The sequence below is a fragment of the Rhipicephalus sanguineus genome, chromosome 10 (assembly GCF_013339695.2).
Source record: "Rhipicephalus sanguineus isolate Rsan-2018 chromosome 10, BIME_Rsan_1.4, whole genome shotgun sequence".
Classification (NCBI taxonomy): Eukaryota; Metazoa; Arthropoda; class Arachnida; order Ixodida; family Ixodidae; genus Rhipicephalus; species Rhipicephalus sanguineus.
In genome coordinates this window covers 107,090,360-107,154,175 of record NC_051185.1, presented here as the reverse complement: position 1 = coordinate 107,154,175, position 63,816 = coordinate 107,090,360, and the positions used below count along the sequence as shown (strand labels likewise).

The following is a 63,816-nucleotide window of genomic DNA, read 5'->3' as shown; positions in this document are numbered from 1 at the left end:
GCCGCTGTGTACGGGTATGCGCCACAGGTGATTGACAGTTTATATCTACCCAGGAACGGCGAGAACAGACATTGGTAACTTGAATGCGAAAGCGTTAAGAAAAACCGACACCGACATCGTTGACCCGACGAATGGAAAGAATAAAAATGAGGATCCCAGCAGGAATCGAACCCACGCATTCTACGTGGCAATCAGCTATTCTATTGCAGAGCCCTGCCAGGTCTAGAAACTGCTGTGGAAAAAGACTCTATATGCAAGCGTAATGTCTATGCAACGTGAGTTGTGGTTGTAGTGTTGGCTATACGATTTTATAACAAAGCAATCTAAGCCGACCCCCCCCCCCCTTTTCGCACATCGTTTTCTCGAAAAAAAAAAACATCAGCTTAGATTAGAGTAAAGGCGGTATTTTCCCAGTAAAGATCCAATGGAAGAACTTAACGTAATACGTGCCTGCATATGCGCACAGTGCATATTATGCGTGGCTGCAAACCTATTTCGGTTATTAATCTTTCGGGAGTGTTTAATTAAGCAATCGTAGTAATCAATACCCCCTCTGCTCGTTATTACTCCGTTTTAATACTGGGAACACTCGTGAACTAAGGAATCGCATGGGTTAGTGAATGTTATGTTCCGCTAAAGTGTGGCAACCGTTCCGGCATTTTATAGCGATTCATGAAAATGCAGTCAGATTACTTTTAACAGCCTTGTAGAACTGTAATAACGCGCGTTAGAAAATCTGACTAAGGTTTAAGCTTTCCTTGCGGAGGCTCCCCAAGAAGGAACAACACTTAATGCAACGGCATTTGAAAACACATTTGGGTACTGCGCCCGCGCTAATTTGTCACGGCGGCTAAAAAGTATTCGGTCTTGGTCCACCAGTTTTGCCATTGCGCGGTGTTACACTATTCTAAGTCATAAAACTATAATGAGGCTGCCATCATTACGCACCATAGTATATACGAACAGGTGCTACAATCACAGCTAAACAAAACTTTATTAATGAGTGCAACAAATGTTAGAGGCCTTTGCGCCTTAACTACTTTCGGACGGCGAATCCGTTCAATACGTAATAATTTACAGGATCTTTCAACGACGAGTTGCGAAGAACCTGCTCACTCGACGCTGCCATCAGCTTCGAGACGCCCGGATAAAATACGATGAATGCAGGCGAGCCTTTGGACCAGTCCGTTGAAGCACTCCGTGATGTCGGGATCGCAAATGTTGCCCAACTTTCGTATTCTGTTTAGGTCTTCCTGGATATCGTGGATTTCATCGACGACTCCTCGCATCTGCACGACGGTATCGGAATGGGACGAGGCGTTCCTCTCGCAGCACCGCCTGCAGTGATCCTCCGAGGTCGCCTCACGTTCGACCGACCCGTAGCACTTGTCGCACCTGACGGGTGCGCTTCGACACAGGGGCAGGTGAAGCAGCAGCTCGTACAGGTTGCCTTGGAAGTCGGTACACTGCCTGCCACCGACGACGCACACGACGCGTCGTTTCTCCAAGTCGGACAGCTCGAAGCGAAGCCGGACGAGTTCGCCCTCCTCGAAAGCTTTCGCGTCGAAGGGGCACTTCATGGCTTCGAACAGTTCGCCTCGGCATCGTTGGCAGGAAGCGTGGCCGCAGGGCAGGAGTTCCAAGCTCGAAGGGACGCGGCCGCAGATGCTGCAGATGCGGCTGGAAGGAAACGGCTCCTTGAAGGCGACGCTTCGCTGCTCCAGGAAATCGCCGAAGCCTGTCAGCGTGTACTCCCAGAAGGCCATTGGAAAATGCTCAGTGGCCGGAAACAGGACGCAAATTCAAGACACGTTTGGACGGCGAGGTCAAGTTAGGGAAGAGATCGCTGGAAGTTGTCAACCGCTACACCGTCCGTTTCAGCAGTTACACGGTTCTGAATGTACAGCATTCCGAATTCTCGACTATATATGTAGCGGGAGCTTACACCGCACACTACGCTAGCGCCTAGCGGCGGCGATTGTCTGCGAGATCGTCATAAATTGATAATAGCGCTCGCAGCAACCTATATATAGTACAGTACTGACAGATTCAAACGCGCCATCTAATTTTTTAGCATAGCGACTGGTATGCTCAATTGCTCGAGATAACCACGCCATGTCGTGACGAATCTAGTCTTCAAAGATAGTATTGGCTCTGATCTACGCATTCGAGTCACGATTACGCCGATATGACCCGAACTATATATATATCTATATATATATATATATATATATATATATATATATATATATATATATATATATGTGTGTGTGTGTGTGTGTGTGTGTATGTGTGTGTGTGTGTGTAAATTTTGGGGGTTTCGCGTCCCAAAGCCGCGATACGATTATGATGGACGCCGTAGTGGAGGATTCTGGAAATTTTGACCATCTGGTGTTCTTAACGTGCACCTGTATCTAAGTACACGGGCCTTTGGCGTACACGAAAATGCAGCCGCCGCGGCCGGGATTCGATCCCGCTAACATCGGGATGTTCCGAGCGAAGGTTTAGATGCAATGCCCGGCAAAGTGCGCGAAAGGCATGCGCAGTAACGATGTTTCGTACTGACCCACCTCATTTCGTTTTCTATTCCAAGCCGATGCGCCGATCGATGCAGCAAGGGCGCCTGAGCGGGACGTTTGCAAGAGGTGAACAGAATGTAAGAAAAAAACATGCAATGACTCAGCTCATGGCGAAATGCCGCTCTTTAGAAATTTCTAGAACAAAGAAAGTAACAGCGCGATTGGAGCAAGGACGACAGAGGAACGACGACCACGGGGCCATTCGTTCCATTCGCGCTGTCACTTTATTTGTTCTAATTACGAACGAACTAGCCCTCATCAAGTTGTTACTAGAAATTTATATTTTGACAGACAACAGGCGCTCCGTGTGATTCAAGCAAGCTCAGGAGAATCGGTGGTATGACAAAACTAACGTGTGGTGGGTGCTTTGCGCAGACGACGGGTTGTTGCATGCATCGGTGTCACTTCCCGCTGTTTCGTAAGCACATTGTGCCGGCCTACAATGGACAGCTGCGTGTGATTCAATTCACTCAAGCGGGGGTTCGCACTTCTGGTTGACTCAGGAAAATAATCGCTAGTAAAGTATTCATTTAAGCACGGGCTAAGATGATTATGCTGTCTAGCTGTTCCGTGGCGAACCTCGCGCCCACGTAGGTTGCACTTACCGCTGGGCGCGTCCCTGCGAAGACAAAACACGAGCAAGAACAGACACCGGCAGAACACAACTTCAAAAATATTTTTCTTGCTTAAAACGAGAAGTAATTTGATAAAACTTCCTCAGTCAATAGACAACTAATGTTGCTAGTAAATGCGCTCTTTAGCATAATTTTGCTAGGACCAACTCAATGTTAAATTTGCGACTAAATATGTGCGAAAATGATCTTTTTTTGCAACTTTGTCGCCAGCTGTACACACCACGTCACGCCATATGCGTCTGAAACTATTTTTTTTTTGGCTACAGTAAAACTTCCTGGCGATCAGTTAATACAAAATATTATATTTCACTGAATGGCGCCTTTCAATGAAAAAATCCCCAAAATGGGTCATATTGCCCGTATTTAAGGCCGCAATAAAAACCCACGAAAACGTAAACGATGGTGAAACTTATTTTAACTGAAAAGCCTACGATCTTTCTGTAGGGAAAATTTTGTCCTTGCCTAAATTATAAAAAAAAAGGAGATTTTTTGAAAACGTGTTTTACGAGCCATAGTTTCCAGCTTTCCGAGAAACTTCACGTGCGTTTTGCGGCACTGAAACCAAAAATATTTTGCCGGAAGACTTCTTGCTTTGGATAGACAGTCCTCGAATTTTTTCATTCAAATCGCAGATGGTCGAACGCCAAGGCTGGAACAGTTGGCATGGAATGACCCACATATATAGTAAAAGCACGCAAGCGCTGGGGACAAGTGCGGCTGAAGCAGAGATGAAGCAAGTCGGCCATCTCCGTCGCACGGAGGGTGCATGCGATAACATCACGCGCGGCCTGCAGTCGATGACCCCTCAAGCAGCGGGAAAACGCCCCGGCCGTCGTTCGCTAGGCGAAGGAGCGTCGATGGGGAGAAGTGGGAGGGAGAGGGGAGGGACGCGTCGTTCGAGCAGCAACTGCGAACTTTGCGAGCGTTGGCACGCGCGCTATCTCTAGACACATCAGGAGACGGCCGGTAAACTTGCTATGCTCTCAACGCCTACTTCGCGATTATAGAACTGACATCACGAAAACCGTTTCGGTCCCTGGTGCGGCCATATTCCATTAAACCAACGTTTTGTTGAGTTACGCGGCATCAGATTCCAGAGAGTTAGCTGCTAGCCCCACATCGTATAATATTCCAATAGACCGATCTCACCGCGAGTTGCACTACGCCACCGCTGTCGCCGTGCATGCCGGTACTTGTAGTACTCGGTACGTTCAGCTGCCTACAGCTGGTGCATTGGCGAGCTGCATTAACGAGCTTTAGCGGCCTTATTTAGATGAATTGCGATGGTTGGGTTGACGTGCTGTGTGCTAGAATGCTACAACAGGAGCCTGAAGCAAAAGGACTCGGATTTTACGTGTTCTCAAAGGATTTCAAGCTCTGACAGGAATGTGCGCGACAGTCAACGAAGTCGGACAGAGAGGCAACTACCGCGCTCTTTCTTGTTCAACGTGTTTGTGAACTCCCTGTGCATGATGCATCGTGGTTTAGCAGTACCCTATTGCGTCATAACAACCTTGCTGCGCGAACGATGGACCGATCAGCGACAGCAAAAAGTTCATATAACGCGAGCTCGATCCCTTTGCCGGGGCGATCGCCGCTAGCGGCGAAAGATTGGATACAACGTCCTTCCCGGGCTCAACAGAGATCGCTTTAGTATATGAGCGGCCAGTCACCGTTCAGCGGACGCGCCTCTAACCTGCTTCACGGCGACCGTTTTATCTCCATTCACGTTTAACTTAGTACTGTGATCGAAGTCCGGCGTTGAGCACACAGTCTAAATGGAAAGTGTCGCCTCGACAAAAAAAAAAAAAGCGCAATAAGCTTCTTTTTTTCGTCCGTTCACGCAGTTTGGGCAAGTTATTTTCCGGATACTGTAGCTTGTGTCGCTTGCATGCTTGCGTTCACTGAAGATGTTTGCTCTCATGACGACGGGAACGTAATTTCTTTTTTTATTACTAAAAAGTGACAGTTTCGCCGCAACGACGAAGCAATGAATGCGATAGCAATAAATTGGAATGTAACGCGAAGAACGGAAAGCAGCTCGAAATTGCCAGCGCGTCGCTCGAGCCCAAAGGACGCACGAAAAGAACGCACACAGGACGAGCGCGAACTATCATGCGTCACAGCTCGACACTGGAAGCGCACTGCTCAAACATAATGCAGGACGCACGAAACGAACAAACAGGTACACACAGGACGAGCGCGAACTGTACCAGTCGTTACTTATTTCCGTTTGAACAGCGCGCCTCTTTCGCACACGCGGCCGCTGCAGCGTCGAAGCGACCTTCGTACGCTCTGTCACTTCAGCGCAGACATCGCCGGGAGAGCACAAGACATACAACCCCCCGCTCCCCCGCCAGCCGCCCCCTTCTTTCCTCAAGATAAGCGCACGAAGGCGACCACGTTCGCAGGAACGGGGTCACGATCTTTAAAGCGCGCCACGCTACGCCACGCGCGGACATCGCGCCATCTACGTGGTAACTCAGAAAGGATACTGATGTAAGAGGTTTATATAAACAAGACGAGCGCGAACTAATTGTGACAGTTGTTACTTATTTCTGTTTGAACAGCGCGCTCCTTTCGCAAACGCGGCCGCTGCAGCGAGCGAAGCGAAGCACCCCACCGGCCGCCCCTTCTTTCCTTGAGATAAGCGCACGAAAGCGACGACGCCCTGTAGAGCGAACAGCAACGGCGTTCGCAGGGGCGGGGCGACGATCTTTAAAGCGCGCGCGCACGTCGCGCCATCTATGTGGCCACTAAGAAAGCATCCTGAATTACATGGTGTATATAAATAGCTCGCCGTTAGCAGGCTGAAAGACTGTGCTGTCGTGGCCTAACGTCTAACGCGGCGGGCTGCAAAGCGAGAGGTCGCCCGTTCGATTCCGCGCGTCGGGAAGAATTTCTGAATTATTTTTCTTTGTGGCTTTTCTATATATATATACACACACATATACATATACGGTGAATGACGGCGGCCACCGACGGCAAAAATCAGCCGAGACTGTCCATATAATTGCTATCGCAATAATAGTTAATCAGCAAAACAACGCAAGCGCATCAACCCGACGAGACGACCTCGTCACATGTAAGCACTATCAACTGTTCTTTTTTTCCTTTAGCTCTAGGATGCAGTTAACCTGAAATAAAATAACATACATTGGAGGTGCGGACACAGTTTTCCACCGCATTCAATCGTCTTGCGTGTCGAGGATTGGTGCAAAACGCCAATATACCTGAAACACGCAGCAAGCAGCCGCACCAGCAGCGCTCCGAGAACTACAACTAAGATGGCGGCAGTGCCACCGTCGGAAACTCGCGCATGCGCAGATGGTCTGGTGGGATCGGTCTATTCGTTGCTATCACATTAATTCCTTCGCCCTTGCGGTCAAACTGATTTTTTTTTCTTATATATGAACTTAGGAAGGTATAGGCTGTGTTAGAGCCGCCTATCCCATCATCATGTTATTACTATTGAAAAACCATGCAAATAGGAGGAAAACAAGAAAGAATAGATCAGACAAGAAAAAAAAAATAATCGGAAGTACTGTGTACACATACGACCTCTGGCGTATGAAGACTACCTCGAAGGGTATGCATACAGGAGATGGGTCCAGAGTTTACCGCGGATCGAGTCCGTACTTATTTTTTTTATGCACTTGCGTATTATGGCTATGACACATGTTCATTAACAATACCTTATGATGGAGAGCAGAAACAATGGCATTTACGAACAGCTCATTCGACGCGCGTCCATTAAAAATTACGAAGAGCGCTCACTGCGAGTCCTTGATTGTCAGAGTGTGGCGACAGTCCAAGCACTTCGCGAATTGCGAGTGGTTGTCTATCGAGGCTGTTCAACCGATCACGTTGAACGCACTGTTCTTTGTGTTGCGGGCATTCTATAACGACAAGCTCCACTGACGCATCGGGATTATCGCAGCAGTCTCACTGTGAGGACGTTCTTATTCTACTGATGCCGCACAACGAATGATGCTTGTATGCAACATCTACAGTCGTAGACAATGCAGGAGTGGGTCAAACGTTCGATCGATCTTTTGATTCGATATTTTGGTAGTTTGCCAACGTTCACAACAATGCTTGGTGCTTAGGGGAATAACTCAGAAGGCCAGTCTGTTGGGTTAGTTATTATTTCATTATAACTCTTGCAGCTCGTCCCATGGTATCAGAAAAGACACAGGAAACAATAAAACAGTTAACGTCCTTTTCCCGCTTTGTCGTATTTTCCCACCCATTGCTCAGGTGTGGGAGGTAACAGTGCATAGATAACGGTTAGGACAGCATACATGAACTTCACACAAACACTGTACGCCGGAAAGAAAAAAACACCGTTAAAAACACACAGCAGCACAAAGGGCAACCAATTTGTGATATAACGACGTTTATTACACGAAAGCCAGCATAAGGTGAAAACACAGTGCCTGACGAAGCCTCGTTGGGTATAAGTGATGGAGCCTCTCAAGCACCAACAGGCGGTTTTGAAGCAAAACAAAAAGAAATGATCAGGCATTATGACTAGATATCGAGAATAACTGTATGATCTACTATTACAGCAGATACACAACCGCAGTTAACCCCGAAAAGCGAGTAAGAAGTACAAGAAATACACAAAACCAAAGAGAAAAGAAAGCTGCAGCAAAAAGCAACGCAGCATCGCAAGGACAAAAATAATGCACACACATACAAAAAGAAAATTATACTGCTAACATCATAACAAGCACTGCGAAAGATGGCATACCAGTGTGCAATTTTTCTTACAAGTATTCACGTGTAGAGCAAATAAATAACAAGCGAGAATCTATAGCGACTTACAAACGTTAAAGCGTCAACCATGAAAACCGCTTCGTTAAAAACATTCCTGAAATCGCAATTGTTCATCACGCTTCAACCCCGTGACCAGGTTGTTGTCGCAGGCGATCGGGTGAAATAGGGCAGAAGTTGGAAAGTAAACTGACAACCAGGTGGGCTCCGTTACAAAGACGCTACAGAGGTCTTACATGAATTCAACGTTTATATACAAGTCGCCACAGTGTGTGAAATTACCCTTTATTACGTCCTCGAAATTCACTTTCTCGAACGGTATCGAACTGTTGTCCTGTCCTGGCTGGGGCTTCATAACGCTCTGATCAGTGAGGCACTTCAGATCTGCGGAAACGCTGATGTCCTTACTTTCGTCTCTCAAATGTGGAATGATCAGCTTGACACGCTTTGCGAAAGGCCATTCCACGCAGCTGTCCCAAGGACCACTACAAAGAGAAAGGTGGAAGTATAATGTATTCGTACAACTCTTCGTAAACCACACAGTAAACGTGTAACCCTTGAGTGTGCACGGTTCACCTCTAGCAATTTTGCTGGATATATTACCAATTTTGTACAATGTTATTGCACTACCGCGAACGGTTGAAGTGCGGCACGGTCCGGTTGCAACCATCACATCGGGAGAGCCTGCGAGTATCGGGCCCTTCAATTTGGCGTTTTCCTTCACCAGTGAGACCAGCTGAGCCTCCAAGTGCACGGCGCGTTCCGCGAGAGAGTTCACGTCGTTGACGACGACGGCATTTACCGTGTCTTCCTCGGACACCCGTCCGCGCAGCTTCTCGAGGTCTTCCCTCATGCGAGCAACCTCTTCGACGACGTCGCCGCAAACGTCTCCGGTCGTGGAGGTCGCCGATCCGCCGCACGTCCGGCAGTGGCTCGCCGCAGCGTCGCGACGCACCTGTCTCCTGCACTTGGCGCATTCGACGACATCGCCGAAACACTCCGATACATGTTCCCTAAGTTCGCCGAGCTTGCAGGTGAAGCTGCAGTTGTCGGCGCCGTTGAGGCAATGGACCAGGAGCTGCTCCAGTTCGGACTGTTCGAAGTTGTGCTGCACGGTGCTGGCGGCGGTGACCAGGCGGCCGTCCAAGGGGCAGCGCTTGTCTGTTTCGACCTGGCGGCCACAGGGCCCCTTGCACACGACGTGACAGCAGGGCAGGAGCGCCGTGCCGGACGGCACCAGGCCGCAGACGCTGCACACTCGGACGGCAGGCAGCGGCTCCAAGAACGTGACGCGTCTCAGCTCAAGAAACGGTTCAAACCCCGTCAACGTGTAAGTCGTGGCAGTCATCGTGTTCCAGGTGAGCTTGCGAACTCGGCGAATGCTCAAGATGTTGTCGTCACTCTGTTATTAAACACTCGTCAACAGCTAACACACCGTGTAAAGGCTCTGTTATACTCCGACTTTCCCGATGCGCGCGCTAGGACGTTGCGCTTCGTCACGTCGAGCCGTCGACGCTACGCCAGGTGCAAATTGGTCTCCGCTACAGTAGATCGAGCCGGCTCCGACGCACCGGTGCAATCGTACCTCGAGGAGCGCATGCGCAGTAAAACGAAGAACGCGCCGCGTCACCTGTCGGGAACCGATGAAACAGCCCGCGAAGCAGGTTCCTGTACATGCGAGTCCGGCGTGATATGCAATAGGATCTATTCGGAGCCGAGCGACGCCCGAGCGCGCCAGCAGCCGTCGGCCGCATTTCTTAGCGAACTTCTACGACTTTGAGCATATCTATCTATCTATCTATCTATCTATCTATCTATCTATCTATCTATCTATCTATCTATCTATCTATCTATCTATCTATCTATCTATCTATCTATCTATCTATCTATCTATCTATCTATCTATCTATCCGCCTACGACTTTGTGCTCTCCTGGCCATTTCGTTAATGGGATGTATACCAAAATTGGTATGGCATAACATGACTGTATGACGAACATAAATGACAGGTCATAAGATGAAAATCATGACGTGTGTGTCATGTACAGCATGATTTACATGAGGTGGTCTCGAGGAGCTGGCGGCCGGTTCGCTAGCTTGACATACACCAAAACTGGTATTGCGTGACGTGACTGTATGACGAACATAAATCACAGGTCCTAACCCGGAAATCATAACATGCATGTCATGTGCGGCACGATTTACATAACACTGTCTTGGTGCGCTTCCGGCCGTTTCGTTAACTGAATATACGCCAGAATTGGTGTGGCCTGATATGAGTGCGTCACGAACATAAACGACAAGTCATGCACTGCATATACCAGAATCTACGTTTCATTATATTAAAGACTGTACATGCATGAATGCATGACAAACATGCGATATCCAGTGAACTAGATGTCATGTCATGAATGACTTCATTTGCCTGAAAGGCAAACAAGGCGGTGTATGCAGCTTTTTGCTGGCTGCTTCGCGTTACATGCATTCCCACAGTGCATGGGATCTGCCGGATTTTTTTCTTTTCGATGTGCGTATCAAAAGACGACGGGCTCAATCCAATTTCGGCGGCAGCTCGCTAAGCGGCGCACAGACTTCTCTCGCCACGTGATATGTTTCCAGAGAGAGAGAGAGAGAGACGCTAAGCAACGAGAGCACCGTACGAACGATAGCCATCGCTGGGAAGGTTGTCAAGTAATGCGACCCAGCAGTGACGTCAGGAATGAAAGGAGGTAGGAATGCGCGCGTTTTACTCGACGAGGTACGAAGTGGTAGGAAGGGGCTAGGTCTGTTGGCTCGGGCCACTTGAGACCACCGCGTGCCGTCTGCGAGCAATGGCCGTAAACAAAAGACCCAAACTGTGGGAGCGCCGGCGGCCAACAGACACCGTCGTGGACGAGTCGTCGTATAAAAAATAACGCTGTGCTATGAGCTGGAGCGCTGTAAGCGCGTGAAAGCGTTGACTGTTTCTAAAAATTTCGTTCCTTCCAGATTATTACCATGCACTAGATGATCCGTTGTCCTTGATTACAGGGATCAGTTACAGTGCCGGTAAAAACGTGTGTAATGCGGCCGCCTAAGTATCGATGCTGATATTTTTTCAAAACGGTTGGCTATGGACTGCCCAAGAACCTGGTATTTCGTGATGGTGTGTGAGCTATTCGCCGGCTGTGTTGTGTAGCCGTGTTTCTTATCTTTTTATAACGAGATGACTTTTCTCCGTTGGGGAAGTCGCAAACGGCGCTTCAACCCCTGCGCCACGTCTAAATAAGACCATCGCCGACATGCTGGCCATGTACGTCGACGTTGAGCACAAGACGTGGGACGCCGTCCTTCCGTACGTGACCTTCGCCTACAACACGGCCGTCCAAGAAACAACGCAGATGACGCCGTACAAGTTGGTCTACGGAAGGAGCCCGGCGACGACGCTCGACGCCATGCTACCAAACGTGACCGACGAGGAAAACATCTACGTGACCACCTACCTACAGCGCGCCGAAGAAGCACGACAGCTCGCCCGCCTACGGATCAAGAACCAGCAGACGACTGACAGCCGCCGCTACAACCTTCGACGACGCCACATGGAATACCAACCCGGTGACCGTGTATGGGTATGGACGCCAATACGCCGACGGGGACTCAGTGAGAAGCTCCTTCGACGATACTTCGGACCGTACAGGGTACTTCGGCGCCTCGGCGCACTCGACTACGAGGTTGTCCCTGACGGCATTACGAACTCTCAGCGGCGCCGTGCACGACCTGAAGTCGTCCATGTCGTGCGCCTCAAACCATATTACGCGCGTTAGCGAATCTGAGGACTGTCATTTTGCTTTATTATTGTGCTTTCTTTCTTGTGCTTATTGTTTATTGTACTTTGTTGCTTTATTCTTGTTATTTATTGTTGCATGCATTGGCCTGTTCTGTTTTAGGCATCGGGACGATGCTTTTTTTCAGAGGGGGGCATTGCCACGTGCGTTTCTTTATCACTTTTGTTGTATTCGGTTTTCAGCCACAAAGACTGTCAGCAACGCTCAGCGCGAACCGCGCCTCATTGTTCGAGAACCTTCGCGATCATTGTAGATCGTTTTGTTAAGATTGCGCGCAAGACGCGCACACTCGAGCTTATTCTAGAATTTGCACGACAGCCAGCGATAACGCTGGAATATTCGACGGCACATGTTTAAATGCCGACGCGCTTCACCGCTAGTCAGTTGATCGACGGTCGACGCTCTGTCGGCCGCTATCAGTGTATTGCTTTCAGTTTCTCGGCCCCAAGTTCGGCCAAATAAAGCGTTTCATCTCGGACGTGTTCCCTGCTGCCTTCGTCGACGTCACGACCACGTGACAATATATGCAACCACTGCAAACTCACCACGGCTACGCTTAGACATGTGCTCTGGAAGTGCACGACTATGTATAACGATGCTAACCCCGACGATATAGCTCGGCAAGGTGTGCCGCTGCTGTGCGTAGCTCCAGCCTAGCCGACCAGAAATAGGCCGTCCAGCAAGTCCGCGATGCGGCTGTCAGGCTAGGCCTTTCAGTCCTAACGTGGGAGCCCTAAACGCGTTCGCGCGCATCTTGCCGGACACCAATATAGTTTATTCCATTCCACATAAACTCCTTTGCGGGGCACTGTCAGGAAATGTATATGATTGCGTCAATTGTGTAATACATGGCAGCTCTAGCCACCAATACAGGAGAAAGAATACATTTGTCTTATATGTTTAGTCCCTTTCAAAAAATAAATCAGTTGTGTGTAAGCGCTAGTTTGTACCTTCTTTCTGTCTCCTCGTCTTTTGTGCGCGCTAAAAAAGTTTCAGACATGAAAGAATACAGGAATAGAACAAAACTTTATGCTAATTCTTTTTTTTTTGCCATAATGCGAAACAGTGGAATCGACTGACTTGTGACCAAGTGTGCTACACAAATGAATACTTTTAAGGCGAAAGCCTTAGATGCCTCATCAAACGCGAAAATTGATTGTCGGCGTCAGCGGCGTCAGAGTCAACATGAATGATGAAAACAATCATCATCACGTGGTGACGTCACCATATGACGTCACAGGTCAAAACATTTTGTTAAGTCATTATGACATCATGGCGCAACTGTGACGTCACGTGATCCCATGACATCGTCGCTTGGTCAAAGGTGGGCCGATCACGGACGCAGTGTAAAACTAGGTGACGTGCAAAAGCCTGCAATACCTCCGATCCTGGAGGCAGTATAAAGCCACGTTAGGTGCAGAAAGCTTTAGGAGGAGGGCGGGTCAGTATCAATAGATGGACCGAGAAGAAAAAGAAGACGGCTTTCGCCGTCTTCTTTTCGCCGTCGTCTTAGGCGAATGCATAAGGGACCCTCTGAGTTCTTTTTTTAATTGATGCTTCCCCCCCCCCCCCTGACAGCAATAGCACGTAAGATGTCGCGTTGCTAAGCTCGAGGGCGTGGGTGCGATTCCCGGCCGCGGCGGCCGCATTTAGATGAGGGCGAAATGCAAAGAGCACCCGTGTGCTTAGATTTAGGTGCACGTTAATGAACCCAAGGTTGTCGAAATTAATTCGGAGTACCCCACTACGGCATGTCTCATAATCGTGTCGCCGTTTTGGCACGTAAGACCCCAGCAATTATTAAGACGAAAGCCTTATAGATGCCTCCTCAAACGCGAAAATTGACCATTTGCGTCGGCATCTTCGAGATTTGGCGAGACCTGACGATACTTCGCGAGACACTGGCGTCGGCGTCAACACGAATGATGCAAAAAATAAGTAAGTAAAGAAAGTCGGTCAAAAGTCACGTCATACTCAAGTGGATGTGTGTGGGCAGTCGGCATACCAAAAGTTGCATGACCTCATGTAACATGAAGCAGTCCATGACGTCACCCTGTGGCGGCATCATGATGTCGCAGATTTCCAGAATTTGTGACGTACGCCGTTATGACGTCATGGCGTCAAATATGTCGTCACATGATGACGTCATAGCAGGACATCGTCTTTCTTCAAAGGCTTGGCCGATAACGGCGGCTGCGTGATGTGACCTGCAGATAGATTCTAATGCATCCGGTCATGGAGGCAGTGCAAAACCACTAGGTTCCTAAAGCTTTCGTAGGGGAGTGGGTGCGGGGGGGGGGGGGGGGAGAGAAAAAACATGGCTGATCCCTCTGTCGTAGGAATCGGTATAACACGAAAAGGAAACGTATCGTCACGGTCCTAATTGATTGTTTATAGTGTATTAGTATATGAGAGCTTGCACAGTGTATACTGTTGTTTGGAAGTTTGACCGTTTGATGTGGACGCACTCACGTTGACGCCTAGTGGCACATCTTCGTACTGACGACTAACGCCCATGATCATGATTTAACCTTTGCGGTATCTGAAGTTCTTAACATGTACCTGGACACCGCATGTGGTGAATCCCGCGCAAATATGGCATAAACAAGCACACAATTAACACTGATACTCGATATACACTCCTTCAAAGCGTCGTGAAACGTGAAGAGAAACGCTACGCGCGCCGTGTCTTCCCTCAATCCTGGCCGTTACTTCTCACAGGGCGAGCGCGGAACGCGGTGCGACAGCCAGGCGAGCGTCGGAGAGCTATTTCTCGATGGGGATGAATGCTATGATCGAGGCTTGCGCTAAAGCCACCACCTCGCAGTGTGTTAAAGTATTGACAGAATTGCACTTCTATTGGAAACGCGCCGTATGGGACGGTCGTAGCAACGGCGCTTTTTTTTTTTCCGAGCCTGGTGGCACACATGTCACCGCCCCGTTATAAGTGGGACGCTCATAGCATCTATTCATCCATCCATCCAAGAGCACTGTGAGAGGAAAGTGTGAAAGATGAAAGGCGAGTTCATGTAGCCTCCGCTATGTGTTTGGCGGTAGCTCAGTGGGCTAAACACCAGCCAGCCGTCGTCGCGGACCGAGATGTCGCGCGTTCGATACCTGTCAACGGAACTTTTTCTTATAGTTTCTTTTTCTTTGCCATTTGATGGCATTCATTTTGCTGACGTATTTCCGTGACAGAAATACGCCATGAAAGTCTTGGTGGATCCCGGCATGAAACACTTTCGTATTAAAAGATGGCTTTCGCCTTCAAGTCGTCTTAGGCGATTGCATTGGGGACCCTGTGAGTTTTTATCATTAATTTACAATGGCTAACCGCATATGGTGCGCAGGTCGCGAGCGAAAACGAAACGCTGCGGTAACCAAGTGGGTGTGAGCCATTTATAAAGGTAACCATCATTATCATCATCATCACCAATTAATCGCGTGTGCGCTAGCGCGAATGCCTGCGTTGCTGGTGTAGTTGCAATCCTTTATCACTCGCACATAAGGCGGGTCTCGGCGGCTGGCCAGGTGCTGATCAAAGTAATTTTCCTTGATTGCACAAGGTGGCGAGGGTGCTCATAGGAAAGCGGAAATGCATCAATGCGCGATGGGCCCCGCCGCTAGCCATTCGGAGGTTGACTGAGATTTTTATTCAGGCGAAAGCCTTATATGGCTCGTCGGTGGGAAAAATCCGGCGTCTGGCGGCGTCGACCGGCGGCGTCGTCAACATGAATGGCGCCAAAGGTCTCGTGACGTCAAGTGCAGGTACAGTGTCAAATAATGAGTATGAATTAAAGAGAAATGAAGATGAATTTAAGTGAACCAAATTAATGCGAGTGAGATGGGAATCAAAGTAAATTATCGTCAATGAAGAGCGCATCAATCAACGTTGAAGCGAACCAGGAGTGAACCAATGTGCATTAAAGTGAATGAGGGTGGAAGCAGGGCACAATAAAGTGAACGAAGAGTGCATCAAGTGGTCGTTCTTTCCCGCGCCCACGACAACACGCCGAAAAACAAGTTAAAACAAGTTCCGGATCACTGCGCCGACCGACCACAATCATACACAACTTCCGTTAGGCCAGTCAGCAAGTCTGTAATGGGTCGTAGAGTCACTGGAAAATTAATGGGTCGTCCTCTCGAGCGCCTTCTAGTGGGTCGTCCTCTTCGGCTCTTGTCTGAGAGCACGCCTCTCGCGCTCAGAGTCCGCGCTCTGTCTTGACTGTCGCCGCTGTGCTTCGTCGACTATTGCCCTCAATAAACGCCTTTATAATTTGGTGGAGGTGCGGGGTACAATCTAGCCCAGCTTTCAACGCCTGAAAGAATAAAAGCGTTATTGCGGTTTATTTACCTTAGTGCGTGCAGGTCGCCCCGTCACTCTGTGGCCCTTTTCCTTCTAAAGTTTAGGTTCAACCACCCGAATGTGCGCCGTGCGCTATGAGTAAGGCCGTAGTGAAGGTATAAGAAACTGAACCATCCTGTATTCTTTCACGTGCAGTCAAAGCGACGTATTGGCTTCCGAAGATGGTTGTGCTGTTATGTACAGTCCGCTAGTTATCTATACGTCTTCTCTTTGCGCGCCTGTGTGCCTGAGGAGAAGGGAGTAGGAGAGAGAGAGACCGAATCGTCCATCTCAATTCCCATCTAGCCGTCTTATGGCGAACAAAGCTCCACAAGTGTTCATCAATGAATGTCCTCATTTCAACCATTCTCTCGCCGTTGTATTGCCTGGCCTTGTTATGTATATTTTTGTTAATTACGATCTGTTCACATCAGCCCTTCGTTCATCGATTCTTCACGCGCGCAGATTTCGGTGCATAATACGCTGCCGCGCATGCGCGACTAAGATGATAATAGCCTCCTGCCTGCTGTCCGCAGGGCGATAAGGAAAGCTAAAAAACAAAACAAAAAGGCCACTGAGATATGTACTGCGCATGCCCACGCCGTTTATTCAACTGAAAAAACCATAACGCCCACCTAATCCCCCTCTCCCCTCTCCCCCCCTCCCCCCACCACCACCACGCCGTCTACCTGTTTCACCGAACGCCACAGCCGAGCATTCATAAAGAGAGCTGCTGCAGCGGTCTCGCCCATTCTGCGTAGCAGCACCGACCGCGACACTACGGTACCGAAGCTTCACGCATCTGGAGCGGCTGATTCAAGTTGTTTCCGTTCTCCAACTGCCTGAAAGTATGCGCGACCCGAGGACGACGATCACGAAGACGTGGGCGTACACGCTGACCGGCTTCACAGACTCTCTGGAACGGCGGCGGCTCGTTTTCCTCGAGCCCATGCCTGACTCGCGAGTGTGCGCCGCCTGCGGTCTAGTGCCTTTCCAGGCTTCGCTATTGCCCTGTGGTCACGCTCTCTGCAGGTTCTGCGAAGAGAAGATCAAAGAAAAAGCGACGTGCCCCGTCGACCGCTACCATTACGATGAAGAGAACGTCCTGCAGACCAACTTCCCGCTGGAAGACTTGGAACAGCGTCGCGTCCTGTGCGGGGTCGCCGGGGAGAAGTGCGAATTCGTCGGGACGGTGTCTGACATGGAGTGTCACATCGTCGAGTGCGTCGCCTGCGAAAACGAATGCGCCAGGTGCAGTCGACCGGTCGCTCGCCGTGACGCGGTCGACCACTGCCGGCAGTGCACGGCAGCCTATCCTCGGGTGGCTGCCGACGGGGTTCTCTCGACAGTCTTCGAGAAGCTGAACGCCATAAAGGAGGACGTGGAAACGGTGCGTCAACAATGCGAAACGTCCGAAGACTCGGAGGACGGGGAGAGCTCTGACTTCGACGTGACCAGTTCTCTGGTGGACACCGTGGTCGAGCTCGAACGCGAGTTGCTTCTACTGGGACTAGCAACGAAAGACCAGGACCGCGTCTCGACGCCCTGCGATTCCGCGAAGGTACCGGCGGCCTCCGGGCCTTACCGAGGTGCGTCCAAGGCCGGCGTCTCTGTCGCGACGTGCGCCTTAGAGAATGTGCATGCCTGCTTTGACTTAGTCAATGGCGAAGACAAAGATGTGGTCATAACCAGCAACCTATGCACGGCGGCCGGCTACACGTTCCGGGTAAGCGGCCACTTCGTGAGCAACAAGGGGCGCGGCGATCGCATGCATTTCGTCTTCTTCCTGGAGAGTGGCGAGTGGGACGACCACGTCGCCTGGCCGTTTGCCAAGCAGCTCACTTTGACACTCGCACATCCCGTGGACGCGAGCAGAGACGTCAACCTGCCTGGGATTGTGGCCGAAGAAGACAGCTCGAAGAAACCCATTCCCCGTTCTCCTAACAGCGGATACAGGACGGAGGCCATCGAGTGGAGTCGCGTTCTCAAGCACGGTTACATTGTCAAGAACAATATCTACGTGAACGTTGAGCTTGAGTAGCACGCGCGGTCACGGCACCGTCTCTTTGTCGTTTGATCTTTCTCGAATGTTACGTGCTCAAGAATGTGCTAGTGGCGGGCGTTCGTCGAGCCGTCTACTCGAGTTCTGCAAAGATTGTTTGTTTTTTTTCTTCGAAATGTTGACTCTAATATCGTCCGGCGTCTTCTAGTTTGGTCTAGAACGTCACTTTAGCGTCATTTTTTTTTGTTGCTTCGAGTTCCTTATGATTGAAACCTTAATAAACTTACGATGTTCATATAATTCCTCTTCTCTTTTGTCTCGGTGCTAAAGCGCTCACCTGCCTTCAAGCACAGCACTGCTTACGCGTAAAGGCTGTCTTGTGCTGGCCGAGTATACATTTGCACATTTTAGTCAGAAATGTGCATCTTTATTTCGTTAAACCTGCTGCCGTAGGTTAAACTGTGCCGACCTCCAGCACAAGCGTGTGAAAATTTTACGCGTAGGCAATCGCGCGACAATTTTGTAGGTCTCCGAAGTGAGCATCTGGCGCTGCACCATCTCTTTATGTGCACTCTCATCGTGTTTTGTGAGGCGCGTTGTGTTGTGCTCAGATAATAAATACCTGGTATTTACAATATAACTGGCCAATTTAATTAAAAAAATACAGCCTTAACGCTCGACGGCGCATGAGTAGTTCCGGTAACGGGTAACGGCGAGACGAGATGAGAAACCACTGTGGGAATGACACCGCAGAGTCGCAGTGACTTATGTCGTATCTGTGGACGGGGGCGAGCACATGGGGCTCGGGCTCGCCAAAACGTCGCGTTCTTTTGGACGACAGCTCAGGCATTCACTACCGGCAGTCGAGAAAAGATGCACGCCTGAAAGGAAAAAAAAGTAGCTACGTGAGAATAATGCTGGTGATTAAAAAGCTAAACCCAGTTTCTACATAACATACAACTCTGTGCATGCCAACTAGACTTCTCGCCGTAGCTGTGTTTGCAGGAAGACATAGCCCGCAGTTTTTCTACAAAATACGTGAAATTGTTCTTTCTTTGGGTCGAGCAATATGTGAATGCGGTTCGCTGTCTCAAAAAGGGAAGAAGTTTAATTTCGTTGTCAGTACATTGCTGTGAACATTTTCTGTTTATTTTTTTTTGTCTGCTTATTTTTTACAATGGCTGCTTTATTTATTTATTATTTCTTTTTTTTTTTTGCTTTTCCGTATGGGCCGAAATGGAAGAAAACCCACTTACTTAGATTTATTCGCACTTTAAAAGACCCCACGTGGTCGAAATTAGGCCTCATTGCCACACAATGGAGTGTTTGATAATCATAGCGCGGTTTCGGCGTCGAAAACCCGAGAACTCATTTTTATTTTGAAGTTCAACTAAGTGGTCACGGTGGAACCACGTGAAACTGAGACGGCATGTAAGCACGCGGACTCAATCGCTACAACTTTGTCGTTGATAAGCACTGGCCCGTACGCCGTGCCTGGAATAATAACAAAAGTAAAAAAGGAAAGTGCGCAGCCGTTCACAGGCAAAGGGAAAGGGCTGCAGAAGACAGAAGGTACTTCTGTATCAATGTTGTGTGACGTAGGCATGCACCAACACGGGCACGCAAGCGGCCACTTGCTGGGTTCATGACTATTCGCGCTCCCAAGAATAGGTCAATGGCCCAGAAGAAAACAGACAAAATAACACTAAAGAGAAAAAAGGCTTTTCTCATATTAGAAATTACTCTTTCACAATTCCGAAATCACCACGCTCGCCGCGAGAAGACGCTTGGTAAGCGAGAAAACGCGCAAGAAAGAAAAAGCGTGTGGCGACTCTACCTTGAAATTTCCGCACCAAACGCCGTGACTTCATAGATTTTGACGGCGTCTACTGTGTCCTACGTTGTCCTTAATCGGTAAAAATGAAGTACAGTGACCTCTGAGGGGGCCGTGTACTCAACATACCAAGTTTCAGGAAATTTCGTTGCCGCCAAAATGCGACCATTACACTTTGAAATGCGTGACGTCACGCGCGGAGATTTCGGGGCTAAGTTTAAATGTGAAGCTTTGAACTTCGATTTTCTCCTCTATTAATAAAATTGCGATGTTGAAATGAACGACATTAGAGTTCTAAGACTAGGCTTTATCATTCTAAACTGTTTCATTGATTTAATTTATTGTCCCTTTCAATACTGCATTGCGCGGATTTGACACAGGACAGAGGAAGAAAACTGATGCATAGGACAAGTACCAGTGTTCTTTTGTCCAGTGTCGAATCCGCGCTGCCCAGTATTCAAGGTTATGAACCAACTAGCTCAGAACATACGCACACTGGGTCATTTTTTCACGTCCTTCCGCCACTTCTTGGAAGCGCCAATAGTCACGAAGTCGTATACCAACCCCCCCCCCCCCCCCACCCCCCATAGCGGCCTTACGCGCACTTACGGAGACTTCCTTGAAGGTGGCGTTTTCTTCAGGAGTCAGCCCCACAGTTGCCTGTAAGGACAAAGAGCGAGTGAGGGGATCGGTGTCTGCACCCTTATATTGCAAGGTCTGAGTACGGGCTAGTTGGTATTCCATTTCAAATTGTGATTACAGCGCAAGGGAAGACATGGGACAAAGAGACCAACGAAGACGAGCGCTGACTTCCAACTAAAGTTTTATTGTGAAGAACAAGCACTTTAGGAAAAACGACACATGCGATAAATGACAACCTCCCTCCGAAACACGAAGCCAGCATGAGCAAGCACTCCAAAACAACAAAGCAGGAACAGCCCTGTCAAGAAGAACAAGAGTGCATGCGTGGGTGCAAGAAAGCAAGTTCCTTGTCCGTTAAAGCTATCGAAGGCTTACTGACAGAGCCACCTTCAGCGACTGCTGCAGCTTCTATTATGAGTCTTGTATTCTCGTCAGGATGCTTTGATGGTATAGCCGTCTTTTCAAAGGACGGAATACAGCCACATTGTGCGCAGTGCACACCAAGGAAGCCCTCTCTACCTTTCCTCCCTTATTGCAGATTCTTTCTGCCCTCTTCCCCTTCTCTTGACACCATCTAGGGCGCACAATAAAATGACTCTCTCTCTCTCTACAACGAAACAACTCTCACGCAAACATCACGCCCTCGAACTATGTGGACGGAATGTTTATGACACGGAATAACCAGATAGTTCCAGATAAGACGGAATATCTAACTAGATAGGACGGAGTGTTTATGACACTGAAAGCCCCAAAGGTAACTTTGCTGCGTCGCGAAAGTCAAGGCACAGTCAAGGTGCCACTTGTTCTTCTAGCAACCAATTTCTAAAAAACGCGATGGGCTACTGGTGGCAGTGTCATCCAAGCGCAAATGCACTTAATTGGTGCTTAAATATGAATTGAGCTATCAAAAAAAAAATGAGATGGAGTATTTCTTCGCAGGTGTTTCGGGATGCCGAACAAAAAAGATTACGCCCCTTTGAATCCACAAGAAAATGAAAGAACTAGGAGGGAATGGAACGTCCATACAGCCAGCCGTCGCAGCAAGGCAAGTCTTTAAAGAAAGGTCGTCCGGACAGGGGACCATCACTGGCGTAGCCAGGGATGTGCACATCCCCCCTCCACCCAGGAAATTGTGTTGGCATACATTACGTTAAAGTGGAGTTGGGCGAAAAATAAATGAAATTTAAATTTAGAAGAATATCTATGCTCTGCCGGCACCACCTAAGTATACACACACATAAAAGCTCACGCGCGAACATACATGAAGACATATATCTGGCCACACCCTTGGTGACCGTTGGTTTCGGTGCACTTGGCCAAGACCACTTGGTTGAAGGTAAGCTTTAATCGGTGCATAGTTCACGGCCTTTCTCGAGCGCTTTTAGAAGACATGCTTCTAAAAATCGGGCTTTTCATTGCAACGTCTGTGCTGTCACGGACAAATGAAACACGAACATGAAATTGCACGGCGAAATAATGCTGAAGTGAGAAGTACTGGCGGAAAGAAGAGTGAAAGAATGGGTTCTTCCTTTTCCGTAACTTCTTCGTACTTTAGTTGTCCACTACCGCATGTATATGCGGTAGTGGACCGTCTTACCACGCAAGAGGTGCGTGGTCGTCTTACCACGCAAGAGATGCATGTTACTCTCGTATACTCGTATCCATGTATTTCTGGTCAAGAGGAACAGCTCAAATGCTAGTACAACGTTAATTCCGTGAACCGAGTGGAACATATTTCCAGAGACATTCTACTGAGTCGAACTTGCGCGAACTGAAACAAGCAGTAGAGACAGATCAGTGGAAATATCTATACGATAGTGTCCTCACTGTCCTATTTAATGTGCTGTGATCTGGTCGCGTAGGACCCCCGTATTTGAATTTTGTTTGTCTGCGCTGCAGCTGGAGGTAGCTGCCAAAGATGACGTCAGCGCAACGGCTGCTGCGGTTGCTCGTTCATGTGGGATTAAATTTCGCAAACTGTAGGAGGTATAGGAAGGCACTGCAACTCTCCATTCGTTCAAATAATTAATTCGTTCGTTCGTACCGTACCTGCGTTTGGAAGGCCACCTCCTTGAAGCACTGCTTCTCCTGGAACAAATGAAAACCGATGTTACGCAAACAAATGGATGTTGGTAAAAGCTGCAGCTTGCATATCCGCCGAATGCATTCATTTAGAAAGCGCACTGTACCCTCTCTTTATCGCGGTTCATATATTACTACAGTGGCAGGAGACATCGCGAAAGCATAACCATAAATAAATTCATCATTTTAACCATCATTAGAGAACTACCCTTTTATCTAGTTAGACTATGATGCGTCTTGATGCTGTGGGTACGATTACTACAACTGACTAAGAAGAAAAAGAAGGTGGTTTCCGCCTTCGAGTTATCTTGGACGATTGCATAAAGAACCGTGTCACTTTTCTGAAGGCGCTGAACGGTGGTCCTATAAAATTTGGTGAACTTTCACTTAACCACTACGGCCAAAATACGAGGGCAATATCGAAAGTAGTGACGTGATACTAAAGTACTGGCACAGTGGTATCAACATAGAACATTTTCATCAAGTTGATATGAAACTTAGACCTTCATTTTTCTCTCCTGACGGAGAAACCCTTATTATCAGATTACCGCGGAATGCCCACGTGTAGATGGTGTAATGATTCCGCATGATCTGTAAAGTGATGCGTCATATTTGCCCACTCCAAGCTATACGCATTACAGTTCATACATTTGTTATGCCTTCTTGCTGTCCTGTGTCTTTCGTTTGAATGGTTTTGAGTGGTCACCTTTGGCTGTCACGAAAACTTGAGAATGTTCCACATGAAGACGGTAGCTTTAAGTGCGTGATTGAGAGTAGTACAACAATGAATGAATGAATGAATGAATGAATGAATGAATGAATGAATGAATGAATGAATGAATGAATGAATGAATCCGGGACTTACTGCCAGGTCCCTCTCGACGGGATCGGGGATTCCGGCTTTCGTCGACGCGCACGGTGTGGCTCCAGATACGATGGGCACAATCATCTATGAAAGTACAGAACAACGTAGCTGAAAATCGCTGTCAATGGCGATGAGGAACAGGACGTTCAAGTTCTTATTCGGTTTGCTTAAATGGCGTATCTATGGAGCTGGGTGGGTTGGCAAGCATCAAGTTGTCATCGGATAAGTGTGATGCTGGACTGATGTGATTCTAGCCATGATGTAGCACATGAGACATTCTTGAACAGGGACAAGTTGCTGCCTTGAAGAAGGCAAGACCACATGTCGAAACGCTGGCTCTAGCGACACCTAATGTTCAACCATTTTTCATCTCTTGGGACCTCCTCATTCACCCGAACTTCTGCCTTGTTTCCATAGCCATGATTTCGTTAATAATACTGCGGGACGCCTAGATGATAGTAAGGGATGTTCTACAATAGTCATCCAGATTAACTTTAAGCGCGTCGCGTTCGTTCCAGTACACATATATCTATACATTAGGCGCACGAGAATGCCTGCATATAACCACAATCCTAATCCAGATAATCGTTGAATCATAATGCAAGTGTGACCGTGAATCGAACCGACAGCGTCGCGAAGGAGAGCAGAACGTCGCAGTCAGTACGTGTGGTCTTCGGATCAATGTATTCCTTGTGGTTCCTTGAAGCCGTGTTCATTCAGTGGTGCAGTTCCAGACACTCTATTGCGCCTGTGTTCGCGCTTTGCGCGAGCCAATCAGAGAGAACGTAGGCACCGTAAGAAGCGGCCACAACTGATAATTTGAAGGTTCCAAGAATGCGATCGAACAAACGGACTTTCAAATAGCACATGCAGTTACACCACACGAATAGCGGCACCTTAATGACTTTACAGTCGTTGCCGCCTCTTTCCCGTTGTTCTTAGTTTCAAGGCAACGTTGAGTGAAATTACGAAGACAATGTAATTGTGGATTTTCCGAATCACTGTTAGTGCCAATGTGTGGGACGCGTCTCCTGAGCAACTTTACTAGTGGACTTATTTCTCCTTGAACATGCGTACTTGGAAGATGAATATACGGCTGAACATATCTGCTGATATCGGAAGTTTCGGAAGACGCGTTGGTTTAGTATAACGCATTACTACACGCACTTACCGCTAACAAGTTCACAAAAAGCATACTTCTTTACTAAATTACAAAGAAAGACAAATACAGCACGCTTCACGACTTAGCACCGCTCTGCTGGGGCTACACTACTACGCACATGCTTTGTCGCATTAGTGGCGTAGCGAAATCAGATCTGTAATTGCGCCGTCCGCAAGAACAACTCAGATGCGACGATTTCCTTCTGGACGTTACAATCGCATAACATCTCCCTACGAAAATAACGCATAGACAATCGCACAATCTACTCCGGCCTGGGTGTGTGTGGTTCCGCAAGAACATCCACCAAGGACACCTTCGAGTCCTTCAGCGGTTTCGCGGCTACCATTGTGTCTGCTTATTTATTTTTGTGCGCTTTGGAAAGTGCGCAAGTTCAAGCAAGCATAGTCACCTTTCTGAGCACCGCCACTCCAAGTTCATCGTAGGCGAAGCAACAGTCACGTGCGATGGTGATCCTATGGAGTATTTTCTGCTTCAGCTCCTCTGTACTGGCGAGTTCATGGATTTTTTTCTGCAGGAGTTCCATGATCTCGTCCACTGCAGAACACGGAGAACAGATAGATAGATAGATAGATAATAGATAGATAGATAGATAGATAGATAGATAGATAGATAGATAGATAGATAGATAGATAGATAGATAGATAGATAGATAGATAGATAGATAGATAGATAGATAGATAGATAGATAGATTACTAACGACCATTTCAACATTGCCTATTGTAACAATGCTGTTTCCAAAATTCTTTCATGTATACGTGCCCAGTGAAATGGCTGGCTTGTGAATAGCAGTATTAACATTTTAAGAAATCATTTACTCTGTTGCCTGCCGAATTTTTTAATAAGTTAATTATGTAGCTCATATTTATGTATTGTTTGAGAAGGGTCCGCAAGTTCGAAAGTGTTGCGCAGCTGAATTAGTAGATTACGCTACATTCTGCTGGTATAATGCCAAAATTATTTTAGCCTGAGCAAAAAAAAAAAAAGAGAACTACTTCGTTTATAAGCTTGCAGTGTTAAGACTCAGACTACACGTTCGCCACAACGTAGCGCACATTAGGTTATTGAAGGATTGTGCAAGTAATTATTTCTTCACGCGAAAGAATATATAGTCAAACAGGTTATATCTTTTCTACAATTCGGAAACGTATAGATGTGTAATCGACAACCACCGGATTTGTAGCACGAAGCCTTAACGAAAATGCATGCGGATTTGTGAGAAAGGAAAGCTTTGTTGAAGCAGATTTCTTCCTGCTCCGGGGATCTAACCCGGGACCAACGCCTTTACGGGGCAGTCGCTCTACCAATTGAGCTAAGTAGGATGCTAGCAATTGGCAGCGCGAGGGCGAATTAGTCATCAACTCGAAGCACATGGACACAAAACATTGCGAAAGAGTTCTGCGGAAAACCGCAAGGTGTCGGAAGGGTTTGGAAAGGGATAATTGACAACCAGCCATTTGGAGCACGAAGCCACAAAGAAATTGTGGCTTCTCAGGTATTCTTTTGTCAATTATCCATTTCATTACCCTCCCGCCACCTTTCGGGATTCCGCAGAACTCAATGGGAAAGCGTATTTGACGTGTTTCATGTATCTAAATACTTACCCTCAGCAGTCTGCACCCCGGAGGAACAACAGAGTAAGAAGCAAGCAACGAGAACGTAGTTCGTCATAGTTGCCAAAAGATCGTCAGGAAACTGTCAAGCAACTAACAACTTAAGGAGCGATATGATAGTGAACTCGCTGACGTCGTCACGTCGCCCCTGTCACATTCGAAAGGCCCACAATGCAGCTCGTACACTGATGGCATGCTGTCGAAGCGGACGGAATTTACGCTGCTGTGAGTGTGAGATGGCATGCGTAACGCATCGAAGAGCACCTCCAAGCCTATTTCCTCGACCTAAGGTCTAATGAAGGACGCGGACGAAGGACGTCCCGTTCATTTCCTCGACTGTAAATGAGCTTGTTAATGACTATTTGTGGAGATTCTTAGAGATAGTTTGAACGAGTGGACATTCGCTTCGAACGAGTAAGACGGCGGGCTGACTTTGTGACTAGATGGACCGAGGAGATAGTCATGCGAGCCGTGACCGGTGATATTAGGAGGCTGCGTCATAGGACCTCGCGTCTCGTCAATGGTAACGAAGAGGGCGAGCAAAATGGAGCTATGTGCAAGACGAAGTTGTAATAATAAGGCTGCTACGGAGAGTTGGTATGACGAAAGAGTAAGTACAGGTCAACACGATGATAAGAGGAACGCCACAGATAATAAATACGCTGTGCAACATATTCACGGTGTCCAAAATAATGACCTCTCAAATCAGAGTAAAGACATTCTTGGATAGTTGGCGAACCGTTTGTTTTCTCATAACTTTTTACTGCGGAGATGTCTTTTGCTACCTTGTGCCGTCGTCGTCATTGTCGTCGTCGGTGTCGTAGTAGTAGTAGTAGTAGTAGTAGTAGTAGTAGTAGTAGTAGTAGTAGTAGTCGTATATATATTTGTAGTAGTCGTAGTAGTCGTAGTAGTAGTAGTAGAAGTATTGTAGTTGTTGTGGGCGTCACGCAGGTCGCATCACCAGAAGGGGGAGTTAATAGATAAATAAATGAAACGAAGTGATGATGATAATGTTCTTCAAATAAGTTAACCGATATGACGATCACGGTGACGACTCACGGTACGAAATGCCGGGAAATCAATTCCAACTTTCTTGAGCTACATTAATTAGAGACCTACACTAATTGTATTTAACAATGGCAACGCGAAGGACCCCGTACCTTCATTAATTACGTTAATTAGAGGCATTAATTGTGATTGACCAAGTCAAGGCACCAGGCCGCGTAAGAGGGCCACGTTGGTAAGAGGGGCTCCGCTCTCTCCCTCCACTGTCTTCGCTTTCCCTCGCACCTGCTGTACTCGGTAGTGGGGCTTGCCCAATTTCTGTGCTCCATACCCGGCCGAGTTTACGGCACTGCCAGCTTTAACCCTTGGTTACTCCTCTGCAATGCCGGCCTTACTACAGTTACGCTGTTAAAAGAAGGACAATTAACTCTAAAGGATACACACTCAGGATATACAAGCCAGGACCCTTTTATTGCGTATCGTAAGTCTAATTAGTCAAACACGAAGTATCGGCTGTACTGCGAGCTGTTCTCCATCTCCTCGGCCTCGCGCTGTTCGTCGAGCTCGCGCAACCTGGCCCGCTGCCTGTTCATCTCGGCCAGCCGCTCTCTGTACAGCCGCCTCACCTCTCGCATCTTGGCCGGGCAGCGGGCGTACGTGGCCGTGTGGCCGCCGCCGCAGTTGGCGCACCGCATCAGCCGGCCCTTGCTCACCGTGCACAGCTTGTACGTGTGCGGTCCGGCGCAGACCTTGCAGCGCGTCTCGTTGGGGCACGACTTGGCCACGTGGTGCATCTCCTGGCACCTGGAGCACTGCACCGGCGGCGGCACGTAGGGGTGAACCTGCGAAAGAGAACGTGCACGTTAACTTACGGCTTCGTTGGGTGCGACCACGGGTGCGACGCTACGAGCAATGTGAACGTTTAGCGCAGACTGCGCTGACCCACGTGTATGTATGTATGTATGTATGTATGTATGTATGTATGTATGTATGTATGTATGTATGTATGTATGTATGTATGTATGTATGTATGTATGTATGTATGTATGTATGTATGTCGCACAAGAGCACAATGATGTCGTAGGCGGATAGATAGATAGATAGATAGATAGATAGATAGATAGATAGATAGATAGATAGATAGATAGATAGATAGATAGATAGATAGATAGATAGATAGATAGATAGATAGATAGATAGATAGATAGATATCATTATGCGGACACACTAAATATTCTCTATGCATTCACTGACATCCACTCAACGATTCCGGTTCATCTCGATCTTGCGCATGACTCATGCTACCTCATCAGGGACGGCGAACGGTGGTCTGAAAATGAAAACCTGTAGTACATGAGAAACGACATTGATTACAAAGTACAAAAATGGCGTGACGTTCGTCTGTTACGCAAGTGGTCTTGTCGTTGAGGCAAAATGGTTCACGTCATTTTGCATTGTCGGCAACATTTACTTACAGATTTATGTTTACTTTTAGGCCATGTGCATTTTTTTCAACATCAAAAGGCTCGGTTATTCGAGCTAGCCGGTTAGCCAAAAATTGTGGTTCTACGCGTATTTTGTCCGCGGGCGCCATCAGCAAGAACCTAGTCATGTACGGCACCGCTGTGAAAAGAACGGCGACAAAATACGTGGTCGTGGTTTCTTATAAACATGTAGAGGATCATGGAGGAAGGAAAAATAAGGAGAGGCCCTGACGTCACATTCGTGAAGCCTCCACATCGCAAACACCCGCATCGCCTCCTAGCGAAGGAGCCTCGAAACATTTCGCGATTTCCGCCCTGTCGTTTGTAAGCGCATGCGCGATTCGAGCCTTTTTTTTTTTTTCGCCGTGCAAGCGGCGCCCGCGCCGCGGCGCAGTCGATTCACGCATGCTGCTCCTTGTGTGTGTTCTTTAAGAAAGCTACGCAATGCCCTGCTGTTGTGTATGGTTGCGTATACCCGGTGCAAATCGCGTGCTCTGCGGAAAGTACCGCGTGTCACTTTTCATGTGTACGTACACGTTCGCTTCATTGCTGATCACTAATGCATGGTATTTGCATGCGAAGCTCTCGGATGTGCGCTCTGTTGCTTCTTACTCATTGTGTCAACTCAGAACACACATGAACTTTTGTTTTTGGCGTCTGACGCGCCGTACATAACATGCGCCGAAGGCATCGTAAGTTTTTAGATGCTGTGTCGTCCAACGAAAGGGCAATAAACTTATGTTGTTGTTATCGGACTACGTGATGTATGTATTGTGCGTTGTGCGTTCGCTGCGTGCTTGTTGTTGTGTGCGTACTGGAATTACAAACTTTACGTGCACGATCGCGTATACAATACAGCGGTGTCCTCTTTTCGACATGAAGTTACGTCAACTATAAGTTGGCGTTGCGCCGAATAGCTACTACGCTCACTCCATATACACGAACAAAGAACCGCTAATCCGGCAACAGATCGGGAAATCGGGCTACGAGAAAGAGAAGGCCTAACGCCCAGCAGAACGCGTAAGTCACTGCTAGGTGAGTTCGAATACGATGATGCAGGGGCTGAACGTTTTTGATCACGGCACGTACCCGTATTCTGTGCTGTTGCACAAAAACGCTCCACGAAGAATTTCAGCACGCAGCGCTCGGGCCTGCCACGCACGAACAGCCTGGTAAACGTCTGCTTGCAACATTTTACTGCGTGCGAACCGCACAGTACGCGCTAAGTTTACGCCGGGACTACAAATCTGCGCAGAAGCTAATCACCGCGGAGAGCACGCCGCGGGGCGTCTGCTGTTTTGTTTGCCCCATACCGGTTTGTTTGCCCCATAAATCTGACGTCACTTCCGCCACACTTTTCGCAATGCATTGGAATACGATAGGGCCTCTCCTTAGTATTCCTTCCTCCATGTAGAGGATAGACCCGTAGTTCATAAACCCGTAGTTCATAACGTTTGCATGTCACACCGCACAAGTTTAAAGGAGGGAAGAGTTACTTCGACGTAGCTGGTGCCTACCTCGTACAGGTTGAATCCCAGCTTGACCTGCGAGGGCACCACCCGGTCGGGGCCGAAGTGCACCACGACTTGATGCGTGGGCTTGACCTGCACGCGGCCGTCCGGAAGCTGAATGTGGTTGACCTGGCGGCGCACGTTGATCACCCCCATATCGTACAGCCTGTTCATCAGGTTCTTCTCGGTGTATCGCTCCGGCACGTCCTTCAGTTTGCCGGCGTTCTTGTGGAACCAGCGCGGGAAATCGGCCTACGGCGTCCGTGGAAAGGTTTACGGTGACAATCAGGCAAGCCCTAGGACTAGTAGTTGGATCTCAATCAACGTTATACGCAGTTGACGTTGACGCAGTTGACGTGTCATACGTAGTTTCTCATTACACACAATGTTGAGTTTTTATGACTTGAACTACAGTACATATTCTCTATGCTTTTGTTTCGATTCCAGGTTTTAGTTGGGGTTTAAGGCAGAACGTTCCTTAATTGTATTCTGTCGAATTTTTACGTTTCCTGTAACCATGTTCTTTTCTTTTCGCGACATTTCAATTGAATCCCGTATGTACCGTGTGTATTTTGTATGATTTGTGCGTAACGTACGGCCTCCATGCCGAGTTGTTGTGGGAGCAGAAGCGTTTGTCAGGCTACATGGCCTTTAGCTTCTGCTTCCGCTCTGTTGTAAGCAGGTGAAATAAAATTCAGTATTAATTCATTATTCTTTTAATCGAGAAAGATTTAAACTGTATTAAGGTGAAAACCTTTATTGCATAGTCGAAAGACGTGATGCAATGTGATACATTTTTATTAATAATAATTATACAGGTCCTGTCAGACGCCGTCAAAATCTATGACGTCACAGAAATTTGAGGGCGAAGTGGGACGTCAAGGCTGGCGTCGCCGCAAGCTTATCCAGCGTCATCTCACGTTACGATGGATGCCTTTAGTGTCATGTATCGGTAATTTATATGTACGTAATGTATCGTTTATTTGCTTCTTTAGTGCCCTGTTAAGGCCAATGCCACTACCCTGTAAAATGACGTTTTTTAGCGAATTTTTATTTTTGATGTTTTCAAGAATCTGCAGACATTCAGAATTGTCGCGCACAAAGAAGTCACGTCTCTATCCGGTTTTGTGCTAAAGTTGCGGTCTTTCGCATAACTGCCCGCCGACGTCCTTTAATCCGAAAATGTCACGTTTGGAAAACGTAATCACTGTTTTTTCAATATGTAATTTTAGTTTGTTTGTTGTTTGCGCAAAGCTTCTTCACTTCTAAATTAACCAACATTTTCCAGTTACACTTTCCATGCTTCTTTCTTAGGCATTAAACTGTGCAATGAACAAGCATAATTGAAAAGCATGGATAAGTTTCGAGGTGGTGGCATTTCATTTGAAACGCAAACACTTGAAACATCACATATTTCTTAACTTTTGGACTACTATGAGGTGCTTAATACTTATGGCAGCGCAAAGGTCTTCGTTCATTACAAAGCCTACACTTGCACCTCCAATGCTGCAGAGTCATTTTTTTTTAGTGTGGTGGGATCCGTACTTATCACTGCTGGCGTGATGGACATATCTCGGGTAAGATTGGAAATGATAATATAATTCACTTAAAATTTTATTGCGTAACACTTTCTAAGGGTCTTTTTCAAGTCTGCCCTTTTAAAAGGTAGACACAAAGCAATCAGTTTCAGGACAAAATCCAAAACTATTTGCGAAAAGGTGGCGACATATCTTAAAGAAAAAGATTCTGGGGACGACCCTAATCCTTGAGCTATATTTCTGACAGTGCCACACGCAAGTCGGCATTCTTGTGCCCCGATGAATTCCTTGAATTAACTTCGTGTTTCGTCGCTCTGCCGAAGCTGATCTCAGAGTCCACGTATGAAGAAGCGTGTGGTTGAGATCTCCTCCGCCAGGTGGCGCAACAATCCCAGCTAGTCACAATATTTCAGTGAACTGAATTAGTTTTTTATCCTGACAGCTAATTTTCCCTTGTTTTAAGTAAACTTATGCTCCAATATCATGTGCATGCGATATAATTTTTGCACCAGCACCATCGATTATTATTTATAGAAGAATTTTTACGATTGTACGGAAAACCGGAAGTAAGTTCTCGACCGGATATACTTGGAAGTGGAACAAGAGTGTCGCTCGCTGTTCGTGCCACTGATAAACGATCCGCGGACAATGACAACGCGAGTTGTGTTCCACTTGCGGCGAGGTTATGCAAGCTCATAACGACTATACCGAGACGGGAACGCCCGACAGTGAAGTGATGGTTCTGAGGCGCCTGAAGGCCGACGTGCTCTTCACGTAGGCGGTGAGGCAGCCGCGGTTCGAGAAGAACGCGTTGCTGAGGCGTTCGCCGGCGATCTCCTCCAGCGAGCGGCCGATGTACTTGCTGCTGACGTCACTCAGCGACACTCCCGGGTCTATTGAACGGATCACCAGGGGTGCCGTGCCATCCCTGATGACCATGCGGGCGTTCGGGGCGCCACTCTCCCTGGCCTCCTGTTCGAGAATGTACTTGCTGCAGGATGAGCCAGCCGCTTCGGGACGCTTGTCCGTGAACTGTAGGAGTCGATAAAGAAAGAAAAAAAATGGGCGCGAATTGGTAAACTGCTCTCTTAAAACCCTATGAGGTACATGGGACACATATGTCCCCACGACTAGCTATTGGCGGCGAGATCGAGCAGAGTCGGCACCTATCGGCGAGCGGACGAAACGCCGCGGTGTGGATGGCTCCTTGCGTCGTCTGCTAGCCACACCGTGTTCGCATGTGTGCGTTCGTCATGCGCGTCCTCAGATTACAGCTTATTCCGTTGTGCTAGCACAGTATCAAATGCTTGTACGTATGCCTACACGATATACATAAGCATTTTGCCTTACGAGACTTGTATGCACTCTAATAAGTGAGTACACGCCCGTGTCGGTATGGCGCTAGGTCTAACCATCGTACCGTCCATTCGCCAAATGCATTTCAATGTGGGTACCACTTTCTCGTTCAAGCACGTCACATAGTTCATTCGGCGTCGTCCTAAAGGAAAAAAAAGGTACTAAATGTCGAGGTGTGAATGCAGAATCTTAGTGACACCATCTCGTGATGTGTTGGTGATTTGGTAATTCTTGTGATACCGCAAAGCATGCACTATCGTCTGCAGAGGATGGTAAGCGGTAAAAAAAGACCTGAAGCCACGCATTTCTACAGCAATACGCGTATTCATGCAAACAGAAAAGCAGAGTGCACAAAGTTCTACTTCATCTAATTACGCAGAAATACAGGCTCTCTTTCTTTGTAGCCGCTAGAGCAAGAAGTAAATACTTCAATGGCTCAGTAGCGCAACACACTTTATATGGTGGTATAGGCAAAACACAAATTAAACACGTGCAAATAAAGCAAGGAAAAACATCGAGCACGGGGCAAAACACGAATGTGACTGAAGGCCAATACCCCATTGATTGGCAGATTGCACTTCTCTCACAGTTAATAGGTACGTTAGGACGGTTGCGTGCATTGATGTGGCAATGGAGGGCACATACATCACCATTAGGCTGCAATCAACGCGCTTTACTCGCCAACAATCGACTTAAACCGCATACGGCGGAGCGTTGCTAGACCGCCTATCCACACAAACGTGGTGACGGTGCTGCCACCTATAGCCCGATCTCGCGGCGAATAGCTAAATCAGGTGTATCTGAAGAACTGCCTCATCGAGGGACGTATGGCAGACAAAAATTTGGAGGCACAAAGGAACGAGGACAAGAAATGTCAGGACTGCTGCCAAAGTCCTGTTATTTCAATTGGCACCAGTCCTGTCATTTCTTGTCCTCGTTCCTTTGTGGCTCTAAATTTTTGTCAGACCATGCACCAACTAGCCCAAGAACGCGTTTTAGTCGAGGGACGTATAACTTGCACATTTGACTCGTTTAAGCTAGCTTTAGCAGAACATTGTATTTTTGTCGGCATCACAAAATGGACATCTTTTTTTTTCGTTTCTTTGGCATGTAGGGTTAGCGCTCTCTACACACCGAAGCCACCAAACGCGTATAAGATATTTTCGTTCCACTTTAAAGTCTTCGTCGCCCCGCATCTGAGAGACAACCCCACCGCAATGGACATTATCATGACGAATCAACACAGTTCGCTGGATTTGCCAACTCTGCATCCTGAATGTGGCCGAAATTGCTGTCGGAGCCGCTGGATGTCAATTCACCCATTCGTCCTTTACGTGCAACACGTACAACTCAAAGCAAACCACAGAGTGCTGGCCATCTGGCTCATGACGTCAGTCTGGAGTGCGAGTCCCTTGGTGCACGCTTCTGCGTGCAACAATACGGAGGCAATTCCGCAGACTTCTAAAGTTGTACACTTCTAATAGATCAGTTAATCTAGTGTCCGGGCATTGTATTTTCATGTATTTTATTATTTATTTAGAACATACCGCAGGCCCACGTTGGCTCAGCCAGGTGGGGTAGAATTACCAGAGAAAACGCATAATTCCGAAAGGATAAAAATAAAGAAACAAACACTAACGTCTCAATTACAAAGTTAACATAACGAAAAATTAACCAGGTCAATCGAGTCAACAGAGTTCAATCAAATATTAATGGTATGTCGTTCCATTGGTAAATAGTGCGAGGGTTTGCGGTCGCTCTCACAAGAGGGATTGTCGCGGGACATGAACAGAAACACCATGGATGACGTCACACCAGCGCCAACGTTTGAATCGAAGCGTAAGGTACCTGGCACAACATAAGTATCGCTATTTCGCCAGTGTAAGTTGGGGCCAGCAGCCTACGCCGTGCTGCTGCGCGGATCTCACTATTTTGCCAGCATCGCTACTGCCAGAGTCAGCGTCGACAGCGATTTTCCGCTTCCCCGATTGGTGTCATACTTGACGCATCTGCTCTGCTCACGTGACTCTCCCAGATGTGACGGCAACCGGAAGTTCAGCTACAGCGTTCTTTTGGGTACGGAAGGGCGCGTCGAGCTATAGCTGGCATTTTGTTCAGGACCTTGCTAAAGCAAAATAAAGTTTTTTCAATCCAATCGAATCCTCGCTAAAGCATAAGGTATGAAAATATAGATTGGGGACAACGAAAAACAGGGAGGATAACCAAAAGAGATCGTCATTTGAGTAAATCCTGTACACGAGAAGGGGAAAGGGGTATGAAAGAATGAAGCAGGAGATTGTGACATTCTGATTGCGAAGATTGGGACATTCTGGCTATACTTTCGACTAAAGCGTGTGCTCCTTTTTTTTAGTAGACACGCATAGATGGTGGAGTAATAAATGACGCAGCCAAACACAGCGTATGGCAAGTTCATCGTAGTGTACCTATTTGACACTTATCTGTAGTATTATAATCCCTATTGATATAGACAGTACAACTAACTAACTAACTAACTAACTAACTAACTAACTAACTAACTAACTAACTAACTAACTAACTAACTAACTAACTAACTAACTAACTAACTAACTAACTAACTAACTAACTAACTAACTAACTAACTAACTAACTAATGTCCCTGACACACGGGCAAAAGTAAAGTGCTTTGAAGTAAACCACTTTTGTCGCCCAAATGGACCATTTGCAGAAAGGAGTTGCGCCGATGACACACGGCACCGGACTAGTGCTTCAGGTGGTTCCTCAGAAGAACGCTGAAAATAAATGGAGCTTCTTGTGCGAGCGACGGATTTTTAAAAAACCTGCGCATGTAGATCACTTTTAGCGATACCAGAACTCGAAAACGTTTGTTTTTAATGTTTGACGGCTTATATTGCTCACGATCGTATTTTTTCTTTTCTTTTCTTGCATTTTCGCAGCGACCTCGATTGGTTTCGCAACTATGAACAGTCGGTGTTTTGGTACCCACGTTCTTGCCGTCATTTCTCACGTTTGTGTCAGTGCCGGCGTGCCGCGTTTTATTCATAGCATTATGCACACAACTGTGATCACGTGATGGTTTAGCGGAGTAATTAGCGACAGCGATAAAGGAAGAGTTGCGGTAACCCTGACGCTTGTTGCTCTCGGATTTCTTGATGGTTAGATTACCGCAGCGCAGGCGAAAATCAAACGACTACTCGCCAGAGTCTTTACAAAAGAGCGCAGAGACGCGCCTTGACATTACAAGAGCGAACAAATGCACACAACAGAGGCGACCGAAGCCAGCGCACACCCGATGCGCTTCTCGCTAAGCGTTCTTGTGGGACGCGGACCGCGTATGGCAAACACGCCGATGAGCGTCCCTTGCAGCGCACTTGCAGGTAGCGTGGAGTCGCGTGTTCCTCGATAAGCGAGTTGACCTTGCAGATCGGGTTTTGCAGGAACGGTGATAACACACACTGAAGACACCAACGTGGCGGCGCCAGTGACGTGGTGCGGGCGTGCGAGAGTATAGCTACTGTAAACATTTACTGTTTAACAAATCGTTTTACTACTGAAAATGAAAACATTTTCTCTAGGGGAAGAAATCACGGGGCAACCTAGCATTGTGACACGCTTTCTTCTATTGATCAGCTCTCCACACTGTGTGCGAGAGTACTCCCTTACTGCCCGAAAAGTAGTTGCGGGATCTGCTTTTCGGAAAAGAACCTTTGCCGGAAAGGAGTTACTCCTTTGTCGTGTGTCACTGCGCCTCAACGCCTTTCCGGAAGATGTCCCTTTGTCTAAAGGACTTTAGAGTACCCGTGTGTCAGGGGTATAACTAACTAACTAACTAACTAACTAACTAACTAACTAACTAACTAACTAACTAACTAACTAACTAACTAACTAACTAACTAACTAACTAACTAACTAACTAACTAACTAACTAACTAACTAACTAACTAACTAACTAACTAACTAACTAACCAACTAACTAACTAACTATAATCGCTTTCAAGGAGCCCTACTTGGGTACTTGCGGTCTTGTGCATGCTGAAAGGTTTAGTTTTATGGCACTGAGTCTTTTTACAGCGAAAGCTGTTATGAGATCATTTCACCGGCCGTTTTTGGCGCCGTAGTTGTCCGCCGCCGCCGCCGCCGCCGCCGGTGTCCGTAACCAGTATCGCTCGAAATAAGAAAAAAAAACGAAATAAAAAAAAATTCCAGGGTGGAACGAGGTTCGAACCTGGGCCCTCTGCGTGGGAGCCCAGCATTCAACCTCTGAGCCATGCCGGTGCTTGAAACTGCTTTGCGAAAAGGTCCTATACAGGCTTCATGTCGGGAAGGAACCACATTAGCATATGCAATATAGCGTGGTAGAAGAGTAAAATAAGCACCAAGCGTCGCACAACGCGAATTCTGTAACCAGGCGTCACACAATGCGAATTGCGCAACGAGTAGGTTGTTGAATGCTTCCAACCCATTACAAAGGACTCTGCCATAATTCTTCATCGTCATCAGGCACAGCATCAACAAAGTGCGCAAAATGCCTCACATGGGTTTAGCAGGTACCAACGCTCTCCGTAGAATGACGAAAAATGGCACAGTGCCTGCTGCTTTACTTCTCGAAAATTACAATGATTTATAGCGTAGTGGGTTCCTCGCAAGTTCACTTGTATTGGTTGCCAAGGAAGCCCATCAGCGCATGATCCACTTCCTCGGGATCTCAGTAAAATTACAATGATTTATAGCGTAGTGGGTTCCTCGCAAGTGCACTTGTATTGGTTGCCAAGGAAGCCCATAAGCGCATGGTCCATTTCCTCGGGGTCTCAGTAAAGTTCTTCGCCCCCCCCCCCCCCCCCCCCCCGTCTTTCTCCCACGTCAACGTATGTTATACAGCATGGCGGGAGAGGGAACTAGTGACCGGGCGTCACCCAATGCAAATTACATAACTGGTGGGCCGCTTAAAGATTCCAACCCATTACAAAGGGCTGATCCATAATTCTTCATCGTCATCAGTCGTCGCGTCAACAAAGTGCATGTAATGCCTTACAGACGTGTAGCTGGTGCCTCGCTTCTCCGCAGAATGACGAATAATGGCTTAGTAGGTGCTTGCCAACTTCACAAAAATTATTATTTATGGTGTAGTGGGTACCTTTCTAGTGTACTTGTATTGTAGCCCCAAGAGAGCTTAACGGGCTCTAGAAACGCCGCTCTTCCAGCTTTCGCTGTGACTGTACTGCGGTTTCGGCGCAGGCCTGGCGTTTTTTTTTTCTGTGGGAGACCAGATGAAATACTGATTTTATTACGAGATCAGAACTAATCGATAGTAATAATTTATTGGCTTTTACGGGCAAAAACGACGATATAATTAATCGGTGTAGTCGGGAGAATCCGCATCATTTTGACCGCGCGGGGTTTTTTTTAATGTGCGCCTAAACATAAGCGCAGGAATATTCTTGTATTCCCCTCCCCCATCGAAATGCGGTCGCCGTAGACAGGAATCGATCCTGCGTCCTCGAGCTTAGCAGCGTGACACCTTACCTGCTAAGCAGAGATGGGAAAATTAGTCCTTAGAGGTAATTAATTTACATTCACTACCAATTGCTTTTTAAAAAAATAATGTGACTAAGTTACGCTATAAATTGCAGCTGGTCTAAAGCAATGACATTACATTGCTATTACTTTTGAAAAGCGATGAAAGTCCTTGAAATTATTTTAGCAAATGTTCATCATTCATGGACAAATCCTGTACTCTTTTTAACATCAAATTTACATTAAAATTTCAGAGGACTTTGTTCAACTACCCAGGCTTGGAGTTTGGCACTCAGATTGCCTTCTCTTTATTATTTTCTGTTTTTTTTTGTCAATCTTTTAAACCTCAAGGGAAGTGAACATGAGAAAATTTACTCAGAAATTATTTTCATAGGTAATCAGCAATTTTCTTGACATTACTCGCTTGAAGTGATTAATGACTTCATAAAATTAGCAGCCTACAAATGTACAGTCGCGCTCATTATGACTTGCAACACTGGAGCGCGTAGCTCAGGAGTTGCGCACGGCTTCAACTTGCTTCATTTCTGTAACTATATATTATTTTCTTATTTGGGAACACCCCGATTAGAAATATGGGCTAATGGAAGGAATGCGAAATCTTTAAATTCGTGAGGTCACGCGCTCCCGTGTTGCAAGTCATACTCAGCGCGACTGTACTTCCATACATTACCCATTACAGCAAACAGTAAGTTAATTGCTGTAATTTCATTACTGCAATGTCACTACTACCAAGTGTGCTGAGACCTCGGGCGTGCGCGATACTGAAGCTGGCTTACCTTATGGGGGTATCGGAACATATCTAGATCAGGTTGAACCTTAGACCTAACGACTGTGCTTGACCAGGAAGACCTAAAAGCAAGGATTACGCAGGATGGCGTGAAGGTTCTTGCGGGGACGACGCAAAAGAAACAAAGAAAACTCACAATCAACCTACCAGAATTAGCGTAGTTGCATAGTAATCACGGCTTTGCCTATTTCTACGGCGACCGTAACTACGCAGTATTTGCTTGATATATAGTGCGGGTCGGGACGGACGTCGGATCATGGTCGTAAAGATGTATCCGTTGTGGTATTGTGTATCGGACGAACTTATTCAAGCCGGAAGAGAAATATACGCAAGTTGATGTGTTACGATGGCTGGCCACAGATGGGGAATCGAAACTGGCGAATATTTAGAATATTGTTTGGAATTGGTGAAGCTACGTCTGAGAGAACCCTAGGGTAACGCCTAGGAAATTGTCTACTGAACGCGACCTGCCACGAGTAACGTGGTACTGGGAAAATAAAAATAGCGACGAAGATCATCAGGAGCCTAGCCAGGATTTCATTTCGGGCAGGGTCCTTAACCTCCAATATGTATAGATAGGCTTGTGTGTGGGTTCAAATTTGAAACGTTTAGGAGGGAGGGGGGGGGGGGGCTTGAGATCACACAATTTTAGTTTAGCGTTAGCGAGATTGGAACAGCGTCAGCCTACCGCAAACGTTCGTTGCGGACAGCTCCGTTTAACATCGCGGGATCGCGTTTACGTGCCCAAGCTGTGACTACGGCGTCACCTAGCGGAGGATGAATGCGTTAAAAAAAAGGGAAAATAACAAAAACTAGAAATTCTCGCCTATATCTCCGCATGCAGCATTATTACTTCTTTTTAACTAATAATAGAGGTAGATAAATATGAACCACGCGTGAAAGCGAAAATTCATATGTTGCAGATTTGTTTACGCCGATCTTCTTGTTATGCTTAGGAACGTTCGAAATGGGAAGCGATGTCAAAAACTCCGCGGTGCTATCTGTAATACTCGGCCGTCAGCCGAGTATTACAGATAGCACCGCGGAGGTGTGGCTTCGCTGCCTGAAGGCAAGCGAAGCCACACACTCATTTGCAGCGAACGAAGTGAATCCTTCAACAGCAACGCCAACTTCAGTTTGAAGCGGGCGTCCAAAACAGCCGCCATGTCTTATGTGCACTATACGTAAACAACGCAAATACGGTAAGGCTAAATCTGAAAAACAGCGTACGTACGGCGCTGCGGATCGTTTAACGTACTGCGCATGCGCATTTTGATCCCGCTATTTCGCTAAGCACGCTATTCCGCTAAGCGCGTTAAGCTATAACTATCTAATATCTTTTCTGAGTAAAGAACGTACTCTACCATACAATGCACATGTACCATGGAATGCCACATTTAAGCCATGGGAATGCGGTTATTTTAAAGCACGGCGTGCAAACGTGCTGGAGAAAGAACAAAGTTCTAGGTTCTCTATAAACTCATTCCAGTTTACAAATTTAGGGGCTAGCGGAGTCTCTAACGTTCGTAGTTAAACTGGCAGTGGCATCTTGTGAAACTTGATGCTGCTATAATGAAATGCACCGACAATAAAGCCAAGTAAGGTATAGGACACGTTATTGGCGGTCCTTTAAATGTGTAGTAATTACGGCGTAAATGTAAAGAAATTAGAGTGGACGAAAAGACAACTTGCCTCCTGTAGGGTCCGAACCTACAACCTTCGGACAACGCGTCCGATGTTCTACCAATTGAGCTACGGCGGTGGTCGTCCTCCCGTACACTTAGGTGGATATTTCACTGCGGGTAAACCTGGAACTGTTAGCCAGCGACACTCGTAGCCATGACGGCGAGTGTGGAACGCTCTTTTTTACCACTAAAAATACTCTTATACTCGTCGTAGCCGATGATTTTATTCGTTTCGTAAAGTACCTCAAGAGACATATTGAAATTGGTAAGCGCACCAAGACAAAGACAACGAAAACGACACACAAGCGTTCTGTGTGTCTGTTTCGTTGTCCATATCTTGGTGTACTTACCGATTTCAAGATGCCACTGTACCAACTAGCTCGGACCCAACTTACATTCAACACCTAAATAGAAATTGGGGCTCATGTCAGAGATAAACTTGTGCCCAAGATCGCTTTCGGCCACGTAAGTTATTCTTTTAGGGCTGCAAACTAGAGCGCTTTTTTTCACAACTTAGTTAACACTCACGGCGGGTAATGCCGGCTCAAGGCCTGCTGGGCATTCTCAGAAAATAAAGAAAGGGAAACTATGAATTTGGGGCAGGATTTAAGTAATATTTATTCTCCATTCTTCCTGTCTCCCCGATAGCTTAGCACCACCTCTCTTTTACTACACCGCCTAAGGTGGAGGCCTTGGCGTGCACTGCGCTCAGCCTCGTCGGGCACCCCGAGAACGACGCCGCGTGGCGACCCATGCAATTGCAGCAGCGCACGTTCCTAGGCCTAGTGCAGGCTCGGTAGTTGTGCGGACCGGCACACAACTTGCAGCGGACGGGTGCGTTGCAGTTGCGCGCGATGTGGAAGTACCGCTGACACCTGACGCACTGGGTCGGTGACGCGGTGAAGGGCCGCAGAGCGAACGACACCAATCCGAGCCAAGCCCGCTCCGGGGGTCGGGCGTTGGGCCGGAAGTACAGGACGACGCCGCGCTGCGGGTGAACGCCAAGGGAACCGTCGGGTGCGCGGACGTGCTTGACCTGACGTCGCACGTATATGACGCCAATGCCGTAAAAGTGTTCCAGCAGCTGGCGCTCGCTGTACCGGACAGGCACACCGAAGACCTTGCGTACGTTTCCCGAGTACCAGCGTGGGATGGCGACCCGGCACTGGACGCCGGCCAGGGACGTCAACTCGAGGAGCCGGCTCGCCGCGTCCCCGGTCCTCACGCTGGTGGCGAGACAGCCGTTGCGCGTGATCTTGCGGTACGGCGGCATCTCGTCCGCGCTGTCCGCCAGCTCGTTCCGGATGTCGTGTGAGCTGACATCGTGGAAGGTGACGTCCCGGCTCAGCGGCGTGAACAGTATGGGGACGCGCGGTCCGTGCGACCTCCGGACGTCGCTCGAGACGAACGTCCCTTGAACGTCGTACTTGGTGTACACAGTGCGCGACTCGGTGCCCCTTGGCGGCTTCTTGGACTTTGGGGGCCAGTCGGGAACGTATCCGACCGGGTGCGGCGACGTCGACCCTTTGTCGCTGTCGTCTGTTCCGGGTGTCTTGCGGTCCATTCTCTGTAGTAGTCGGTAGCCGGTAATTTCGAGCTTCTTTGTCCAGACCTCTGTCTTCTTAAAGGAGCCAGCTGTGGCGACAGCAAGACCGGTTGTCTTCAGCTCAAGGGTGGGTTTAAATTAATACTTAGTTGACGCAATAGCCACCGTTGTAACTTTTTCTAGCAACATGCTACACAATCTACGGTCTTCACAATTCTACTGAGTTTTTTTGTAGTCGCCGTGTCATGGCATTCTTGAACCCTCTGGTCTTGGAAGAACTTGCTCTCGTATGCACGACGTTCTAGAGATACACAAACCATCCGCCTATGTTTTCGTTGCTTCTGATATGCCGTCGACGTGAATATTATGTGCACCGGAGGTTCGAGTAGATTCTCTGCTGTGCATAAACAAGCCGGCGAGAAGAAGGAGAAATGCCTACTGTTACGCGCACTAGGCAACTAATATGTCTTGTCTGGGATCGAATAAAAAGGAGCGTTTGTTGAAAAAGCCTGCAGTTTCGAAGGAAGAGCTATTGCTACTGTTTCGTTGAAGACTTACAGCTATTGAGGAGTACCGCAGCTGCCACAAAATTCGAATGGGTAGGAGGCTGCCAAATTTATTGACCCGCTGTATATTTCACGCGATCTTTATGGCACTGCGCTGTTCTTTATCGGCATCATCGTCAGGAGGAACCCTCGCTTTATACTATTGTTTGGCATCATCTCCACGTTGATCTTCTAGAAGCTACTGCTGCTTATTCGCTGCTGTAGTCGACATGGCAAGCGTAAAGTAAATGAGACTGCCCGTCATCATCAGGATTCATGAAGCACACAATAGCACAAACGATGACGGTACTGTGTTTCAACGAAGCCAGTCAACCCTTATTAATGGCAGTAAACGAGTTTCACAGTGAGGGACTCTAAAGTGTTTTTAAACTGATCCGATCGACGCGCAATTGATGCTGGTCGCAGACAGCAACACACGATCAGTTCCAACAGTACAATGGTGAACCGATCACCACATCAAGCAGGAAGAACACATTCCAAGTTTCGCAGTGATCATGATACAGATTCTGTCTATCGTGGTGGGCGCCGACCGAACCCTGGAATTGAGCAAACCACCGAACCGTGTCATGCAGCGGGCGGTGATTGTTATGCTGGAGATGGTGCGAGTGGGAACAAGCGGTGCTCACCAAACATCCACAGCAAAAACTCAAGCCGGAAAGAAGAACAAGCCTGTCACGCGAACCGAAAAGACACCGAAGATGATGACGTCATCCACACACTACAAGATGGTGTCAATCAAGGTGAGCAGGGCAGCCACACTTCTCGGGACATCGAGACAGATGCCGCAGAACTATCATCTGTGGAAGAAGAGGAGCTGGTGCCAACGTCAGGTTTTGCCGATGCACAACTCGCCGTTCCGGTAATCTACAGACCTCTAGAGCGCTCCCCAACCTTCTGGCAGGTCGACTGCGCGAAAGTGAGGCGAGACCTGGTCAAGTGCGCCGGGTGCAGGTTGCCCGCCCAGAGGGTGCTCAAGTCGGGCTTCCTCTCCATCATCGCCCCGAATCCGGAAGCCAGCCGGAAGCTACTTCGACTGACCGTCATAGGGGACATCGCTGTCGACCCGCGCCTCCCCAACTGGTACATCAAGAACGTGGGCAAAATATCGGGCGTCCCTTTCCGCTACACGGACCGACAACTTCTGGACTGCTTCTCCGAGGCCGGCGTCATCCACGTGCGTCGCCAGATAACCTTCATGAAGGACAGGGACGGGACCCTCTCAACGACTCCGGAGGACTGCATCATCCTGACCTTCAGGCCGGACATAGAGATGCCGGAAACTGTAGCGCTCGGCTTCGACGTGTTCCGCGTGCAGACGTACTGCGCGGCTCCCCTGCAGTGCTACCACTGCCTAGGGTTCGGCCACACCGCATACCAGTGCAAATCGCCGCGCCGCTGCAAACTGTGCGCTGGCCCGCACATCTACAAGGAGTGCAAGAGCCAGGCGGATCCCCTGTGCGCCAACTGTGGAGGCGCGCACGCCGCCACATTCACAGGCTGCCCGGAAAGGCGCAAGGTCGCCATGTCGCGTCGCTTCATGTCCCGTTACTACGTCGAGTGGGACGACGTGTCGAATCGGCGGCCATCTTCTTCGTCACACTTACGCCGAGATAGACATCACCGTCACTCCGGGAGAGGCGACACCGATGGAAGGAGCTACAGAGACAAAGAGGAGAGGCAAAAGAGGGAAAGAAGAAGAAGCCCTAGTGAGGAAACAGGCACTTCGAGAGAGGCATCGCGGAGGTCCGGACGAACAGGGGAAATGCCGAGGGACAGGGGAGGCAGGCCTAAGCAAGGAAGTCCCGTCAAGGTGTCGAGAGCTACCAGGCAGGACGAGGGGTTATCAAGTGGTTTCGTCGAGGAAGAGAAGGACCGCGCCAGAGAATCGGAGGACACGACGGACGACGACGACACGGCGGCTACTCCGGCGCGTATTAGCGTGTCGCCTCCCAGGGAGCGGGACAAACCTCTGAGCGTCGTCAAGTTTCCGAGGCTGAGCAGGAACAGCAAGCGCCGGCTCAGGCACGGCTATCATCGTTACCTGCAGAGAGTGATGAAGCTGGGGGTGTCCGTCTTCCAGCGCCCGTCGGATGATTAGGACTTCCCGCCGCGTACTCCGGAACGTGCGTGATTCACCAGCAAAGAGACAGCGCACTATAATTGCTTTCTTGAAAGTAAGACTCGCGACGCCCGAAGTTATCAATCAATCAAATCTTTATTTCAGTTTGTACATACGCACTAGGGATGGCGAGAAAAAAGCAGCGAGTTTTACGCCGCTTGACGAGCCTGGCCATGCTTACATGTCAGCAGTAGGCACAAAGCAGAAACAACCACTGTACAGAGAGTTCGTGTAAGTATCCGTGCATGTGCAAAAAAAAAGTTGCAATGTGCAAGGTTGCGCTTGTGCTTTGACACTTTTAATGAAAGTGGCTGGAGCGTAATTATTGATGCTGTCTACGAAGTGTGAGTACTTCGTTTAATCACTTCTCACAGCAACAACCAAGCATCTATTAAGTAAAATATTGTTTTGCCGTTTGATTCTGCCTACTCTCTCGATGTCTTCTCGCTACTAATTTAATAGTTTGTTTTTAACTGTCACTGTTATATTATAACTAATAGTCCTTTACACTTTTCTAGTTTCGTTTTCGCTCAGAAAATAATTGTTCGGACCGGTATCTGGGACACACTTGAACGTTTAAGCGGAGTCATGATTCTATTTGGCTGAATTCTCTAATAAAAGGTGTGCATCGGCCTTATTGCACAGCGATTCTTCCCTCGGAGTGGTAAGCTTGTCACTTGGCTGGAGTAATTAAACAAGGCTAACAACGAAGTTGACTAAAATACTCGACCTGCCCGTGGCGATGGAAGCAGGACTGCCGCGTTGTGCCAAAAGGGAAACATTACTCACCCTCCTGTGATACAATAAAGCGTTGAAGCAATTTTGTTCGATAACGATTATTACTCATAATTTTTTAATCTATGTACTACGTATGCACTCACACGTAATGCTTTGAGCTTCTACCGCGTGGTTTACTTCCCCAATGGAAACAATTTATCTGTGACTGTCCTTAGGCTAGTAATGCACCAAGATGTTTATTAGGTCAAGAACGTTAAGTTCGAAGCTCCAGCACAATGAGGTTTAGCTACCTCTACAATACAGCCTTGTTAAAATGTTACGTTTTCATGGCATGTCAACGAATACTCTTGCAGTGTTTCAAGTTACGTGATAATCGACCCTTGCACTTCCACATTACATTATTTTCTTTACTGTGTTGCAGTCTTCTCCTTGTGGCATAATAGGCCCCTGAAAAGCTGGTTTTACCGAACGATTGTGCTGTATGATAATGGTACCAGTTACCTAATAACAGGAGAACGTAGTGTGCAATCTGGAATTATCGAAATTTGTAGGCAATCGCCAGCATCTACCGAATTTCTACTTGAATGCCAAGGCTTCAACGTGAATCTTTTTTTTTTGAACGATCTAGCAGATTCTGTACTGCGGCTCTTGAAGCTGAGAGAAACGTATAGCCTGCCAGTTCGCGCTGAAGCTGGCTGATAATTCTTTTATGACGCATGAAAAGAACCGCTCGCGGGAAAGCTCTCCCAGTCGAAGTAATTCCTTGCGTTTCTTCTCGATCGCCACACGAGAGGAGTTACTGCGGCTATCAAGCGCAGCCTAAGTGTCATAAAAATTAGAAGGGAGCGCTGTTCATTGGCCGTACGTGTGGAATACGATCAGCAACGGTGAAGTGTTTCATCCGGAAGGCAGGAGGGTCACGTGACCAGACAATGTGTGCGTGACACAGATTTCGCCCGCGTCTCCCCAAATCACTGTAGCAGTTGGAGCGGTTCGTGAGTCGAAATACTGACACTACAATGACCGTCAGATATATTGCCGCGTTCTGCAGTTCGTGTGAGGTACTGTGGTCTTTCTGCTGGCCGCAGTGTTTTGCTTCCTTGTCTGGAGAGAGATAGGCGTTACATTTACTTGCCTAATGTAGAATTTAATCTCCGTATCACCCTCAGCGGTACAGTGTCTCCACTGTGACGTTTGTAGAAAGCTTGGGCTAACGTGTTGCACTTCACTGGGTGTTTCGCGTGGACTTCTTAACGGGTGCTTGGTAATACAAGCGATAAAGACACTTGTTTAAAAAAAAAAGCCAGACAAGCCTTCGTGATGGCAGCCAGCGCATTTGGCGATGACCACATCGATGATATTGCGATTGTGTCAAGTGATGCGACATCGCTGCCTGACAACAGAAACATAGAAAGTTCAAGTCCAAATAGAGGAAGCACCGACTGGACGCCGCATCAACGAGATGTACATTATTCAGGAGTTGATGGTGAACGAGACACCGTTTTTACAGATGGTGGCGAGTACTTAGTGGACTCTGGAACTGATCGAGGTGTGCAGCAGCACGGCGATGTGGAAAAGAGTGATCCATTTTCCGAGCAAAGTACGCACATTCGAGAGTGCAGAATATCAAAGAAACACAGCGACTACTTTCATCACGAAGTAGAAGCGGATGATCGCGGAGACCACGAAGACGCCAATTTATATCAAGCCAAGGTAGCGTCGCCAGAAGGCTATGATCGATATCAAGCAGACGCTGGAGACGATTTCGCGTCGCAAGAGGAATGGCCTTCCGGAAGGAAGCAAGGCTCACCACAAAGAAGCGCTGGACAAGACAGCGAGTCCGCCGGTCAGCAGGACGGCTACCTTTCGGACCACGGTCAACCGAGTTCCTGTAACTCGTATTCCTTCGAAGAGTTGGCACTGCAGCCGAAGATTAGCATCGCCGCGATGCCGCTCGCCATTCCGGTAATTTTCCGACCTCAGGAAGCTTCTCGAAGCTTCTGGCAGGCGGACTACGCGAAGGTGAGGCGAGATCTCGTCCAGTGCGCCGGATGCAAGTTACCCTCCCAGAAGGTACTCAGGTCTGGCTTCCTCTCCGTCATCGCACCCAATCCCGACGCCGGCCGGAGGCTGCTCCAAATGTCCTCCATCGCGGACATAGCCGTCGCCGCGGTCCTCCCCAACTGGTACAACAAGAACATGGGCAAGATATCAGGCGTGCCTTTCCGCTACACCGACCGGCAGCTTGTGGACATCTTCGCCGAGGCCGGCGTCATACACGCTCGACGACAGGTCACCTTCTTACGTAGAAAGGACGGCTTCGTGTCGGCGACGCCGGAGGACGGCATCGTCCTGACATTCAGGCCCGACATCGAGCTGCCGGAGACCATAGCGTTGGGCTTCGACGAGTTCCGGGTGCACACGTACTGCGCGGCGCCCACTCAGTGCTACCGCTGCCTCCGTTTCGGCCACATCGCGCACGATTGTAACTCGGCGCGCCGCTGCAAGCTGTGCGGGGGCCCGCACATCTACAAGGACTGCAAGTCCCCAAACGAGCCGGTGTGCGCCAACTGCGGGGGCGATCACGCCGCAACGTTCACGGGCTGCCCGGAGAGACGCAAGGTCGCCATGGCGCGTCGCTTTATGCCCCGTTACTATGACGAGGGCGAAGACGCGTCGTCGGATAGGCGCTCATCTTCTCAGCGCCGCGCGAGTAGACACGAGCGCAGCTCCAGAGGCAGCGCCTCTGAAAGAAAACGCTACAGGAACAGAGAGGAGAGTTCCGGGAGCGATAGGGGAAGTCCACCTGACGAAAGTGAGAGCTCGAAGGAGGACACACGGAGCTTCAGACGAAGTAGAAAAAGGTCCAGCGACCGAAGAGGTTGTTCGAGAGACCGAAGCCCGAGGGTAGATTCGAGGTCACCCAGGAGGGAGAACGGCACTCCGAGCAGCTCCGACGACGAATATCGTGGCGGCAGCAGGAACTCCGGGGACACGACGGAGGATGACGATAATACGGCAACGCCGGCGCGCAGGTACGTTTTGCCGCAGAGGGAGAGGCTTACGCCACCCAGCGTCATCACGTTCCCGAGGTTCAGCAGGGACAGCAGGCGTCGGTTCAAACACGGCTATCACCGTTACCTACATAAGCTGGTGAAGCATGGCGTGCCCGTGTTCGAGCGCCCGCTCGATGATTAAAGCTCCGGACATTGCGCGCTTCGGGCTCCATACAGTACGAGATGAAAAAAAAAAAGAAAACAAACTAGAGATGTTCGACTCTTTGGTTATTTGAAACTGGAGCACACATATCATCAAGAAAAAATTAGCATGTATGCGCTTCCACTTCGATTCTGTTGCGAAAGGAACCGATGGGAATCTTAATACTTGTGTTGTATTTGCAGCGTAAGTACTTCGAGCATGCGTTTGACCAAGCTCTGTTCGTCTTCGGGTGTAGTTAGGTGCGTGAATACTAAAGTAGTTTGGTTGTTTGTTTTGTTGCCTTAAAAGAGAAGTGTTTACGGTTAAAGATATTAACTATTGTGCTCCCTTTCATACTTTATTACATTCAACATTTTTTGGAGTTATCGTCTTTATTTAAAATGTGATGTGGTACATGGGTAATGGTTAGATCCCTTGACGTAATCATGACTCATTCTTTGTTTGTTTAAGGAGTACACATTTGCTTGTACCCGCTGTACACACTGCACTTTAAGTCATGCATGAGTGCATGACCAGACAAGCAAGTTGACATAACAATTAAAACAACAAAAACGATGCAAGCGCATACATTGTTGAGTAAATACAGTCCACATGGGGCACTTAGAGACGTAGACCTGAATGCGTGTATTACACATACACATTAGGTGTTTTCTTTTACATGCGTAGCACTTTAGGGGCCTGGCTTGTTCTTGTTAGACCTTAGATCTCACGTGGCGTGCTCATGCTCACAATACAGGCCTAAAACATGGCCAGCAATGCTCACAACCAGGTTAAAATAAACGAACAAGGTCTAAATTAATGTATGTAACAGCAATAACCAAGAAGTAATCGCAATAATCAACTTAAAGTCGCTCAAACCGCTTCAGACACATGCGGTTGACTCCTGCGCTGCGCGAGAGAGGGCATCAATCAGAGCGCACGGTTGCTCCTCTCGCCTGCACTTCGCCGGCGGTTCGTCGCTTAATCTGAAGAAATAAACAACCTGATGGAACTCACTGCAGACGACACGTATCTCAACTGCCGTAACAAGCAGGAAGTCGGTAAAGCGCGTCAAAACGTAGTGCGCATGTTGTACACCGACCTTGCGAATCTCCCTTGAAAGATCCTACTCGTGCCGGGGAAACCCTATATGCTTACCTCAGACATTAACGCCATCGACACTTTCGTAAACGGAGCAGCGGGAACTCTTCGAATGGGAATCGCTGGGTGACCGTGCTGCGCTTTTCCTCAGGTTTCACAGTGGCGGAGCTGCACAGGTTTTTCTTTTTAGTTGCACTACACCTATGCTGCGCAGTAAGGCCCTGCTACACAACATGCTCTGCGTGCCTTCTGCGCAAACAAACACAAAACCAGTGAAGATGAATTGGTTTCTTTGAAAGGGAAACTCAGTGGTGATAGGGCTTCAGCGGTGTGTCAGCGCTTGTGTGCTTTCTTTGTTTCTTCACGCTCTCGCTAGAATGTGAATCTGCACGGCTTACCACGACGGGAGGTAATCCAAGTATCTGGTCTAGAGCGGCAATTCCTCCAAGGCTTGCTCCTATTTCATGGCAATGACCACTCGTCCAGGTTAGCCGCCGAGGAGTAACAGTGGTTACGGTGCTCGGCTGCTGACCCGGAAAGACGTGGGTTCGATTTCCGGCGGAGGCGGAAATGGTAGACGCCGGTATACCTAGATTTAGTTGCAGGTTAGAAAACACCAGGTGGTCGAAATTTCCGGAGCACTCCCACTACAGCGTCTTCCATAATCATACCGTGGTTTTGGCGCTTAAAACCCTAGCAATTATTACAAGTGCACGTTGCGGAGAACGTCGGTGGGACTAGAAGCCCTTGGTGTGACTGCCATATTTTTGTTGCCTAATCAGAAGTATCTAATACGTTATGGCAGGACAGCACAAAAAACGGGACACTGAACACGCATGACACAGCGCTAATTTGCCATAACATTGTGACATAATGTCTGTCATAACGTTCGTGAACCAACTAGCCCACCCAAGAACTCCTGTCCTTAACACCCTGCTGGACAACCCCCTCAGTCGCGCCAACACGTAAACCGGAATACTGTACCCCGATTCCATCCGTCTTCGGCCCCAAGTGCCCTAAAAGTGCTAGTATACGCTTCGGTGCGTCCAGATGACTTAGGAAATACATTGTGTACATTGTTATTGAGAACTAACAGATAATAATGCCAAGGAATGTATAGGAGATGTTATTTATAATAATTAGAATATAAACCTGAAGAAAGTAAAGTGGACGAAAAGATAACTTGCCGCCGGCAGGGGCCGAACCTGTGACCTTTGAATAACGCGTCCGATGCTCTACTACTGAGCTACGGCGGCGGTCATCCCCTCGTCCACTTTATAGGGTATATATGTGCATTTAAATCTAGGAGTGTTAGTCAGTGCCAGTGTGTACATTAAAAGGTGTCAACACCCCCTCTCCCATTAAGAAGATTTCTGGCTACGCCCCTGTCTGCTGTAGCATAGAGAAGCGTTGAACTATGATAACGTTTGGACACCAACAATTCTACATCTTTCATTTATATAATCTTTATTCCAGCAATAAATGCGTGCCTAAACATTGTTCAGAGGGCCCACTTTCCACAGTTCGGCGCGATTTCTCTGAATTGTGGCTCTCCCTCCCTTTTCCCCGCAAAACCTTGAGGCATGCGTCTAAACTTCCCCGGACAATAGGTGTTGTTGCGTTAGCGCTAAACTATTTCCTTGTCGTCGCTTACCATCATTTTTTGCGGGGGGCGTCTATAAAATGCTTTCTTTTCTGCTATTTTTTAAGGTTGGAAGAAATGGAAAATGTAACAATATAGCACCTAGGTCACTCACTGCCTTTGCCGAATAAAACAAGCTCGATATCAGCCAAATGTATCAGTGTAAGTCTCGCGATGATGACAATAAATAAAGATCTGCGCTACTCGTGACATTTTATGCTCTCATCTGATGCGGCGCTTCTAATAAAGTTCAAAGGGAATAAACTATTCAGTTTTTTTGTGCGCTCTCGGTAAGCGGCTTTTCAAAGACCTCGAACATACCGAGGTTTAATTTAGACTTCGATATGGTCCAGCAGACTAAATGGGACACTTGATTAATTGATTAGGCATAACGGTATAGTGTGCTTTTGAATCCTAGTTATGACGATGGGAAGGGTACGCTTGGCTTGGTTTTGCAAAGGCTACGCACACAGCGTTTTCTTCGCCTGATCACGTGGTACCGCAGCGGCGAGGCTCCGAGCGAGCGCAGCGGCGACGCCTCTAAGTTGCGGATCCCGCGGCGTGACGTCACGCCTGCCACATTCGCGCTCTGGCTGCTCAAGGTCATTGCGACGCGATGAATAACCTTGGGAGTCATAGCGTAGTAGAGCTTTCGCTCTCAAATATTCATACTCACGCGAGCAAAACTACAAGCATTGACAATGACGGCGAGAAAATTATTCGGCAGGCTAAGAATAATCTGCGCAGTAAATTGTCAGTAATCCCTCAGTACTCCCAGTTATTACAGTAGCACACAATTTATTCTGGGAAAAGAAACTTCATTGATTTCATTGTTTGTGACCGCACTCAACTTATCCCCCGCGAAGTCACAGCGGCGAACACTGTGGTAGAGTGTATTGGAATACACTCTAACTGCGGGCTGTACTTGCCGATGATAGGTTATCTGAGGGCAACCGCTAGTTTGGTTTTCGGATTCCGCGATGCCGCCACTGTCGCCAACCGCTATTTGAAGAAACTATAAATCGAAATACGGTATAACAGTAAAGGTGTTAAATGCGCCTGCTGTTTTGCTGTTGTTATATCTCATACACGAAAAATTGGAGGCGACCCGAATCCTTGACTTCAGTGTCTGGTAGTGCTACTCGCACCTCGGCGTTCCTGTTCCCTGGTACGTTCCTCGGGCTAATTGTGCGTTCCGTAGAAAGGAGCGCGTGGTTTAGATCCGCTCCGCAAGAGGCCGCATCAATCCCAGCTGCTCGCAAGAAAACCGTCTGTCCATTCAATGAACTCATTCAGTTAATTTTCAGTAATTATCTCGACAGGTTATTGACCCCTTTCTTAAGTAAAGTGACGCTGCGACATGCGTATCCAATGTAATTCTTAACTAGAACCAGCACTGCTGGCCCGAAGGTCGCGGGATCGAATCCCCGCGGCGGCAGCCGCATTTCGATGGAGGCGGAATGCTAGGGAACCTAGTACTTAGATTTAGGTGCACTTTAAGCAACACCAGATGATAAAAATTTGCGGAGCTCTCCATTACGGTGTCCCTCAAAATCATCTCGAGGTCTTGGGACGTAAAACCCCAGAAATTATGGTTAACTTCAACGAGAAACGTCGATTTTGTACCAGTTTTATATTATAGAAGGCATTTCCTCAATAATCGTAAAACCGGAAGTAATTGCTCGACCGGGAATGCTCGGAAGAGATGCAATAAGAGTGTCATTCGCTGTTCGTGCCACTAATAACGCAAGACAATCTTTATGGCACGAGAGAAAAAAATTCGGCAGATGCCACGCGTTGTGGACATCGGTTTCATGCGAAGCAGTCAGCAAGTACTTCTATGCTGTATTTTATGGCTTTGAGCCAAGCGTTAGGAGGCGGATCGACGTGTTTTTGTAAGTGTAGCAGCTGTGTGCACATCGTGGGCTTACCAGGCACGTCGACAAAACTGGCGTTTAAAGGGCAACGTATGGTGCGGCTAACGTCAACCCTCACGTTAGAGTACATACGTCAGCAATATCGAAACTAAGTGCACTTTATGGTGCAATCATGTGAATATCATGCGCAAATTTCCATAACGTATTCCTCCGGGGTCGAGCAATGTTTCAATATAGCTTGCTGAATCACAGTAATACAATTGTAATGTTTATTAGAGTGCTATTAAAGTGGAGCCAACACTGGAACCACATACGTTAATCTGATATAACGCCTGTGTCAAAGGAGTACATATGTAGCGTTTATTGCTTACATGTAAGATTAGATAACCAGCATCACAACCACAATTGAATTTGCGCCGACATGACGCTTGCAAAGGGTCTTTTTCCAAAGCAGTTTCTTGACGTGGCGTGGCTGTGTGGTAGAATACCTGAATGCCACACAGAATGCTTGGGTGCGATTCCTGCTGGGATTCTGATTTCTATTATTTGCATTCGTCGGGTCAGCGCTGCCGATGTCGGTGTTTCTTAACGCTCTCGCATTGAAATTACTAATGTCTGCTATCGCCGTTCCTCGGTATATATAAACTGTCAATCACCAGTGGTGCATACCCGTATACCACAGCCCGTGGAATACGGGTAATTGCCACACGTGTCTGGACAAAAGAGTTTGACGATGGACGCGACAAGATATTCATGTTATTGATGTCATGACCTGACTGTCACATTCGTCGAATCTTCTTACCCTCTCATGCCAATTTTGGTCTACACCAAGTTAAGGAGGCGATCATGAGAGCACCCAGACGTAGGCGGCTAGATAGATAGATAGATAGATAGATAGATAGATAGATAGATAGATAGATAGATAGATAGATAGATAGATAGATAGATAGATAGATAGATAGATAGATAGATAGATAGATAGATAGAAACGCTCAAAGTGCCAAACGTTCGCTAAGAAATGCTTAGCATTAAAAAAAATCTAGCTTTGTCAACGTGCCAGGAAGCGAAGAGCCCCCAGAGAGGCGGACGGGACAGGGCGTCAAGTTTATGAACATGACGTCACTGCATGATCTAAAATCAAGCAGCACTAGTGAATGCAGAAAACAGCAACAGCTCGCTTGATCACTGAGGCATGCCAAATTCAGAAAAAAATAGCTGCATCAGTCATCCGTTGCTCCGTCTAATAGAAAATGAGATAGCTTCTTGACAAGTGGCGAAGGCACTGACTCTATGCACTGGTGCAGCCAGGGGGGCGGGTGTTGACTCCTCCACCCGAAACTTTTCAACTTTGCGTGTGTATAAATAATATTCGCACACCTACAAACGCGCGCAAGCACATATATAAAGCTTGGTTGAACCCCCCTCACTCCTCCACCCCCCCCCCCCCCCCCAAAGAAAAAAAGTCTGGCTACGCTACTGACACTATATACAAGAGAAAGGTGCGTCATGTCCAATGTGTCCAGGTTGGCTGACGTTCACGTCGTGTTGGTATCGTTCCCACAATAGGGTGTCCTTATTTATGCAGCGTTTTCAATAAACCTGCACTTCTGTTAGTTATTTGTTTCTCCGTTTGCCTGCATTTTCTTTCGCTGCTGCATTTTCGATCATGTATCTGTATCAACTCGCCCAAATGCTTGCTGCTATGACGTCACTACCGCGCTTGATGTTTTAGAAACATTATTTAAAGCCGTTCGCCACTATGAGGGAAATTGGCGCTGATCGTTGGCCTGGCGCAACTGTGACGCGTTTGGACCCGGCCAGCGCGAGGCGTACGGAGTTGCTCTGCGCTTCAAGTTTCTTTATCCGATTTACCTAAGCTCGTATTTGACACTCGCTCGCCGGTAGTGTACGAATTGATGTGGGCGTGCTGGGGCTGACGAGGGAATTAACGCGCCAACAAGCGAATAATATGAAACCGCCGAACTGTAAAAGTCGCCACAGGACTGAATGCGCGCAGTACGTCGCACGTAAATACCCCCAAGTCTTAGTATTATCCATGCGCTGCTTCGTGGTGTCCTCACTCAGGACTCTGGAATCCCGCTCGGATCTGGTCTCTTCAAGTTGCGAAACGTAAGTGGAACTTCCGAAATCTCTGGTGTCGTTCGCAGCTTTTTTTTAAGTTTCCGGCGCTAGTTCAAAGCAGTGTACTTGACAGTATATACTTTCATAAATTCCCGGCAAAAGCTCGACGCGGCTTCGCGCAATTCGCCTTTTTCGAAGCTTTGAACGTCGCTTGAATGGCGGCCTATAACGTAGGAAACATGCTTGTGGTGCTTGCGTCCTTTCACATAAACATAAATGCTGTACTACACATGCTTTCAGTCATTCCCTCCGCTACGATCGCGCAGCACAACGAAAGAAAGGAAATAGATTTGTATAGGGTGACAAACCTTGGACAACACCCACCCGCCACTATGAGATGGTGTTCTAGTGGTTATGGTGCTCGACTGCTGACCCGTAAGCCATGAGATCGAATCCCGGACGCGGCGGCCGTCTTTTCGATCGAGAGGCCAAAATGCTTGAGGCCCGTGTACTTAGATTTAGCTGCACGTTAAAGAACCCTGGGTGGACGTAATTTCCGGAGACCTCCGCTACGGCGTCCTTCGTAATGATATCGTGGTTTTGGGATGTTAAGAACAAACAATTATTATTATTGGATAACACGCAATGGTGATGGTGGGTTGCACTCGAAACATATATTGTTACCGAAATTCCAGATTCCGTTGCTAAGTGAGCGGAAATAATTCTCGGCTTCCTCAGTTTCGCCACAGTAGAACCACTGATTTTAGGAAGGTGAACAGCCGCGGGACCGTTACGCAATGTTTTATTTTGCGGGTGCCGAAGTAAGGTTAAGCTATCATCTTGGAAAGGATAGGGTTTGGGCATGTCGGTTAGTCATCGCTGAGCAGAAGCCGTCGTCTTCTTGTCCCGTGTTCGTTTTTACGCTATGTATTCTGCTTAGCTAGCTACCTTCTATTTTTTTTCCGTGTGTTTCGAGTCGGAACCATCGCTCACAGAACGCAAGCTTATTAAACCCATCAAATCCTTCTCTTCTTTCGTGAAATGCGTCTAGCTTTCAATGAGAAAAAGCGGAGCCATCTTTTTCTATTATTTCCGCAGACTACAGGCAAGTGGTTCGCGGCGTCGCGTAGATTATGTTCGAACTAAATAACAGAAAGCATCTATCAGGATTTGAATGTTGAGGATTAGAGGAATTAAAGACGGCAAAAATTAACACTAAGACTCGGTATACGCGAAGCAAGATGACGTCATGAGTGAACAGCCATTGACGAGGATAACTTCACCTTGTTTTCTGTGTTGCCTCAACCCGGGTTGTCCAAACGCGAACAGAGTGGAAAAAGGGGGCTTTCTTCCAACTGATCTTTATTTTACCGAAGAACAAGATATACATGCGCAGAAGACGATAAGCGCAAGCCTAATCAGAATATCAAGTCAAATCACTTTGTGCACGTGCCCCCGATTGCCTTTTACCTCACCAGGTAATCACGCTAAAGCCGTTCCAGTGCAATGGACTGGGGGGTTGCAAAACGAAAGAGGGTGGGTGTGTTCCCACGCCACAATCTTTCGTGATAAGTACTTACTAGCTGTCGGTGATGGCATACAAGTGTCCAACTCAGCACCAAAAACTCATGGCGAAATTATACATGTTGCCAGTCTTAAAGCATATGCAGGAGTCAAGCTGGATATATCAGATTACAGCACCTTGAAATTCGTTACACTAAGAACGTTTTGAAAACGTCCTGCTCATGAGTGTGGGAAGTATTGGAGAGTCGTGTGCAGCATATTTACTTATGCGAAAGCCTTCGATACCTCATGAGACGCGAAAAGTGACAATCGGCGTCAAAGCGAACGTCATTGTGACGCCACCATGACGTTACATGATGACGTCATCATGTGGCATCATCTCTTGGTCAAAGGTGAGCCGATCACGGAGGCAGCGTATCACAACGTGAGGTGCCGTAAGCTTCAGGGTGAGGGGGAAGGGATTCATACAATCGACTGGGAATAAAAATAGGGCGGCTTTCGCCTTCGAGCCGTCTTATAGGCAAACGCTTAGGGGCCGTGTGATTTTATTGACGACGCGTAGCAACGGTAGCCGTCGCTCACGACTTGACCGCGCTCTCGAGCCACGAGTTGCGCGAGTCTGACGAGGCGAACGTGAGGCGCACGGGACAACGCCAGTAAGTGGACGGGTGTGCCTCGCCGCAGTTGACGCAGTGCGGCTTGTTCCGGTCCTTGCACTCCGTGTAGTAGTGGGCGCCCCCACAGAGTCGGCACGCGATGGACATCGTGCAGTTTTTCGCGTAGTGGCCGAGGCGCTGACAGTTGAAGCACTGTATCGGTAGGGTGAGCCTGCAAAGCGATACATGGGATTTTGTTTTAGGCGAACCTTCTTTGCCGGCACTTTCGCGGTTTGGGAGAACCAGTGCGTACTTGGCCAGTGGCGACTGAAGAACATTACCACCAAGGAAGAGAAACAAGGGGAAAGACTGAAGGAGGCCGTTCACGGTGAAGGCCAAGTTCAAGTTTATTGATTGCTATTGCATTGTCAAGGAAATGGGCTTGCGTATCAGGAAATCGCCAATGCAGCCAAGGTGAACGAAGGCCATTAACGGTCAAGGCGCTTGAAGGCCTTGGCCGTTCATGGCCTTACCCTTTGCTCGAAGGAGGCGACAACTTGACGGTTCTTTGGAAGGAGGCGCCGCTTGCCAACCACTTGAGTTTAAAAGCGCACAGCCGAAATGTATGGCGCCCGGCATCTGCCTTTGGCACGTCGGTATTGGAAATGGCAGATGCAACATCAGCGTACTCGGAGTTACACCTTCAAAGATATTGTGAAGAAGCATTAGCAAGACCTCGGAAGCAATATTTTTTTGGAAAACACTTTTGGCAGTATCTAGCGCATGTAATTCCGTTCTGCGCAAAGGGTTGTGGGCCAGAAACCGTGTATCTTTTTAACTTTCGGGTTGTTGCCCGGATGATCTCGTCTGAGTGCCCGTATTGCCCTTCTGGCTTCCGGCTCAAGTTCACTTGAAGGTCGTCAACGGGTGCTTAAAGCATGCATTTCAAGCTTAAAATACATGTATGTATGTATGTATGTATGTATGTATGTATGTATGTATGTATGTATGTATGTATGTATGTATGTATGTATGTATGTATGTATGTATGTATGTATGTATGTATCTATCTATCTATCTATCTATCTATCTATCTATCTATCTATCTATCTATCTATCTATCTATCTATCTATCTATCTATCTATCTATCTATCTATCTATCTATCTATCTATCTATCTATCTATCTATCTATCTATCTATCTATCTATCTATCTATCTATCTATCTATCTATCTATCTATCTATCTATCTATCTATCTATCTATCTATCTATCTATCTATCTATATTACGCACACATGTTCTACCCGACAATACACACACATATGTGCTACACAGACAATACACACACATATTTGACACGCAGGCAATACACAAACACACATATGTGTGTGGGTGTTTGGCTATTGTCTGTGTATCATTACCATAATCAGATGTATAAGCACTGCAGGAGCAATGTTCCACCGGCGAGTTATACTCTCGCTGTTTCCCATTTATGCCTGCGTGCTTCCTTTACCTGTACCCCGTGATTTCATCAATAAGTATCTTCTTGGTACCTGCGCGTGACCTCGTAAGAAATAAGGCCGATGGTGACCGTCGTCGGCAGCCGTCGGTCGGGCAGGAACGTGAGTACCACCGTTCCCGTGGCCGTGTCCCCGACAGAGGCGTTGTTGTACCGGATGAATCCGCTCTGGCGCTGGGCGCAGATGACGCCCTGGTCTTGGAGTATCTCGAACAGCGCGGTGTCCGTGTAGCGCCGCGGCACGTTACGAACGTAGCCGACGCTGTTGGAGTAGCTGTTGACTACACTGCACTTCACGCGCATACCCGCCAGTGTCTCCATCTGAAGAAAGAAAAGACAGTCAGTTTCGCTGCACGGGCGAAGCAATGCATGCGATAGCTGCAAACTGTAGTGTTATACGAAATAATGCTAGTAGCTCACTCCTTTGAAAACGCGGCCGCTGCAGTAAGCGAAGTGACCTCAGTGCTGTGTTTAACTTCAACGCAAACTTTGCGATGAGAGCACGACATGTACAAAGCTATGAGCCATCCGAATTACGAAAGATCCGAATTACAGCGCGCGTGATCGCGGGTGACCACGCCCGGTCGTTGAAAGTACGCATTTCCTGCCGGAACCGCGCACCTTCGTAGAGTATTCGAGCTGGCGTTACCCTGGTGCATGCCAATGGCGGACGCGCTCGGGAAACGTACCGGAAGTGACGCGTGGGCAAGCTATTTACTATGCTGTAAGCATGCAACTAAAGGGATTCACGGACATCTGCGTGTAGTTAAGAAATATAACATGTCGATTACTCACGACGTAGGAACCTACGCAATAAAGAAGCACTTGGTCGCTTAGTGCATGCGAGTAGTCATTTAACGTTTCCGCACTGAGTGTACTTCAATTGTGTACTGGCCCTAAGGTTGCTTGTCGTGAGGTTTGGGCAGTCGCGGTGTGCACTGCAACGACATTTTGAGATCGAACTGCTGGCAGCCTTTCGGTTTCACACTTTGGGGCAATCAAAAGCAGATTGGTGCATGCAACTGAGCGTCAGGTGGTATTCCAACTATTTCCGAAGTGACGCGTGGAATTCACGCGAAGTCACGCGTGGAACCTGCAATAAAAATGTCCACAAGCACATATATAGTCCAAAACATGAGACATCGTCGTTCGCACGTTACCTCCGAGATTGCATTGGTTATGCGGTGAAGCTCGTGCAAGCTCGGAGGCCATGGCAGAGAGCACAAGAAAACACTTGGACAGAAGGCATCGCGGGGTGTAAAAATTACGGAGCCTAGATATATGTGCATATAGCGCAAGCTCTTCCTTTGCACATCGACCTCAGTACAGGGCAGAGACGCATTCTTCAGAAGTGGGGATGAACTTATGGGAAAGTCTCATAGCTAAAGCTATGGGCGTCAACACCCATAATCAGTTTATACATTCATAAGTTAAGAGGGCAGGTTAACACATCCGGTCTACCCCTCCCCCCGTATACGCCCTAGAGAAAGTGTGCCTAGAAAATCGAAATTGCTGAACGCACAACTCTATGTGCACCGTTCTGAAGTTGTGCGCTGCAGCGTATACGTAAAAAAAATGTCTCCCGCCGTTCTATACCGAACTAAATTTTCTGCGGCTGGTGCGTTCGCTTTCTGCACAGAACTTGGCACACTGTCACCGTTGCTGCCTGAAGGAGACGCGCCTCTCAGAACGCTATGGCGCACATGTCGTTCATTTATCTACTCTTTGCGTAATGCTTACCTTACAAATTCCGCTGGTACGAGAGGCTGGATGTCACAACTTTCAAGCCACATTGATATTTTTTACGAATAGCACACGCTAATAGACGAGATTATGTGGACGCGACGACCGCTGGGGTTGGTGTGTGGCGGCAATTAGCGGCAATTCCTTTCGCTGTATCCCATTCCTTCCTTTTTATCTCTACCGCTTTCAGCCAGCCAATCCTGGTGATAAACTAGATGCGATGTTTCGACGACTAACTCAGCGCGAAAAGGAAACGAAATCGGAATAGAATTGTGACGTCACATTGGCTCGACGTACTGCAAAACGGCTAGCTCGAGTATGATATTCGACGAGAAAATGTGTAACGCTTGATAAACCATTAAAGGTGACTTCTGAAGCGATCTGTGCAACACCGCTGGCGGCTCGACCGCTATATTGATTACGTCGCATTTTCAGCCAAGAATGAGAAAATTGTTTTTTTTTTAATCCCAACTTGCACACTACTTCCTCCAGCAAACTGGCCACGTTACAGCTACCACTGTCCTGGGGATGTAATGCCGCCTACCAGAAGAACGTCGGAATTCTGAGACGAAGCCAAATCTTCAACGGCGCCACTAAGAATTTAAGGGCCTGTTCTTCCTATTCCATCCTTTCTTTTACCAGCATTGCGTGTGCAAACTCATCAGTTCCATGGCACGGAGAGTTTGGCTAAGGGGGAGTATTTTACCGCTATGTTGATATAAAGTAAGTACTGGGAATCCCCGTCCTCTGAATTTCATCTAATGTGGATTAAAAGGTTTCCCGTCGAGCTTTTCTGTTTTTGCTGCTGCCTAGAGTTGTACACACTGTGCACCTGGACCAGGTTGTGCGCGGCTCTAGTTGACTTCACGAAGATTCTCAGCCATCCCCTGTGGTCCAATGTCTGGGCGAACACTTCCTCCTGAGCGGCGAGGTAGACGCACTGGGATAGCCAGCCGTAGTCTATGAAGCGAAACGACAGGCTCTTGTCGCGTGGCTTCACGAACAGCGGTATAGGTAGCGGCCACTTGAGCTTTCGCTCGCTCGGCTTGAGGCCTTCCAGAGCTGCGTGAAGCTCGAGGGACCTCATCTCCTCCGTGCACCCGCCCGGACAGGCTTGCGGACCGATTTCCCATGGTACTGCGATCTCCTCCGCACTCGAGACTCCCAGTGTCCCCACCTTCACAGAAGGCGCAGTGAGGCTGTCCTCCGTGGTCGTGGCAGACCCGGAGGAGTCGTCGCGGACACGCTCTCCGACTGTCCCGGGCGATACTTCTTTCTGCAAGTCCGGCCTTTCGCCGGAACCGTTCACGATGGTGGGTTCGTAGGTCGTGGCAACGATGGGGGTCTGGGTGCTGCTGAGAGCTTCCAGGACTTTCGGAGGAAAGAACTCTGGAACACTTGCAAATGCTTCATTAGAGCTGCTATTGAAGACGGCCATGTTGTACGAGCGGTCGATCATGGACCCTTGCGCTCGGTCGTAATAGTCTGCCCCGTATTCGAGGTTGGCGTGTTGCCCGACACTTCCAGGAAAGATGTTTTTATTATGGGCGTTGGTATTTGAGCCTGTGAATACATTCGAATTGTCTAATCGGTCAGCAGATAATTGCGTGTGACCGTTGTATCCCGCCGTTTTATGGACAAAGTACATGTTTTGGTCGATCTCTTCGTGAAAGGTATCTGTGGTGGTGCTATAAACGACGTTGTTCTCAGGATCCTCGACAATCCCACAGTTGCCCATCTCTTCATTCATAGACCTCCGTTTTGGCTCGCGGTGTCCTACAGTGCTGCCAAATGAACTCTGACCAACTGCTTCGCAAAATTCATTTGTTCCGTAAGCCATAGCTTGACCAGGATATTGGAGCATTTGATAGCTGGGGACTTGTTCGTTAACAGGCTCTCTCATCGGCTCAGTGAAGTATGTGGCATTTAGGCCATTCAAGCCTGGGTCGAAAGTGTTACCACCAAAAGTATCAGTTGATAACACACTGGCAGAATTTTTGTTTGCTCTGACACACGACGAGCCATGTGACGCAGTGAATTTCTTGCGTTGATCCGTTTCAACAGCGCTATTGACATTTTGTCCCTTCGACAGGTTCGTGCCGTAAGTCGGTGCATTGTAGAACGCCCCACAGGTTATTTGATTCACAGCCTGTCTGTTCGCATCATTAGCACATGAGACGTAGGACACAGGCTTTCCAAGACTGATGTTGTTTGTGGCGCCATAAGGATTCGTATAACACGAAGCGAACAATTGCGAATAAAAAGCGCCGTTATTGCAGTGA

General features: G+C 48.0%; 3 protein-coding genes and 1 non-coding gene across 4 annotated transcripts; all 4 read right to left on the bottom strand.

Moving 5' to 3' along the window:
* Positions 1-3,180: 3,180 nt before the first annotated feature.
* LOC119406635 (RING finger protein 151) lies at positions 3,181-9,341 on the bottom strand. Its single transcript, XM_037673367.1, has 2 exons — positions 8,667-9,341; positions 3,181-3,198 (listed from the first exon to the last, which is right to left on the bottom strand). The coding sequence occupies exons 1-2, from the start codon at positions 9,339-9,341 to the stop codon at positions 3,181-3,183; spliced, it is 693 nt and encodes a 230-aa protein (XP_037529295.1).
* A 9,664-nt stretch (positions 9,342-19,005) lies between these two features.
* LOC119406634 (uncharacterized) lies at positions 19,006-26,567 on the bottom strand. The gene is made up of 6 exons (XM_037673366.1): positions 26,372-26,567; positions 25,158-25,303; positions 23,587-23,670; positions 22,689-22,727; positions 20,607-20,657; positions 19,006-19,044 (listed from the first exon to the last, which is right to left on the bottom strand). The coding sequence occupies exons 1-6, from the start codon at positions 26,436-26,438 to the stop codon at positions 19,006-19,008; spliced, it is 426 nt and encodes a 141-aa protein (XP_037529294.1). The 5' UTR covers positions 26,439-26,567.
* On the bottom strand, positions 26,016-26,089 carry Trnay-gua (transfer RNA tyrosine (anticodon GUA)). The gene has a single exon. It is a non-coding gene; the product is annotated as a tRNA-Tyr (tRNA).
* Positions 26,568-58,252: 31,685 nt separating the features above from the next.
* Positions 58,253-62,993, bottom strand: LOC119406633 (uncharacterized). Its single transcript, XM_037673365.1, has 3 exons — positions 62,367-62,993; positions 59,826-60,112; positions 58,253-58,502 (listed from the first exon to the last, which is right to left on the bottom strand). Exons 1-3 carry the CDS (start codon positions 62,991-62,993, stop codon positions 58,253-58,255), a joined length of 1,164 nt encoding a protein of 387 aa, XP_037529293.1.
* Between the last annotated feature and the right edge of the window lie 823 nt (positions 62,994-63,816).

Bases quoted from the DNA above. Each gene is read 5' to 3' on its own strand.
- LOC119406633 (XM_037673365.1), bottom strand. From the start codon at position 62,993: ATGATCGACCGCTCGTACAACATGGCCGTCTTCAATAGCAGCTCTAAT. The intron at 60,113-62,366 runs GTGCACAGTGTG...TTCTTTCTTCAG, and splicing joins CCGCGCACAACCTGGTCCAG to ATGGAGACACTGGCGGGTAT. The intron at 58,503-59,825 runs GTACCAAGAAGA...ATCGCTTTGCAG, and splicing joins TCTTACGAGGTCACGCGCAG to GCTCACCCTACCGATACAGT.
- LOC119406634 (XM_037673366.1), bottom strand. From the start codon at position 26,438: ATGACGAACTACGTTCTCGTTGCTTGCTTCTTACTCTGTTGTTCCTCC. The intron at 22,728-23,586 runs GTAAGTCCCGGA...CATTTGTTCCAG, and splicing joins CCGTCGAGAGGGACCTGGCA to GAGAAGCAGTGCTTCAAGGA. The intron at 19,045-20,606 runs GTAAGTGCGCGT...TTTTCCTTTCAG, and splicing joins CCACCTTCAAGGAAGTCTCC to GCGTGCATCTTTTCTCGACT.
- LOC119406635 (XM_037673367.1), bottom strand. From the start codon at position 9,341: ATGACTGCCACGACTTACACGTTGACGGGGTTTGAACCGTTTCTTGAG.